Source organism: Nicrophorus vespilloides, unplaced genomic scaffold (assembly GCF_001412225.1).
Source record: "Nicrophorus vespilloides isolate i.1.1-1 unplaced genomic scaffold, Nicve_v1.0, whole genome shotgun sequence".
NCBI lineage: Eukaryota > Metazoa > Arthropoda > Insecta > Coleoptera > Silphidae > Nicrophorus > Nicrophorus vespilloides.
Genome location: NW_017097224.1, coordinates 14,863 through 86,951, shown reverse-complemented (window position 1 = coordinate 86,951; position 72,089 = coordinate 14,863). Strand labels below are relative to the sequence as shown.

Genomic DNA, 72,089 nt, shown 5'->3' with positions numbered 1-72,089 from the left:
AAACAACGAATTTAATTAGAATTATCACATGAAAATGGTAACATGTTCGGATGAGAGTCGTAATTTTCTCAATTTTAAGTGTTTTCGTCAATAAATAATAAAAAAAAATAAACGAAGACTATAAATTAGTGATTTAGAGACTAAAATGTGTATAAATGCAAACATTCTTACTTTATAATGTTTTTAAATCACTTTAAAGGATGTAGGAAATTAAACAATAAAAATAAGTATTTTAGGTTTTTATACGTTCTTGAGAAAATAATTGACTGCTTCAAATTTTACACAAAATAAGTAGATAATAATGGTGATAGAATAAATATATGTGGAAGTTAAATGTATATATAAAAATACAAGTAGTTTTCGTATCTACACTAAAATTTGAGAACGTTTGGAGTTTCCTTTAGTAAACATCAGAATAGATTAACATGCTGACTATACTGCAATATCAGCGTTGGATGTTAATTCAATAATTACCTCATAGCATATCCCGGAAAAGCTTTATATAAACTATAGATAAATACATTTTATATTGAAGAATTATTCGTGAAATTTTTGTTTCAATCATAAATACTTTTTTGTTCATTGATAAATTAAATATAATAGTAATTAGAATTTTGTCAAAGTAAAACTATGACAGTCATATGGTAAATCTTATTCGATTATCATAATTCTCTTGAATTTCTTATTTCAATTGATTTGTTTAGCTAAATTAATGCAAATAATCAACTTACATTGAATGGTGAATACAATTTGAAACATGAATACTTTTAAAAAATGTATATGTGAACATTTCAAGTGATTCAGATGATTGATTTTGATAGTAAGCTTTTATCAGGATAACAACTAGTTAAAACACGATAATATTGGGTGGTCCATTCTACAAATAAAACTAAACTAAAGATAAGTTTAACGGAAGAAACAGACAAGAAAATAAAATAGTAACGCTTTTTTATGACAGTTTTAACACAGGGACTATAAAAATTAGTAGTAGATAAACTGATATGAAATTTTTGAATAAGATAATAGAAAGAAAAAATTTATAGTTAAAGTATAAATATTTTATATGTATTGAAGTGGACCAATTGGAATATAGGTTTTTACTGTTGGATTCTTTCCGCACTAAAACCTCTCCTCTTCTTCGTCAACATTCAGGACCTGTATCACTGTACTACACTGCGATGCTGATTGTCTTTGTCTGTTTGGCACTTCCTTGGTTCATGTTAGTGCTGGCTTCCACTGTCTGCATCGTGTTTTCTTCTAAGCCCTCTGCAGCACCTAAAAAGCGTGTGCTCAGAGCTATCGTCCTCCTCACAGTACCAGCACCTTTCATCTTCCTTCTTTGCAATAAAGTGCAGGTACTTGCCAAAGAATCCATGATGAGACAGCGCCTAGCTCAGGTGAAATGTTGTCTCGTCGTGGTTTCTTCTTATCCAAGGCGTCCAGTCTCCTGAAATATAGGCTAAAGTTATAATTTTGTCTAATTTGTATAATTTCATACATAATATAAAAAATTATTGAATTATGATGAAAGTTTCTGAAAGTTCAGAATTAGTAAAAATTTAAACTAAGTATTTAATATAACGTAGAATCCAGTTAACCAAGAATAGAAAAAAATGTTTGAAGTGACACAACCACATTACATATGATTACCAAAATTATGGTGAAAACAAAACATGTTTATAGATTATAGAAAACATAGGTATAACAAAATTTATGAACATATCTGTTTAAGTGTCCTCTATTTGAAATGATGTCATTTGGTTGTCATCTATCCAACAAGTATTTTGGTAATTAAATAATATGAAGATATTTTGGATTAAATCATAATTATTTGGAATAAATTTTATAAAAGTCAAATATCAACAATTTGTAAAGGTGCCGTAACACTATATCAAATTATTAAAGTATTGCCAAACTATGCATGCAAAACGTCAATGATATAAATTGCTTAGATAATTGCTGTCTACATTGCTTTTTATTTTTATCTAAAACGTTAAACAGTCCGAAAATTATATTCGCCGCTCAGTAGATGCAAAATGGTTTAAAAATGTTGACTTACATAACATTAAAAAATACTATAAGATTGTTGTGTACTAATTAGTAATACATAAACTATTATATGATTACGAAACAGCATAGCAATAAAATAGGATACATGTACGAACAATTGATGTTTCTCTGAATGGAGATTATATGTAACGAAAATTGTATGAAAAGAATTGGTTTGAGGATATGAACACTAACATATATGTGAGAATATAGTTTAACAATTGAGTTTGGTTGGAGGTCGGAGCCGCAGGGTGGAATAATAGTAATTTTGTTGGATGTAGAGCAAGACGACGCGGACGGCGACGGCGGAACAAAACCAGAGATGGGGGAGGCCAAGACCGAAATTAAGATGAAGATTGCGAGAGTTGGTGTTGAAGTTTTAGTTTGGAAGTCTTCTCTGGTTTGGGCCTCAGCCAACTGGGTTTATTGTAACGTGTACAATGTTCCGTTCCGTGGCCAACAAGAAGGGGGCCCCTGGGCCTGTGACTGACGTTTACCCTGCATTACATACTATATAGTATATATAACTAGTATATTTATACAAGCATATGCATGAACATAAAAGGTTTTCATTAAGCGGCGATAAAGAGGAACGGCCGTTCGGGTTTGGGGTTCGGACCCTCCTCTGATTAATTAATGGGGGTCCAAAGATAATTTGTCACATCAATTAAGGGCGCGCATCGTCGCAGTATCGAAAATTCGCAGCAAATTGGCCACAACTCACAGAGATTGCGACGATCCCTTCTACCACTCCTTTTTTCTTTTTCAATTCATCTTGTTTCGCTTCGTTTTCTATTTTGTTTTACCTACCCCCCAACCCTCCATAACGGATGTCACTCGGGGATTTATACGTTTCGGTTATAATTGGCGTCTCGCATAAATTTCAATTAATTAGCGATAGCATTTTTTTGTTTGATTTAATGCAGACGCGAAGCAAAGTGTTCGATGATAAATCGCATTAATTACATTGTGGAAATGTTGAATTTTGTTGGGAACTTATTGCGTGCGTTTGCTACGATCCACGTGTGGAAACGATGATGATGGTGATAATGATGAAGGTGCATAATTAGAAACTTCCTTCGTCGATCGTCGACGCCACACGAAGCAATTAATTTGATTAAAATGTTAATTTTTTTATACATAAACTGGAGTATTTGCATTTCTTGTTACCTCCAATAACACCTGTTTTTTTTTTCATCGAGTAATCGGAGCTACGTTGCGTAACACCTAATAGCCATTAACGATACTTTTACACCTTTTGGGTGTAATTTGTATTCGTTTCAATGATGAAATCACTGATAGATTTATAATGATACTGTTTATTTTTGTGAATCAAATATAATAAACCTACATGTTTATCTCTATGAACAGTTTTAAACCATTATATCAAAAGTAATGAATAGTAACTAATTTAAAATTAACTTTTTGGGATACTTTTACATATTTTGGGTGCAATTAATATTCGTTTCAATGATGAAATCACTGATATGTTTATAATGATACTGTTTATTTTAGTGAATCAAACATAATAATACTCCTAGTNNAACTAAATTGAAATTAGTTTTGTAAATCCAAAAACCTTTATGAAATTTCTTGTTTATTAGCAATTAACAATTTCAAATCGTTAATGAAAAACAATGAATAGTAATCAAAATTAACTTTTTTTTGAATAGTTTTACACCTTTTGGGTGTAATTTGTATTTGATTCAATGATGAAATTACATATAGATTTATAATGATACTGTTTATTTTTGTGAATTGAATATAGTAAAACTACTTGTTTATCTCTATAAACAGTTTCAAACCATTTCATGAAAAATAATGAATAGTAAATAAATTGAAATAGGTTTTGTAAATCAAAAAACTTTCTCAAATTTCTTGTTTGTCTCAATGAACAATACAAATATACATATACAAATCAGTGCTTTTGTATCTATAAAACAATATTTTTGTTGCATAAAATAGTCATAAATATGTCATAATTTATATTAAATAAAATTCCTTAACTAGATTTTGTAATAGTTTAATATTTGCTTTCATTAGATAGAGCCAAAAAGAAAAATAACTAGTGTGTATTGTATAAATGAAGTGCTAAGTCTTGTTACTTTAACAAATCGTTTTCGTCTAACTAAAGTGCTATTCTATGTGTACCAAATTGGCAAAGTGTATCGGTCACTCATCCAAGTTGTGTTTGCAACACAAAGCTTAACTTCCTTCCGTAAGCTGTGAAATGTAAACTATACGATTGATGTTTCCTATCCTTCCTGATCTACAAATCTTCTATTATTCCACTTCTTCAATATATACTCATGATCAAAGATATAAAAATATTATATATATAAGCATATGTAATATTTTGATTTTTTTTATGAAATTCATAATTATTTAATTTACAATAGTTATTATGAATAAATGTGTAATTATTTCCAAAAAAAAACGAGAAGTAATTATATAATCATAACAATAAACAACAATAAGTAACTATTACAAAACGTCATAAGTCTTTTCATCCACATTTTTACATAACATTCATTTTGTTTAAGTGATCTGGACATAAATTTATTAAATTATTCAAATTTTTGCATTAAAAATTACAAAATATTTGCACATTAAAATTTTTACTTTTCATTATTTGATGATGAATGATCTTATATACATTAATTATGGTTTAAGCTTACTACTTTTTAAAAATTGTGTCTTTTTTCTTATGTAATATAATATCGTAAAAAAAATCTTTCTTTTATTTATTGATTACATCTCAATTCAAGTTAATTTTAAATTAATAAGAAAAAATATGAAAAATTTATTTTTTTTTTGTAAATTTTAATTTAGATAAAATCATCAATTCTTTCTGAAAAATAAAGAATTTAATTATATTTAACTCATAATTATTACTAATTTGATTATAAATAAAGTTTATAGTAAATTTTGAAATCAATAGTTTTATTTGGTGACAAAAATGTTTGAAATGTATTTAGATGAACTTTTGAAAACTGAAATGTGTGTTCTAAATATAGTTAACCCCAACATTCTGTTGAATTCCCAAACTAATGGTAGGTAAATGCTGTTCAAATTAACTGTTTTCACTCTTGGTGTACATTCCCGAAAAAATGTGTTTCGGTAGATTGTGTCGCCCCCGATTTTAATGTGTCTCGATGACGTCTCTAATTGTCATCGGCCGTTGAAAGTTTGGCGGGCAGGAAACGGAAAAGATGCAGAGGCGTTGAAAAGCTTCGCAAGTGTGTACACATTTTTCGTTGGCTTCTTTCTTTGTCTTCTGGTTGGAAAGGAAATTGAATTATACGCGTTAGGTGTATATACAAGCAATCGGGAAAAAAAGGGAAAGGACGGGTATCGGAGGAGATAAGGGTTACGCGCGGGGAACAAGAGAAAGCTTTTAGAGTGTGTGGGTCCTCTACCTTTCCCTTCTCCTCCCTTTTCCCGTTACCATCCTCTTTTATTTCTTCTCTTTGTTTCTTTTTTTATATTTATTATGTTTTAAATGTGAAATTTATTAAAAGCCCCCCCGATTGCTTTATCAGCTCAACCGCGCGCAGGTAATTCCAGATTAAGAACGCAGCTGTCCGACGACCGTGGGGCCCACTTATCTAATCCCGAAAGCTCACTCTATTAATTAAGGAAATAAGAAATTTTGTGGACTGGTTGGATGGTATTTTCTTGGAGGTCGTCGGATCGTCTCGGGTTGGAAAAAAATAAGTAAAGAAAGGAAGGAAGGAAGTTTCTAAATTCCCATCGCTGCCATTACTCGTCCGTTTCACTGCCAAGTTTGTCTTTCCTCCGCAGACCGACACTAAATTATTCAATGTCCGACACGCATTCTCGTGTTACAAATATATTTTATTACTCGAAACTGTATTTCTAGTTAAAAATCGGCTGCACCAGTAAGATTTATTTTCAATTTCAGTTTTTATTTAATCCCAAGTTCTGCGATTTTTTGAAGTTTCATCAAAAATTTTCTAAAAAGTTTAAAGAAATAGTTCGAATAACGGCTCTAACTTAACTAACTGATAATTTAACTTTACTTAACTTCTCATGTAACTAACCTAACCTAATAAAAAAAGACATTTCAAGCATCATCTCTAACATAACATAATCTTAGCTTTAATATAACTAATTCAGTTCTAATCAATCTATTAACTAAATCAAATCAGCAAACTAAACTAATTTAAACAGAGAACAGAAAATTTTACATGGTGGTGACGGATGTTTATGGGTTATATGAGATTCTTGTATACAAAAGTTTCTCTATTTTTTAACAACATCCTGCGTCTACGCTTTAGTACAGTATTAGATAAATAAAACCTAACTTAACCTAATCTAAATTAAGTTTATATTATCGAATTCAACATAATCTAACATTATTCTAACATTCTTAAAAAAAACAAACTTTGTTTTCTTTGATGCTACAAGAATCTTTGTTTTCTAATATTTTTTTTTTGAAATTAATTTATAAATTATTGATATTTAAATATTAAATTTAATCTTCATCTAAACTTAAAAAATTGCAACATTAAACATTATAAAATCGGTCATGATCCAAATAACTTGATACCATTTTCTTCAGATTATAAAGAGCTTATCTATAGATGTACATTTGTAGATTTGACATTTTTGTTGAAAAAGAAGTAAAAATAACAATTCAAAAATTTAAACATTTTTTCTTTGTCGTAATTTACTACAAAGACTGAGTAGTTTTTGCCCAATTTCACCAGTTTTTGACGATTTTGGATATCAAGTACTAGAAATATAAATAAAAACAGATATGTCAGGTAAGTTTTATATAAGTTTATGTCTTAAATCATACATAGTGTATGTATTTTCATATTTTATTTAATAATTTAAATAATTTATTTAATATTTAAAAAAAAAAATATTTCTTCTATTGATCAAAATAGAAACACACAAAATTTTCATTTTTTTGTTTCAATATATACAAAAATAGTACAATTTTTTCTATGGATCAAAGGATTTTACCAGAATTCCTATTGTACATGATTATAGACAGATTTGTTTCAGGTGTACCAACTACTATGGAAACAAATAGCTCTGTTATACCTCGGTTAACGTTACCTCTTATAAGGAACAAAGTCTGCAATTCAAAGCAAAATTAGACATAAAATTGTACTAGAAAATAAAAAATAGCATACACAAAATTAGAAATGAAAACACTGTTAGATATTTATTGAATGCAAAAGATTTTGAAAGAAAAGGTTTTGAGCGCAACATTTATAGAACATTGTTAGCAATGAAAAATGTGATTTCACTTTGTATGTCATCTTTGTTTATGTAATAAAACTTTTCCTTTTTTTCATTTTTTTCATTTTCTTGAAGTATAAGGAACGTTTCCTCATTATGGCTATAGTATGTTTAACTCTGAAAACGAAGTTTCGCTTAACAATTTAATTATGTGAAACACAGCATATTCGTTATTCAAGGTATGACTTATTTAGTTTAACTATTAGAGGGGCCAGAAATTCCTAAATTTTTAGACCCAACGAATTTCTAGTCAACTGAATTAGACAAATACTGAAAACTGAATCAACATCATGTGATTTCACTTTGTATGTCAACTTTGTTTATTTAATAAAACTTTTCCTTTGTTTCATTTTTTTTCTTCGTTTTCTTGAAGTATTTCTTGAACGTATTATGGCTGTAGTATGTTTACCACTGAAAACGAAGTTTCGCTTAACGATATGACTTAATTAGTTTAACTCTTTGAGGGACTAGAAATTCCTAAATTTCTAGATTCAACAAAGTTCTAGACAATTGAATCAGAAAGCTACGTCAACGCAATCTACATCTGAAGGTATAGCCTATCAAGATGCATCCTTTGACCAATTTAAAGGATAATTCCTCTTTCTTGGTCATTTCCTAGAAAATTATTATAATGCCCCACTAGGCATGTTCCTCAAAGAGTTAAAGCTGCAACCATACTATGCATAAAATGAGATAATACTCTCATGTGTTTCCATGGTAACCAAGAGTAGTTTGAAATATTTAAGTTTCATGTTACGCATAGTGCGGATGCAGCATTACAGATACAAAACTTGAAGATAAAATGTTTCTTGTTGAGAATAGAAATATGGTGGAAGAGTGACGAGTAGAGAGCAATTAAATAGCATGGTACAGGCGGGGTTTGCGCTACCATAAATATTTAAGACCACTCCACTTAAGTATGTAACATTATGATTACAATAATCGCGTATGGATGCGACCTAAGAAGCCTCGTTCGTGCCTCAGGGTGTTTATATGCATTTGCTCAAGACACCCTCTGGTGCGGATTAATCGACGCTGCATGCATATTAACCACTCCCGAAGAAGTGAATGTTTCTCCTCTCCGTCCGAGAGGATGCTTATTAAATAATTAATAGCGGCTCGGCGAGAAAGAAAGTTAATTATACGAGCCTCGTTCGGCAGTTCATGAAAAATTATCCGCTCTCCAAACTTCTAATTATTGAAATTTATGCGCACAGATTAGTCCACGTTCCGTACATTTTTTTCTCCTTCTTTAATTTTTTTTTTAATATATTTTTAACTTCCACCAACAAATTTAATTTGCTAATTAATTGACTTCACATTTATATATTTTTTTTACTTCTGCTCTCTTAATCACTCTTCCAAATTGAAAGACAAGGAGAAATACAGACGAAGAGAAAAATTAGTATGGTAAATATACAATCCGAAGACGTCCATAACTTAAGTTAATGGTATTATTTTACGACTCAATATCCTTGCAGACAAATACATTAAACTGAAGCATTATTTCCTCCATAACCCGTTCAATCTACGTGCACTTCGAATAATTTATAATTCGCCATAAAGTAAATCCTATAAAACTATTCCAATGCCTAGATAATTTAAGAAAAATTGCGCGGAAATAAATTGTTTGATTATCTTTTCTATACGTTTACTTTTATTATTATTTTTTTTGTTAAATGACATTTCATTGGTCAATTGTAAGAAAATGCGGTTTACAAATGCGGCGAAGCGACGTGGAATTAATTTTGCAAACTGTGACTAATGGCGCAATTATAATCAGTTTCTGGGGAAGCCCATAATTTCAGTTAATGGTATTATTTTACGTACCAATAATCTTGCAGACACACGCATTAAGTGGGAATATTATTTCCTCTATAACTCCTAGAAACTGTTCAAAGCAAACGTAAAATACTTCCATATAATTACATCCCTATGTTATATATTTTTTTCTACATAAAACTATTCGTTTTAAATTTTAATAATAATAAAAATAAATAAACAAAACTTCCAATAAATCTGCTTAAAATTCAAGAAAAATACTGCATTTTAATTCATCAAAATAAATCCTTGATTATTCCGATTTCAAACAGTCCGAGATATTGGAGGAACCGATTACCCGGACTATGCGAGGTATTTCTGCAATAATAAATAATTTTTTTGGTATCCAAAAGTGTTAAAATGTATTATATATTTTACAGAAATACCTCAAATAGTCCTATTTATATCAGTCACTTTTGAAAATTTCGAAAACTACTAAATTTTAATTCATAAAAATAAATCCTTGATTATTCCGATTTCAAACAGTCCGAGATATTGGCGGAACCGATTACCCGGACTATGCGAGGTATTTCTGCAATAATAAATGATTTTTTTTGTACTCAAAAGTATTAAAATTATATATATACAGGTAGTTTAGAGCAATAACTCGCATAGTCTGGTTTCTATAAGTCAGGCTGAAAATTTCGATTTTTTTTTGTACCTAAAAGTGTTAAAATATAAATAAAATTATAATGATCCAAATAATTTGAAAAATCATTATTTGTTATATAATTCAAAAAATAATGTTGTTGGTATATAAAAAACAACAAATAATAGACTTTTTGCATGAAATGCTTTATTTTCATGAAAAAAGTCTGCTTAAAACTCTATTAAAAATATATGTTTAAACATTTATATATAAGTATGGTACAAAATTTCTAAAATGAATGAATAAAATTAGATGAACGTTAAACGATAGAAAATTATAATTGTAAAAAAAAACGGTAGTTGGAAAACTTTAAGGAAATGTAAAGCACGTGTCAGATGTTGCAGAAATCCAAAGAAGATGAACTCAAAGATGATCCTGTGCACGCACACATCTGGAGTCGCTTTTAAATTATCACAGCGTTAAAAAAAATATTTGAGAAAAGATGTGTTGATATTAAAGCTTTACATAAACTTACCTAAATAAAAACTTATATTTTAACTTTAAAAACTTTTCAAGACACAAATTAAGTTGACAAATTAAATTATTAAATAAAGTAACAATTCGTAATAGAATAATTTGAAATAAAATGATACTTTCTTAGTAAAATTTAGAGTAATAAAATTAAAGTTTTTAATTATTTTCAAAACGTCTTAAAATGTATGCAAATTAATAAAATGATAGTTTACATAATATTTATTTTATTGAAAGGTTTTTTTCTGTGACAACATTTTTATGAATTATAAAAAAAAAATAATTTAGTACAAACTCCATATTTTTCTATTATTTCTCATTCAATATATATAATTTTGCTCTCAAATTGTCCAAAATATGAGCATGCTTGCAATGAGGAACCAACTGTTTGATTATCATGAGGTTAGATTACTGTTAAATTTAACTGACAGATGTAATTATATATTGTGACATATGGAGATAATAGTTGCTACACCTGTTTTAAGACCTATAAAATGAATATACAGTATTTTTCTAAGTAAATATTGAAGTAAAAATTAAATAAATATGATCTATTTTTGCATATTTTGTAACAAAAAAATAATTATTCTAATAAAGAAAAACTAATTATTAAAGAAAAGTATTATATAATTCAATACATTCAAAATTTAAAGAAAAAATCAATTGTTTCTAATTTTTCTAAATATTTAATGTTTAAAGTGAAAATTGAAGAAAACTGTTGATAAATTACACAAATACGATACGTATCAATTCTATAACTATTTTTGCATATGTTGTAACAAAATATAATTTTTCTAATAAGGAAAACCTAATCATTAGATACATTTAAATTGAGAAAAAAAACATTAAAATATTTATATATAAAAACAAATATGAAAAGATATTTTAATTGTTTGAACTGAACGCAGGAAATGCAACGAACAAACACGCGGGTATCGAAATAATAATTAAACGATGATTGAAAAATACATTATTGAATAATAATTTTAATGGAAATTAAAATAAACGCGTGTTTGCATGCACTTGAAGCGTTTAAATTAAAAAAATTAAATGAATATATATATTGAATTGAAACAAAAAAGGTAGAAGTTTAATAAAAATAATAATAACGAAGCGAATATGTTTCGAGTTAAATGAATGAAAAAAATAATAATAATTGTAATTAAATAAATATAAGCATGGTTAAATAATAATTGTATATTAATTAATTAATGTAATTGCGTACGTAACTGCTGTATAAATAAACTTGCGATCAATTAGTTTCTGTTAATTTATTTGATTCGATTGTCGACGTGACGCTCGACACTTGAGGTGGAACTTAAGCGACGCGTATTAAGTTTTTAATTAAAGGTAATCTTTCGTTTGGTTATATTTTTAATGAGGTGCTCGGTTTATCTGTGAAGAGTGTGCGTTTGGATGTGGGAAGGATGGCAGCCTTTTAAATGTATTAACGCCTCGGAGTAATTACGACAGTTAAATGTTACGGCTCTTGTTTCTTTTTTACGCTTTTATTCTCTCTCACTTTCTTTCTTTTTCAAATTGATGGCGTGAGGATGGAGATGGAATGATGCATCTCTCATCTTTGCGCTGGGTATTTTCCATCTGTGCGCGCGATTTTACGAGCGATTTCCTCCGGCAATTGTTGTTGAGTATAAGAATGCTTTGTTAACGCGAGAGGAGGCGGCCATCTGGCCCTTCGGTTCGACTCCTTCCTACCACCGGTAGGTAGGTACGTAGCAACTAGCTGGTCACCACATGCGGTGAACGAATTCTTAAGGGCAATCATGAGGCAGGACGGAAGTCTCGTCCATTGCAGCTCCCTGATTGACGAAGGTCCTCTTTTCAGGTGTGGGGCTAAACAAATATATGCCTTATTTTTTCGCTCCTCTGTTCCTTTTCTTTGACAAAAGAGAGGACACAGAAGCACGCGGCGAATGCAGAAGGGACCCCCAGTCAAAATATGTTTGCAATGTAATTGGATGTTATACAAATCCATTTAAAACTCTATTATTTGCACGACAAACTCGAAACTGTCCCAACAATTTGTACATTTCTGTTTGCTTATTTTACCGGAAAAAAAGCATAACATACAGGACTGTCCACCGTTGTTGTATCGATGTCACCGAAAGAAGATTGGTTTACATAGAGTTTTTAAGTAAATAATAAATGAAAGGGAATGACATGGCTGAAATATTTTCTTACTTGGTTTTCCACAAACAGCAAACATAGATCAATGCAAGAATAGTGGAGAAAGTAGAAAAAATATAAATATTTTGAAATTCATTTTACAATAGAAATATCGGAAAAAAAGCAATTTGAGTATAAATTAAGAATTTACTGAAAATTATTATAACAATTGGAAAAAAATCGATGGCAATTCAGATTTATTTAAATTATTTATAAAATTTACAGACATTGTACTAATTAAATTAAAAGAAAAGTAAGAAATAATTTTAACAATTGATTGATAAAAATGTTATTTCATTTTCTTATAATTATAATTTATTCGATGGCCATGTCAATGCTCATATTAATGATCATGTCAATATTTATGCCAATGTTGATGTCAATGCTGATTTCAATTATCATGTTAATATGTTAATACTAATACTCATGTTAATACTAATTAATGCTCATATCAATAGTAAAGTCAAAATTCAAGTTAAAGATCATGACAATGTTCATCTCAATATTTATGTAAATGTTTACATCAATGTTCATGTCAATGTGAAATTCAAAGTTTATGTTCAAGATGATGACAATGTTCATGTCATTTTTCATGTTAATACTTATCTAAATGTTCATATTAATGTTCATATAATGACAATTCATGTCCATTTTCATGTCTTTTCTCATGTTTATGATCACACCAATGTTAATGTCAATGTCATTATCAAAGTTCATGTCAAAGATTATGACAATGTTTATGTCAATGCTTATGTTAATACTCATCTCAATTGTCATGGCTATGTTAATATCAATGTTCATATCAATATGCTTATAACAATTGTTGTTCATGTCATTTATCATGTTAATACTTATCTAAATGTTCATATTAATGTTCATATCAATCTTTATATCAATATTATTGAGACAATTAATGTCTACGTTCATGTCATTTCTTATATTAATGCTCATACCAATGGTAATTTCATTATCAAATTTCATGACAATGTTTATGTCAATGTTCATTTCAATGTTTATATTAATACTCATCTCAATGTTCATGGCTATGTTTATATCAATGTTAATATCAATAATCTTGTGATAATTCATGTCCGTGCTGATTTTTCATGTTAATGCTCATACCAATATTTATATCAATGTCATTATCAAAGTTCATGTCAAATATTATGACAATGTTTATGTCAATATTGATGTCATTGCTGATGTCAACATTCATGTCAATTTTGATATGTAACAATGATAGAAACTACAAAAAGTTCCAAATAACTTCAAGAAATTTATAGAAATATACCAATTGTATGACAAATACATGTTAAAAAAAGTCAAGCATATATAATATAAAATAAGTAATCCTTTTAAAATGTAATTTATTCGTTGTTCGTGTCAATTCTCATATTAATGATCATGTTAATATTTATGCCAATGTTCATGCCAATACTCATTTCAATTATCATGTCAATGCTTATGTTGTAACAATTTATGTCATTTCTTATGATAATACTTATCTCAATGTTCATATTAATGTTCATATCAATATTCATATCAATGTTCATATCAATATTCATATCATGACAATTCTTGTCCATGTTCATGTCAAGTCTCATGTTAATGCTCATACCTATGTTAATGTCAAAGTTCATGTCAAAGATTATGACAATGTTCATGTCAATGATTATGTTAATACTCATCTCAATTTGTATGGCTATGTTCATATCAATATTCTTGTAACAATTCATATTCATGTCATTTCTCATGAAAATACTTATCTAAGTGTTCCTATCAAAATTCTTATGACAATTTATGTCCACGTTCATGTCATTTCTTATATTAATACTCATACCAATGGTAATGTCATTATCAAAGTTCATGACAATGTTTATGTCAATATTCATTTCAATGCTTATGTTAATACTCATCTCAATTTTCTTGGCTATGTTTTTATCAATGTTGATATTAATAATCTTGTGATAATTCATGTCCATGTTGATTTTTCATGTTAATGCTCATACCAATGTTTATATCAATGTCATTATCAAAGATCATGTCAGATATTATGACAATCTTTATGTCAATGTTGATGTCAATGTTGATATCATTGCTGATGTCATTGCTGATGTCAATATTCATCTCAATTTGAATATGTAACAATGATAGAAACTACAAAATGTTACAAATAACTACAAGAAATTTATAAAAACACCAATTTTCTGACAGTTACAAGTTAAAAAAAAGTCTGATAAATTATAGTATAGTATATAAGCATATATAATTTAAAATAAGTAATCCTTATAAAATGTATTTACGTAATAAATACAGAAAAATCGGAAATTTGCACAACTATTTTATTTATAACGAATATTTGCAAGTGTCATCGTGCATTCTGCATGCAATATTTATTACATTCCCTCAACAATAATTCGCATAGTTGAAACATTATTCTGTATACAAAATCATTTTCCATTGTGTTACGTTAAAATTCAATTACATTCATCATTTCCGATTTTATTTTTTCATTTTTATTTACAATTATTTTTCGTTCGTTTGGAACAACAACAATGAAAAAAAAAACTTATTTATTCATCGCTCAAATCTGCTGCGAATCATCAATAATAAATTAATTAATTTCCGTTTGGAGGCCGTCCGTTTGTGTTTGCATTAAACTTTAAAAGAGGCCGCAGCACACTTAATTTGTTTATAAATACTTGAAAACGAGCGTCAGGGGTTGGCTGACGCATCCCTCCACCGAATAATGCGTAAGCGAATTTCACTGTGTCTGTGCGTATACGTATATATTAATATAAATGTTTGAGTGTGCGTGTGTATATATATACATGCGTTTGGGTATATTTGTTTGCGTTTGTGCGGTTTTCCGCTGCCGGTGATATTAATTAACTCGATATTCGCTTGATTTTGCAGGTCGCAAAGTGGTAATTGAATGATCACCGTTTCAAACAGACGACCCACCGGCCGCCAATGCCGCCGCCGCCTCTCCCCATCGATACATTTCGCAATTAACAGAACTTTCACGAATATTTCAACCGGCCTAAAAATATTGTGCGCAAACAAACACGAAACTGCTAAACAGCGCGTGCATTTTTTTGTTTGTTGTTTTTGCTTTGTTTTCGGTTTTGGTACGTTGTTGCTTTTTTTTTCGGTAATTCAATTAACAGGAATTGGGGGTGGCCCTTTTTTTAATTCAATAATCAATGGAAAAGATTCAATTACAAATCGTAATTGCCTTTTTTCTTAACAAATTTTTGTGCATTTTGTAAGGAGTGTAAGTAATTTTCAACATTTGTTATTTACCAAGTACTTGTACAAGTACATTATAATAGTATTACACGAGTTACCAGTTTTTACATTCTTTTTACCAAATAATTGTATACATTGTAAGAAAAGTGAGTCAATTTTCTTAACTTCATACTTTCCAAATATTTGGACAAGTATTAATACAATTTATGTAGAGTTATACAAAAATCTATTATGAATCTTAATATAATATATTTTATAATATTAGAATTAAAAAAAAAATGGTAAAAATTACATCAATATAAAATCTGACTATAAAATTACATAAGCATTAAACGTATAGTTTTACGGTATCAATAAATACGCAGAGTGCATTAAAATTTGAACAGATAAAGTAATATTCGGGTGAAACCCATTAGCGTTATTGATACGAAAAATAAAACGCACGAACCGCAATTATTAGTAATTAAACGTGTAAATAAATATTATAATATAATTCGCGCTGTGCTCGCAGTAAACGAGTAAATATATTTGTTACAATTAATTTATTATCCTTATTCTGCGGTCTGCCGTGTGCACCACAATTTAATAGAATATTCATGTTAAATACATATTAATTATGTTATTTAAAGTTACATATTTTTTATATCTTTATATATCAATATTTCTTTCAATTATTTTCAAATTTGTGTGATATTACTAAACAAATAAAGTATATATAGATTTTATTTTTTTTCGGATTTATGTTTGTTCCGGGGAAACAAGAAATTAAAAAAAAAACATTTAAAATTGTTGTAATTTCGTTATTTATTTCTTTAATTTAATCTACAATATTACAAAATAATAAATTAAACTAAAACTATATAAATCTTAAGCATATTTAAGTACTTTTATCCATATAAATGTTACTTAGTTAATGAATCAAACAAAATAAATTATTTTATTTATATAATCATGGAATTTCTTAACGTTTGTAAATTTTATTTCGTTTACGTAAATCATGGTAAGTATATCAATAAAGTTGTGTAATTTATGAAAGATTGTAATTTTAGCTTTTATTAGAATTTATCGTGACGTTTTATCATACATTTAAATTAATTTCTTGTTTGATTTTATGAAGTAGAGAAAATGTACTGAATACAGTAGAAGGAATAAATAATAAAGAGATCCGAATCTTGATTCGAGGCCCCCTATAAAAGGCAAATGGCTCGACTAATATCCTTGTGTCAGGCTATGCTCGATACTCTTGAAGTTGTTTCGATGTAATCTATTTTTACACACAAAATAATAGAAAACAATTTTTAGATTAATATTTGTATATAAATATATGTATTTCTACGTTTTTGCTCATTTCAAATTAATTATGAAAATAATTATATTTGAAATTTTGTGATATGATTTTTAACTAAAATTAATATTATGAAGAAAATTGAAACTATATCAAACTTTAAGACAAAAATGTACAGAAGTCACGATAATTAGATTTAACGTTTTGATGTAAATAATTACAAGAAATGTTTGTTATAAAACGGTAGTTACTTGATACTTGCAAAGTCATGTATACGAATATAAGGCAAGAATTTGATGCGTCTCGATTTTTTTTATCAAATAAGTATTTTTGTTAGAAAAAAATACGATAATTCAACATCTACAGTCTTTTTAACGTTTTAATGTAAACAAAAGAAATATTTGTGGTAAAATGGTACTTACTTGATATTTGCAAAGTTATGCACACAAGTATAAGGCAAGTATTTGGAGCATCTCGAATAGATTAATTTATACTTGACATGATTTATATTTCTTTAATAAAATTTCATTTCATTTCCTACAAGATTAACATTTTTTAGCTATACTATTTACAGAACAAAACAAAACTGAAAAAAAATGGTCAAAATTTATTATATTAAAGAAATTTATTGTATAAAATTGGTGAAAAATTATATCTGTATTTTCGATTATTTAATACTATATTCTTAGTTAATTATAAAACTTTAGCACCAACTATTTCAGTTAACTTAAATTTTGTTTACATTAAGATTTGTAGTAGTAAAGTTATTACCAAGTTGTTAAAATTTACTATGAAAGCAAAAATAATAGCTGAAATTTAATCCTTATCAAATTCATTTTTTCATTACTTGTACCTGCATAAAACTTTAGTACTAAATGTTTCAGTTCGATTTTGATCAAATTTAGATTAGTTTCAGGAAATTTATCGCCAAAGCGATGCTTATCTACTCAGAAACGTAAAGAAATGGCTCTTAATAACTGAAATTCAACCCGTATCAAATTAATTACATTACTTATAGGCGTATAAAAGTGCGGTAGTAAAAGTTTCGGTGATTCGGATCAAATTTTGACTCGTTACAGGAAATTTATTGCTAAGGTAAGGACGATGATTATCTTCTGTAAACAAGAAAAACAAACTAGATCTTACTTACAGAAATCCGACCCGTATCAAATTAATTACTTAGGCAAATTGCCTTTGAGTAATTAAACGACTTTACCTGTTTGTTCGGAAAGTGAATTGTTTGGGGTTTCGAGAGAGTGTAAAAAAGATTTATTAGAACGGCGAGTTAACGACATTAGTTGTCAGGTGTGTGTGTGTGTTGGCGGGTCAAATCAGTGCCCGCTCTGCTCTTCACCACCACCCCCACACACAAATACATATACGTGTGTATATATAGATAGATACACACAGATACAGACATGCTGTAGTAGGTAGTGAGTCGAGAAGTAATGCAGTGAGCTGACCGCGGGAGCGGCCACCTGCCGCCTCCGCCACGCCGCTGCCCACCCTCCAAACTCACCCTCCTTGTCCAGCCTCTGTGAAGTCCGTTGCTGCCACCACCCCCGTGCAGCATAACCCACACAACCCCGAAAACTCCAGGCGCTAATCGTGACAAACGACCAGGATATTTCGGCGAGGCGTCTCCTTCGAACCTCACTCGATTACACCAGTCACCTATCTTCTTTTGCCTCTATTATTCTTCTGCGGCGGAGGAAAACCAAATGCGAGAAAGAGATGAACACCGAAAGAAAAACGTATATACAATACTGATCCAAACTACAAAAATATTTTTAGTGTGAAGATACTACAGTTGCAAATATCAAAATAATTTGCATCAATATGGTTTTTGAGATATCATCATCAATAAAAGCACATCTAAAATAGTGTAATGTAAGGTGTGATAGATTGAAACTAAAAGTTTTAAATTTGTATACACAATTTTTAGTGAGAAAATAAACTTTATTATTATAAACTGCAGATAAAAATGGTATTATGTAATGACATAATAATGAATTAAGAGATTATCATATATAAGGCAGATTTTTTATAGTAACATTTTACATCAGGTTGTTATGATTTAAATCTATTTTTTTTTAATTATAAAGTATACAAATTTGTATTAAGAAAGATGAACGAAAATTAACTTTATCATTTGAAACTTTAGATAAAAATTGAATTCTTTATTGATATAATAATGAACTAAAAGATTTTCATATATACGGATTATTTATCTAAAAAAAAAATAAAGTTTAACTTATATTTTTTCATAAATACCCAATTATACAAAATTTCATTTTGAGAGAAAAAAATATTCACATTTTTAATTTTCTAAGAAATTATACAATTATCTTAGACAAGTTTATAAAAAAAATACATAACAGATTTTAGAACAAGATTTTATTGCATAAAATATTTTTACAAAAAATTCAACAAATAAAATAAAATTTAGTGAAAAAGTAGAAACTTTCATTTAGAATATAAAAATTTAAAAAAAATGTCATTTACCTTAAATTAGCAGTTAGGTGAAAAAATGAACTAAATACATTTGTAATAGATATAAAATATTTGCTGTTGTCGGTATTCGTATTGTAAGTGTTAAAAATAATTAGTAGACTTGTCAAAAATCTATTCACTTTCATGAAAAATTGAGCAAATTTTTGCACGTCAACACTTGTACTGGTCAGAAAATATAAATGGAAAAAAAGGTCACTTTTTGAAGGAAAGTAAATTTATCTCATGCGTTTCGTATATGAAACACAAAAGACTCCAATTCTCAGTAGGCCATTGTGTATAGGTGTAAAGTCGTTATGGTTTTAGGGTTCATTTTTCAACTCAGAAATAAGAGAACTGTTACAAATCAATATAATTTTGTAAAGGTTTCAATAATGAGAGCAATAGGGAAATACTGATTTTTTTTAAAAGAAAACTGTTTTTGTTGTAGTAAATTAATTAAAAGTAATAATATTATCAGGGCAGAAAGACTTATGGTCAATAGCCCTTTATATCAGTTGACTTTTTTGAAATTATATATATTTATTTTGTTCTTTTTATTTCTGTATGGTTTTTTGTACGACTGATGCAATAAACATTATTATTATTAGTTTAAGTTTTAATTATTGGTAATTATCTATAAATAATGGGGGAAATAGTCGTAAATGTTGAAAAACTATTAAAATTTATCGAAAATGAAGCAATCATATTTGTTGGTGTTGAAACTGTTGAATTAAGTAATTTATTAGATTCATTTCTGCCCTAATTAAACTATTACTAAATTATACATTTTTTAATATACATAAAAATTTTAATATATTGCATTTCATCATTCCATTTAAGAACAATTATATTAATTAGATATTTGTATTAATCTAAGAAAATATTTCTAAAATTTTTTTGATCAGTTTTGTATACTTTTGTTTGTTTCTACATTTGTTTGTATGGTTTAGTGCACATTAATTAATATCTGTTTACATTTCAACATTAATACCTGGACTTAAGCCCGTGAATTCAGTAAATCAACATCGTTGAGTGGGTGAGTTTACATTTCTCCCAAACTCGACTGATCATTGATACTCACCCACTCTCCTCATCTCCTTAGATAGACCAACAAAAGACAGAATGATAAAGATTCCACCGATGACTGCGAAGATGACGAAGAAGAAAGAAAAAGAGAAAAAAAAAAACAAATTATAGCCTAACAATGGGGATTCGACACAGTCGAAACAATGCTGTGGATTCGGTCGGAATCCGATCCGGTCTCGTTACGAATCGAAACGCTGAAGATTTGTTGTAGCTGTTATATATGTATTTTTTTCTTCCCTTTTTCTTGTATTTTCTGCGGGTCCGGGCACCAAATTAAAACTCTGCACGCCCACTGTGCGACTACCGAAAACCATCAATAACTCCACTGGAATAATTAACACCGCTGAAAGAAAACCACGAGAAGACATTTCGCATCCTCAAAACAACAATGAGAAGAACGAAGAATTAATGTGTTAACAGTTTGTTTTTTTTTTTCAAGGTTTCCAATTAAAGTGGGGTTTTTGGTGCCGCCTTAGAAGTGATTTAAAAATATTGGCGTATCTAAAGCTTCATTTCTATAAAATCCAATCATAAAGAATACAATATTAATTTTGACTTGTTATTATAGAAAAGAGCGAATTTTTAGTGTACTAACAAATTTTTGTTCTAATTGGATCAAAGGTATCAACTGAAGTTCTCAAGGTTGTCTTAAGGATTTATGGGTTGTAATAAGTTAGGTAGGCCCTTAAAATCCGCTTTGACATCCTCAGACTTAATCAAATTTGAAAGGGTCTGCGTGTATTATATTACAAGTAACGAGTAAAGTATTAGAAACTTATATAAGGAAGTACTTACAACTTGGTAACTACTTATACTTTAAATCAAGCACTGCAATTAGTATTAATATTATTATGTGCTCAAGTTCAAACTTAATTTTTATTTCTGATAAATAATTAACTTCATAGACTAATTTAATTAATATTGCATAAAAAAAACATTAAAAATCAAACTTAGATTTGAAAAGTTCTATGGAACTTCTACAGTTGACTCTGAAAATATTATAATATCCATTAATTAGTTGTTGACATTTCTTCTTCTTCTTTCCCACTTGGCCACTTTCTCCAATTTGGCCACTGTCTGTTCATTCAAAGCACAAAAAACCAAAATAACACTTATTCTTCGAATTTCTTCCGCCCAAATAATTAAAGTAACCAGCTTCTTCCAATAAAACCAAAACTTCCTTCTTCAGCCCAAATAATCAAAATAAAAAACTTCTTCTAACGAAACTAAAAATATAACTATTAAACCCAATAGTTGTTTACATTTGACAGCTGTCAATTTTTGGGACGCCATCTAGTGTTTAATTTTTAAATTATTAATGATTTTTTCTACTTTCTCTAAGAAAATAACTAAATCTAATTATTGCATTAATTAATTCTTAACTTTGATCACAAGTTTAAAAAAAAGAATATGATCTTAATAAATCCGAGATTAATAAAGATCACCCAGGTGTCATACATTTCAAAAACAGGTTAATAAATCTCACCCATTCAACTATTATACATGTCATTTGTTGCTTAACTATCAAATGATTAATATATAAATTTCACTATTTTTTTATCAATAAATTAATATGGACTAGTACAAACTAACTATTATAGCTTCGCTCACAGTTGAGACGACTATTTTGTAGATGTAACAAACTGTACTGTACTAAATTAAATTCACAACTTCGGAATCATAAAATTTCTTGCATCCAGATTCGAGATTGGTTCTAGCTGCATTTCCAGCAGTTTCTGTATCCATTTTTAATTAAAGCCCGAGCTCGAAGCCTCTCCTAACGAGGACATCGGAAATCGATCACGGATGAAAGTCAAAGATGTATCTGCAGCAGCGAAACGGAAACGAAAAAAAAAATACAAACAAAACCTAAGATACAATACGTTTGATGATGATGATTGATTCTCAAGCTTCGCATCATTTGGAAGTCATCAATTAAGCAAATTGATAGAAAAAACTCCTCCGACTGAAAATAAAGAGAAAGAAGGAAACAAATAAGAATAATCAAGGAGAAGAAGATGAAAAGGACGAAAAAAATACTGAGAGAAAAGAGGAAACGCTGAAACGAAGGTGTAATTTAATAATTGCGGATCAATGATTTCGCTTTATTTTTTCTTTCTTTCGTTTTCTTGTGTCGCGTCGCCGCCCCTGCAATTTCTGTATCTCGCAAATATTATTTGTCCTTCGGGCCGAAAAGGGAATGCAAGGAATTTGTTCAATTTAAATAGCTCGCCGCAGCGTAAACTTCCTCTGCGCCCGACATTTTTCATTATTATTGTGTACTGTCACCATAAACGCTTCGGAACAAACAGGGATAAAAAATGAAGCAAAAAAACAAACAACAACAACCAAAAATGTATAAATAAATAAAAAATAGGACGTGTAAAAATTTTTGCAGGCAAAATTGCATTCTGCACGCCATCCAAATTCGTATGTAAACTTTGACGGCTCAATCCCGGTGAAAAAAAATGTTGTGTGTATATGTACAGTGTAATACGTTAATATTCCTTTTATGTTTACTACAAATGGTCTAAAATTGATACAACTGTTATGTGTTTATAATACTTTAAGATAAGTTCTAATGAAAACTTCTGATTGTTCAATAAAATGAGTTATAGTATATTTATAATAGAAATCCAATTCAAATTTGAACTCTTATAACAATTGAAAAATATGATGATTCTTGAGTATTTTCATTATCAATACAATTATTAATATTTTTGTACTAAATACTTAAATTCAATTCCATTTTTTCTTTTTTTTTAATATATAGGTATACCTCGATAAACGTTACCTTTGATAACGAAACTTTGGTAAAACTAAGTCTTCAATTTCAAAGAAAATATTTCCACAAGTTTTACTAGAAGAAAACAACTTTAAATAAATTCTAAATGAAGATAGTTTTTGAAAATGTTGATGAAAAGTATGTTAATAATTTATTAAATGTGAAAGATGATGTTTTCTTGTCAGTGGAAGATTTAGAAAATTTTGTTAGCAATGAAAATAAATACGAAATTAAAGAAGTTCATACCGAAAAAATTAAATGAGCTTGAAAACATTTTAAGTTTTGTTAATGAAAATGATCATGATTTAGCAACAAGTTAATTTGTTAGGCCATCAGTGTTAAATACAATAAATCCGTTTAGAAAATTATTTAATGAAAGAAAAAAGAAACAAGCAAATAATCAGTGATTTTACTTTGTACGTAAGTTGACTGTTTATTTAATAAAACTTTTCTTTGTTCGAAAAACAGTTTGTCAATTTCTGAACTTAAGATCGAGTATAGTATTTTTAACTTCTGGATACGAATCTTTGCTTAAGGACGTAATTTTGTGAAAAAAATGCATAAATCGAGGTATAATTGTATTTGATAAACATATTTCCCTTAGATTTATATGACAAAATCATTGTAGTTCTAGTTCTAATTTGTTAAGCCATCGGTGTCAAATACAATAACTTCATATAGAAAATCAATTAATGAAAGAGAAAAACAACCAAATAATCAGTAATTTCAATTTGTACTTAACTTGACTCTTTATTTAATAAAATGTTTCTTTGTCCGAAAAAAAGAAGCTTTTCAATTTCTTTACTAAAGATCAATCATAGCATTTTTTACCTCTGAAAACAAAGTTTTGCTTAACGAGGTAATTTTGTGAAAAAAGACGTTAATCGAGGTACGTTTTTCACTTATGATTTATATTACAAAATAATTGCAGTTCTAGTTCTAATTTTTTAAGAAAATTGTTTAATAAAAGAGAAAAACAGGCAAATAATCAGCTTTTTAAATGTGATTTCTGTCTTTGTAGGTAAGTTTATTTAATAAAACTTGTTTGTGTTCAAAAAAGACAGCTTTACAATGTCTTTACTAAAGATCAATCATAGTATTTTTTTACTTCAAAAAACGAAGCTTTGTGGAAAAAAAACGTTAATCAAGGTACGATTGTATATTTGATTTATTTATTACAAAATCATTGTATTTCTAGTAAAAGTTGTAACCGCTAATTAATGAACATTGTAGGATGGAAATAATCAACGTTATATGTTATTTAATTCGTTGTTCTTTTTTTTGTTGTTGTTATTTTATTTCGTTCTATAATTATTTCCATTTCCCATTATCTTTGACAAATATTGATGTTTCGCGCAGTGTGCACCGACTGGCCTGGTATTTGCATAGTTTAATTACAAAGTACTAAATATTGTTACAACAAAAACGTGTACATAAATACAAAACTGACTGTTTTAATTTATATTCCGCATTGTAAAATATACTGCGGCAGTTTTAACATTTGATATAAATAAAATACTAAAATAAAGCACATAGAGAGAGAGAGAGAGAGTAAAAAATAAATAAATTAATTGGGGACTTTAGTGAATTAATAGATAAATCAAAATTTACAAAAGAATTAATATTAATAAAATTACAAAAACGACACATACAAAACATACTTTTATATAGACTTATATTATTATATAATATTATATACAACATGTAAATTGTAGAAATGACTTTGATATTACAATATTTAATGATGAAAAGTATAGTTTATAGAAATTATTAATTCTATAGAAAAAATACGTAATAAATTTAAATAAATCTTATTAATCTTTGGAAACTACATTAAACATTGTATTAAAATCATACACATTTTTTGGTAATAAATGATAAAATTTGTTTTTATATAAATATATTGTATAATCATTGTAATAAGAACAATTTAAAGTAAAACAAAATGGGACAAAATATTGCAAAAATAATAGAACACAAAATTGAAATTATGTTATATAATGACTTTTAATTACAAGTAAAGTTTAGGCTTGGAAAGTGAGAATAATGGTGAATTTGTAAGAATTGTAAAACATCTTCATAGTTGATTATATTTATTTAATTAATTTATAAAAGATTAATTTTAATGAAATATTTTCTGTCTTTTGTGAAAGGGTCGCTACTTCATTTACTTTGAAGTCCTCTTAGGGCGAGATTGTAAATAAACATAAAATAAAGAGAGAGATAATAAAAAAAAGGGTTTTGACCCTTTGGTTTGGATCGAGCGGGGACGAAGTTAATGCCCTTTTGAGGAGAGGACATGCTGACATTGCAGGAAATTGAAATGTGATTAAAGTAAATACAATCCGATGCGATCGTTCCGCTCCTTTCCCACTTTCCAAACGTATTAAGAAAACGAAGAAGAAAAAACGCAAATGCACTAGTCGTTTCAAATTCTTTGCTTCTGAATTCTTTGTGGACAATATTTCTGCATCTCCGAGTGCGAAATCATTTCGAAATCTCTCCGATTAGCATCATCGTGGGATGCATTGTCCAAAAAAAAGAAGCATTTTCGCAGCAGGTAGAAAGAACTTTTGAGTGACACTCGCTCTCTCTGTACTTCTATCACCCGAAAAGGGCGAGCTTTCAATCGCAAAAACCCTTCACTTCTATGCATTTTATTTTATTCTATATTTTTTTTAAACGCAAATCCCCCCATTCTATGCAGACTAACGAACACAAAACAAAATTTGTGCACGTTGAGAAGAGGAGATTTTTATCGAGAGCTGCGATTTCCTATGCACAAACAACAAACTGGGGGATGGAAATTATCCTGAAATACCTGCGCTCCACTGAAACTAAATCCAGGTGAGAATTACCGGGGATCCGTTCGCAGCGTTGGAAAAATATGCTAAACATTGAATGGAAAGATTGTGTACAGAACAGAGATTGTAATCCACTTTCGTATAGGCGTTAAGACCTACGGATTCAATTAGTAATTTGATCTCTGATGGTATTGTTTGTCTCGGATATTTACAAAAATTTAAATCCGGATAATCCGATTGAATTCATCGATGATCGTAATCTCGTTTTAGGTGTGTCTTTTTAAGCAATGTGAAATTTACTATTATTACAATATTTATTAGTATTTCATTCAAGTTTAGATATTTAGAGGTAAGCAAAAACTTCTCTCTAATAAGACACATTTAAACAATTACATAAATACCTCGAATAGTGCGATTTCTATCACTCCACTCTAGTCAGGTTTCAAAATTTCAAAACAAAGTATATTATAATAAATTTATAACGTCAGGTCTCTATTTTGTGGTTTATTTTTGTGCAAATTTAATTCCTCGATTTGTTCCGTTTCAAACAAATTCGGGATATTGGCCAAACCGCACAATGTTAACAAATTTCTATTAGTATCTATCAGAAACTTCTTTCTAATGGGACACACAATACACTATACCTCCTATAGTGCGGTTTTGATCAATCCACTATAATCCGGTTTCACAATTTCAAAACATAGTATATTTTAATTGAGCAAAGTTAATCCAATAAATTTGTACACAATTTTTTTGTTAACATATTAATTGTACTTTTTTTCTTCTTTGTAACGTCAGGTCTCTATATTGTGGTTTATTTTTATGTAAAGTTAATTCCTTGATTTGTCTCGTTTCAAACAATTTGGGATATTGGCCAAACCGCACTATGTGAGGTATTGCTGTAATATTTAGTTAACAAATTTCTATTGGTGTCTATCAAAAACTTTTCTCTAATAGGACATACATAAACAATACCTCGCATAGTGTGGTTTTGATCAATCCACTATAGTCCGGTTTTAAAATTTCAAAACAAAGTATATTTTGTACACATTTTTTTTTTGTTAACATAATTAATTGTTATTTTTTTCTTCCTTATAATGTCAGGTCTTTATTTTGTGGTTATTTTTTTTGTAAATTTAATTCCTCGATTTGTCCGGTTTCAAACAATTCGAGATATTGGCGAAACCGCACTATGTGAGGTATTTCTTTAATATTTAGTTTACAAATTTTTATTAGTATTTATCAAAAACTTCTCTCTAATAGGACACATATAAACAATACCTCACATAGTGCGGTTTTGATCAATCCACTATAGTCCGGTTTCAGACAATTCCGTATACTGGCAATAGACAAAATATAATTGGCCAATGTAATTTATAATATTACTAATTAAAAAGAACCAGTTTCATACTAATTGGAGAAATATGTAAAGAGTAAACTTTTATTTCAAATAATTTTATTCTAATTCCACATGAGCTTAAATATTTTTCTGTAAATGTTAATAAGTATTACTAAATAAAAAATGTTATTTATTTATTAATTATTTAACTGAAAGTTATTTTTTCTAAGTATTTAATCTAAATAATTAGATATAAATTAGTGTAAATAAAATTTGTAAATTAATGAAAAAATAAACATATATTTTCATTTTGCTGTAGAAATGTTTATGTAATATTCATATCTTATATTAAACGCACTTATATGCTAATATTCTTTATTTGTCTGTGGGTTATGAAATATTTAGGTCAAAAATACTTATATTACTCATATAACCAAGCATTTTTGTGATAAATATTTATTAACAAATTATACAAATAAATTATTTAAGAAACAACATTGTCATAAAAGAAACGTTTCTAATTTCGTTTGAAATAACTTAGAAATGAAAGAAAATAATTACGTATTTCTTTTTGTAAATTATATAATAAATATTTGCAATTATATATGAACTAAAATATTATAAAAATTATTACATGAAATTGCTAAAAATGTGCGTTTTTCATCAAAGAAAACTAGATATTTTAATTATAATATAATAAAATCCAAATTTCTCCATTAACTTTTTACAATTTTAGACAATAATATATTATTTTCAAAATTTGTATCTTGCAAATTTGTTTTGAACATTTCGTTAGTCTATAAGAAATGTAAATATATGATATAATTAATGAAGTAATTAGATAATGGGAAAGCAATTGCTCAATTTCATTTCGTTTAACTAAATGAGATAACTATGTAAGAAGTTGTAAGCAAACATTGAACTAATCTTAATGCTTTGTATAACTGTTTTCAATAAACGAACAATTCCAGAGAAGTAGAGGAGTTGCCGAAGGAGAATTGCTTCTCTCATCCGAACTCGGAAGGAATGGTATTTTGATAAGAAATATAATAAAAGCATTGAAAATTCCGCATCGAGAGCAGGAAATGCAGTTCCTTGTTTGAACGAAATCAATCGAACAAACAGCGCTTCCGATTGAAACAATTACTTGGGGGATTATTTGCAATTCTTATATAACATAAAAATAATAGATAATTTCAAATTTAAATTTTGAAAAAATAAGGGATATTATTCCAATTGATTCTTTCATGTTATATTCATATTAATTCAAGTATTAAGAAAAATATTTTAAAACAAGTATAGTAAATTGTCAAGTATATCACTTGTTATTATGAATGAAATACGTTTAAAATTTTACTTGCGAATGTTAAATTTACAAGTATTTATTATTTATATCATTATCTGAAAATATAAACAACAATAGTAAATTCGCACTATACGAGGTATATAGTGCGAATTTACTATAGTCCGGTTTAAATATAAAAGTAAAATATATTCTAAAAAAAAATACTACTTACAATTATTATTATTTTGTACATAAATGATCAGTTTTGTTTAAATTTGGCTGGTTTATTTAGTTCCTCGATTAGTCCGGTTTCAAACAATCCGGAGTATCCGCAGTATGCGATGTAATGCTGTATTTGTACTTTACACTACATCAATATTAGAGGAGAAATAAAAATACTTGTATTTGCAAAATAGAATTGGACAAGTAAAAGTATTTGTACAAAATTTAGTGAATATCTTCTTTTATAACATAAATAAAATTCCTCCACTTTTTAACTATTAAGGAAAATATTTTAATACTAGGAAAGTGAATTCATTACTTTGTACTTGCCAAGTATGTCACTCGTTAATATGAAATACGTTTACAATTTTACTTGCGATTGTTAAACTTACAAGTATTTATTATTTACATCAATATCCAAAAATATAAACAAATACCTTGCATTGTACGGATTCACTACAGTCCGGATTGAAAATTTAATACAAAATTAAGTGATTAAAACGAAAATATATTCTAAAAAACACTGCATAGAATTAATATTTTTTGTATATAAATGATCAGTTTTGTTTCAATTTGTGCGGTTTATTTAGTTCCTCGATTAATCCGGTTTCAAACAGTCCGGAGTATTGGTGGAAGGGAGTATCCGGACTATAGGAGGTAATGCTGTATTTGTACTTTACACTACTTCAATATTATAGGATGATCCGTTTTGTGTACATTTGTGCGGTTTATTTAGTACCTCGATTAGCCCGGTTTCAAACAGTCCGGGGTATTGGTGGAAGGGAGTATCTGCACTATACGAAGCAATGCTGTATTTGTACTTTACAAATACTTGTACTTGCTAAAAATAATTGGACAAGTAAAAGTATTTATATTTTTATGCTACATGCACAATTTAGTACCTTTATACGTTACCTTTGTATGTTTATACCTAAATATAAATAAAAAAAACTCGCATATGTTAATGAAATACAGAAATGATTTACACAGAAATTAATCTTCTTCCAGACAAGATTTATACTTTTTATAAATTACCAAATACATTTACAAGTTACTGGTAAAGTATTACGTAGTAAGTAAAAAAATGAAAACGTATATAAATACAAGATTTAGTTACTTTTATGGTGTGCAAATAAAACCGGCGGCGATTTGGAAATTTTAGCTCCTTATTTCGGTAGACAAGTTCAGACCTCCTGGCTAGACAGGACCGTCTTTATGTGGGATATTATTCTGTTATGGGTCTTTAATTGCTACACAGCTTTAAAACCTTTTAGCACTGCAGTTTATGAAGCATCCGACAAATTACCGCTATGTCTGAAGACTTGACAATTCTAGAAGAAATAATGGTTATATTGCATCCATTTGTTAAGATTTCATTACTTTACGATCTTAAATACCATTAAAAGACGCTTGTATCAATATTATATTAATTAGAATAAATTAATTCAACATCATTAGTACATAATATAAAGTGTCATAAAAGAAGCGTTACTAATTTAATTTTACTTAAAAATTAAACAATATATAAATATTTGTCTACATCAATTATTTCACCAATATTCCTAGTTGTCTATGTCGAAATCCCGACAGTATTAAAGTCCGGAACATTTTAGCGGTTTTGGCTTGACTTTTTCAATGCACCATATTTAGTTGTAAAATTTGTTTGCTTTCTAACAATAAACATTCGAGCGTAGAATTGTTGAATTGATCTATAATTTACATACATAAGGTACTCAGTTATGAATTGAGAGCAACTCCTCCCGGTTTCTCTATTTTACCATTAAATGTTTACTCGCACAAAATTTATTACTTTGTGATGGAATTATTTCACAAATATTAATTTTTGCAAATCTAGATGAATATAAGGGATAATTAACTACAGGATTTTTTCGTATTATTTATGAACTAATATTTACATAATAATAATTACAATTTATAATTGAAAACCTAGGAAAAACTCAAGCAAATAACTGGAGAAACTTGTTTAATATTTTAAATTTTATATATATTTTTGCAATTGAAACATACATTCTCAAGAACCAGTTATATTTCTTTATAGACTTAATAAAGTATAGAGACGAAACAAAAAAAATATTCACATCTTCGTATATAATTTTAAATTAAGATATTCATGTAAATAAAACACAATGCATTTATTATTCCATCTCTGACTGTTCTCCGTTCCAAGGTAGCAATTAATTTTATTTAAATACATTATTAATTGCTTGGAGCGAACAACATCTGCGCGTGGAAATATTATTTTTTAATTCGCCATATTCATTATAATCATATTTTTTTTTTCTTAGACTTCGAAGTAAATTGTTTCTTAATTACTTTATATCTGATTAACGTGTCTGTTAATACAGTGGACCGATTCATTTGCGTGCCTACGCACTTGATTTGTTTTTAAGTTCTTTGCGAACGCGGTTTGGATTAATTTCAAATTTAATAACGCTCAAGGGCAGAGAAAGAGAAAAAAACCTCGTCGGTAATCAGCGAAAAGTTTAAAAGGAAAGCAAAAAAAATACGGTTATAATATTTCATATCCAACTTCATTAATATGAGTGAAAAAATAAAAATTTACGTAATTAAATACATTTTTATTTTTTACAATATTTTTTCAAATTTAATTTTTTGCTATTTCTTTTTCAATAAATTTATTTGAATATCAATTATAATCTACTTTAATTACTGGTATTTATTATATAATTACATTAATACCTCGCATAGTACGGCTTCGATCAGTCCGATTTCAAAATTTCAAATCAACAAAATTTTTTTGCTTCCTCGATTAGTCCGGTTTTAAAGAGTTCGAGATATTGGCAGAACAAATTTACTGCATTATGCAAACTATTGATGTATTTACATAGAATCTATTATAATTATTAATATTTATTATATATTTACATTAATACCTCGCATTTTTTCTGAATTCTCGATTAGTCCGGTTTTAAAGAGTTCGAGATTCTGCCAGAATAAATTAACGCCATTATGCAAACTATTGACGTATTTACATAGAATGAAGACAGTTTTTATTTTGTTTCGTTCCTCGATTAGTCCGGTTTCAAATAGTTCATGATATTGGCAGAACAAAGTTTTATAGAATCAATAACAAAAATTATTAATAATTGTCCTTATATATATTTTTTTTTTGTATTCTATATAGATGTTGCAATAAATATTATTATTGTCATACAAATTGTCATAAAAGAAGCGTTACCATTTTGATTAGTCATATTTTGTCTTTATTTTGAGTTTATATCAATGTGTGTTAATTAATCAAAAACAATAGATTGTATATATTTATTTTTTCAATAATTTATGTTTAGTATCAAAGATCTTAATAAATCGGCAAGAAATTATTAAATTTAAATATTGTTACTTTTCAGAATAATAATTTCCTGAAAAAGATCCGTTTTTCAGATTTAATACACATTAGTTAAAATTTAATTGAAGCATAGATAGATTTATATGTAAACTACAGTTAAAATGTTATGCGAAGTTATCTACTTAAAGGTCAAGCAATGAACTTGTAATAATGTTTTCCCTCTAGTATCAAAATAATATTAAATATGAAATATTTATTTGCAACAAAAAATAATTTGTTTTTAGTGAAATTCAATGCAAGATATTAGTCTAATCAAATGCATCTTATGTGATGTTAATTTTGTTTGAAAATATTGACTTAAAACATAAGTGTTTTATATAAGTTTGTCACTTATAAATAAAATGTATACGATAAAGTGATTTCCGTCAATTTGATGAATGATGTCACGATATAAATATATAATATTATGATTGATGTAATAAAAGAGTAATTTAACAAATGATGTATTGTTACTAAGGGAACTAAATAGAACATTAATGACAGTTCAAGTTTATAAAATATATTCAAAATGAATATAGTAAAACATGAAGAAGTTTTGCTGAAGACTTGAGATAATTAACAATATTGTAAGGTCAGATTAATATAAATTTTTAAAAACTATTAAATTTGAAACATAATAATGATGTACTAATTAAGAACAAGTGACAAACAGTTTGAAGTTCCAGATGTTTGTATTTGATTGGTGTAGGATTTCCGAAATAGGAGATTCTGTATAAACGGGATGCGTTTAAAATGCAGTGGGATTAAAATATGTATGAGGCGCCGATGGATCAATTGATGGCATGGGATAATATGCAATCCGCCGATGTGGATGTTGAAGGAATTTGTAGTTGTGAGACGGAAGAAGACGTGTTTTATAATTGAGGAAGTCGGGAATGAAGAAGAAGAAGAAAAAAATTGGTAGTTCTCGTCTACCAATTTGGAATCACGCAACAGATTGGTCTCGTAGCGAGGCGTGTAATCGTAATCCTCGATACACAAAGGACGACTACGAAGAGCGAGCCGCGACTACTCTCCTGATCCCGCTGTTCCCCGACGAATGGTAATTGGATTAGAAATTTTTCCGTGCTCGGGTGGTGTGTATGAGTGTGTGTGTGTGTGCATCAATTCATTGCTTCGGTAGATTGAGCATCTTTAAGGGCGGCGGTAGGGCCAAAAAGGGAGATCGGTTTAGGGCCGTTCGTGTAACCGAATTCGGGAGGTTTCGGCCTTTCCGACGACGGCGACGCTCGGCACGTCGCGCTGCCGCTCTCCATGGCAGAACCATCGCCGTCGCATCCTCAGTTTGCTGCCGCCATCCGTTGGTGGTGGTTGTTGGTCTATCGTGTGAAGAAGAAGCAAGAGACACGCGCGATTCGTTAGATACAACTTGCGTTTGCCAAAAATAAAATAATTCTAAAGTCTGCAGTGGATGTTCGTGTTTTATTTTTTCTATTGACCCTAAGAAGCAGATCATGGTATCAGCTACATAGGGTTCGATTGCAGATTTTAGAGAAGTGGCAATCCCATAGTTCAATTTGAAGATCGCGCGCGCGGATGAAATCTCTTGATCGCGATGTTTTTGGAAGTGTTCCTGGTTTGTTGCGGTTTGTCGCAGTTCGCGAGTGGTGGAGTGGTTAATGTCAGAGAAGTGACGGAAGGGCCTCCGGTGCTGAGGTACGAAGCTCCGGATGATTGCCAGTGGTGGGTCAGGGAGCCGGCAGCCGTCGGAGGACAAGACGAGGTTGCCCTCACGTGCAAATTGAGGACGATCAACAGCGAATTCGATACGACCAATTTCAGCGTTATCCCTTCGGAGCACACGACGTCCCTTCGCATCGAATGTAGCGATGTTATAATGTCCCGCAGTAGTCTGGACGATCGCAGCTTCGTCCATCTGAACAAGCTTAGAGAATTGGAGTTGGAGCACTGCAAATTGGGAAGGTGGCCCGCTCACACCCTTCTGGGTCTTCGCGATTTGAGGAATCTCACGATCAAAACTCACAACACCGAATGGCCTGAGATGAGCTTAGATTTTGCTCCGGAAAGCTTCGTTCCTGTTAGACAGCTCGAACGCCTCGACGTGAGTTGCAACAACATTTGGTCGTTCCCGGAGAACATCTTTTGCCCTCTCATGAATCTAGTCGTACTGAACGTTAGCGAAAATAGGCTTCAGGACGTAAACGATTTAGGTTTCCGCGAGAAGTCGCCGAGTCAACCTCAACCTTTAATAAGCACCGTGGATGAGGACCATCTCCGACACGAATCCCGAACTCTGGCTCATCCGTGCAGTTTGGATGTCCAGGTTCTGGATGCGTCTCACAACCATTTCGTTTTGATCCCAGCGAACGGTTTTGGAGTTCTGAGACGTCTTCGAGAACTTTATTTGCACAACAACGAAATTTCACTCGTCACCGATCGCGCTTTAGACGGTCTCAAAGCTTTGCAGATCTTCGACCTGTCTAACAACAAAGTCGTCGCTCTCCCTTCAGAACTCTTCAAAGACGCCGCTGCCTCTATAAAGGAGATCTATCTGCAGAACAATTCGATCAGCATGCTCGCCCCGGGCCTCTTCTCTAAACTGGATCAACTCTTGGCCCTCGACCTTTCACGAAACTACCTCAAAGGTACGTAGAGTTTAAAACACACTCCATCAAAAGCTAAAAACATCAAATACGTAAAATCATTGTAGTATAACAAAAATTTACCAATTTTATTATTACTTTACAAAACCTTACATCACTTGCAAATAACCAAATTAAAAGTCACAAGAAACATCACTTCTAAAATAAAACACATCAATCAACCACAAAAAATAAATATGTATCTTGTATCACAAACTACAACACATACGATCTTTATTCATGTTTTCTTTTACGACTCCATTTCTGCTTCCTTTTGGAGCTTATCGACCACAATATTTACGATCGAACCATACAATGTTTATAAGTTTGTTATGTGACTCAATAAACATCGGACTGCAACTACAATCAGACCTACAAATTGTACGAAACTAAGACTTTGTTCGACTTGATTTCATGTTCTCACCTCGATATAAATTGCAAAATTTTCTAGCAATTATATAACTTTATTCTTAGCTCATTTGTCCGAACAATTAAATTTATTTGTGTGAACATCATTGTTTGTGTTATGAAATTTAAGATTTATGAGGATAATAAGTTAATGGAAAACGAGGTGATCTTTAAATAACTTGTAGGTCATATTTTTTTCGCCGTGAACTGGGCCGCGGGATTTTATAATAAAACCTTGCACGTCTATAGCATCCATAGAAAACACCAGAAGTGTCAAGCACACGTGCATGTAGGAATCCCATAAAAACCGAAGAAATAGCGGAAAAATATGCATCCAATTTGCGGAGTCCTAGTTTCCAAACATACGAAATAAATGAAATGTGCAAGAGTTTTGAAAAATTATTTTTCAAGTTGAAAATTTATGAAATACTTACAATAATATTAATAATTGAATTTTCATGAATTTTCGTATTTGATGTTAGAATTTGTTATTTTCGTACAAAAATATTATTTTTTTTCAATAAAAATGTTATTGTGTTAAACTCATCCAAGTTATATCTTTTAGGCAGATTGCTTAACTTTCATGAGCTGTCAAATGTTCGAAATATTATAAGAAACATAAAGTTATCGCATTAGTAGCAAAACTTCTTCGAGTATCAAACAAAGATCATTTATAAGAAGCACGTCGTTCCGAAAAGAAAACATAAATCAAAGTCAAAATATATATATTATTATTTCCCTTTGTTTGATATCCTTTGCATTGCATTTAAGTCAAATATAAACGTTTTATAATAATTCAATCAATATTTCATTTACTTTGTATTTTTTCTACTTAAACTAATTTGAACCACTTGATGTAATTTGCTTGTGTGGTCCAATTTTATTTGGAGTAGTTTCGGTTGTATTTAAAAAATTATAATATCATTTCAAACACGTATATTTCTGTCAGCAGATACATAATTTCGTTTCATGCACTACGTGATTTCGTAGAATGAAATTATTTTTTACAGTTTGTAACAAAAGGAAGTGATATGAGTCACGAAAATGCCGAATGAAATAAATTGTTTTAACAAAAAGAACTTAATTGCATTTTGTTAAACGTCTTTGTTTGGCGAAATTAGAAATTACTCTTTGGCAATTAAAAATCGCTTAGAACAATTTGTTACTTTTATTATCAAAGATTTTTGTGTTTGATGAATAACTTTAAAGTGAGTTTAAGAGGAGAAAACTAAGAATTTTCTAACTAGTTTAAATTTAACTCATCTATAAAATGAAAGTAATATTACGATGAGAAATAGAAGTGTTTTGGAAATAGTAAATGTAAACAAGTTTTTTTTATGTAAGCTAGTGCAGATATAAAATTGGATACTTTTAGTCGATATAATTTTATGAGAAATTCTAAAAATAAGTATTTTCAAAGCAGTTTAATTTATAAAATTAAAGATTTTATACTAAAAAATATTAATATTGGTGATTAATTAGTAGTTATTTTTGTAACTTTTTATCTTGTAATTAAATAATGAAAGTTAATTATTATAAGTAGGTTGATCATATTGATGTGGTTGTTGCAGGTAATTTCATCACGGGAAGTACTTTCTCCGGTTTGATAAGACTCGTGCTGCTGAACCTGTCGTACAATCGCATCGAAAAGCTGGATCCGACTTTCTTCCAAGACTTGTACACCCTGCAAATTCTGAACTTGGAGCATAACGCCTTAGAGACTATACCAGCGGACACGTTCGCCCCGATGAACAATCTGCACACGCTCATCATATCCTTCAACAAAATCACGTATTTGGACGCTTACTCCCTGAACGGCTTGTACGTTCTCTCGCTGCTGGCGCTCGATAATAATCTTCTCGAGGGCGTCCATCCTGAGGCGTTCAGGAACTGTTCTTCGCTGCAGGACCTGAATTTAAACGGAAACGTGTTGAGCGCCGTGCCGTTAGCTTTGAAAGACATGCGTCTCTTACGCACTGTGGATTTGGGAGAGAACGTGATCACGTCGCTCGAGGAACCGGGGTTCCGCGGTATGAGCAATCTCTACGGATTAAGGTTGATTGGTAATCGCATTCAGAACATTAGCAAACGCGTTTTTACCGATCTCCCGGCGCTGCAGATATTGAATTTGGCGAGGAACAAAGTGCAGAGGATCGAGCACGGAGCGTTCGCTTACAGTCCGAATTTGCAGGCGGTCAGATTGGACGCGAATCAGATGACCGATATGAACGGTCTGTTCGCCGATATTCCGAGCCTTTTGTGGTTGAACGTGTCCGATAACAACTTGGAATGGTTCGATTATTCGATGATACCGAGAGGATTGCAATGGTTGGATATGCATAAGAACAACGTGAAGGAATTGAGCAATCATTATAATTTAGATTTGGAGCTGCATCTGCAGACGTTGGATGCTAGTTTTAATAAATTGACTAAGATTAATTCGCCCGCGGTTCCGAGCAGTTTGGAATTGGTGTTCCTCAACGATAATTTGATTTCTTTGGTGGAGCCGCATACTTTCCTCAAGAAGACTAATTTGACTCGAGTGGATTTATACGCGAATCAAATTGTGAGCATGGATTTGAACGCGCTGCGTTTGACTCCCGTGGATCCGGAGAAGCCTCTACCCGAGTTTTATATTGGTGGGAATCCGTTTCAGTGCGATTGCAAGATGGAGTGGCTGCAGAGGATTAACAAATTGGACCATCTGCGGCAGCATCCGCGCGTCATGGATTTGGAGAGCATCTACTGCAAGTTGTTGTATAATAGAGATACCAATTACTTGCCTCTAGTGGAAGCCGAATCCAATCAGTTTCTGTGTACCTATAAAACGCATTGTTTCGCCGTGTGCCACTGCTGCGATTTCGATGCTTGTGATTGCGAGATGACTTGTCCGACGAATTGCACTTGCTACCATGATCAATCTTGGTCCGCAAATGTAGTTGAATGCTCCGGCGTTGGATACACCGAGATGCCGAGTAGAATCCCGATGGATGCGACTGAAGTGTATTTGGATGGAAATAACTTTGGAGAGTTATCTAGTCATTCCTTTATAGGCCGCAAGAATTTGAAGGTGTTGTATGCTAATAGCTCGAATATAGCTGCAATTTACAACCACACATTCAGCGGTTTGCGGAGACTTATTATGCTGCATTTGGAGAATAATCGGATCAAGGAGTTGCTCGGATTTGAACTAGCTACGCTAGAGAACTTGAGAGAGTTGTACTTGCAAGGTAACCTCATACATTACATCGACAACAGGACGTTTATCGAGCTGAAGCATTTGGAAGTGCTCAGGTTGGATGGGAATCGGTTGAGTTACTTTGCGGTTTGGCAGTTTACTCTGAATCCGTATTTGGTGGAGATAGGGCTAGGAGAGAACCAGTGGTCCTGTGAGTGCGAGTACGTGCAGAAGTACAGGTCGTGGTTGCAGGTCAATTATGGGAAAGTCGTGGACGCTGGGAAGATCGTGTGCATGTATAGCAACATCACCAAAGCCCTTGGGCCGCATTTAGCTGATTTCAATGCGACTTCCTGCGCCGCCTACACGAGTAATACGCGTGCGGTAGTCGAGAGTCAAGTGATGAATGATTATCTGCCCTTGCTGCTCGTCACCATGTGCCTTTTCCTGGTGAGCGTCGTCATCGTCTGCGGCGGATTCTATTACCGTCGCGAGTTAAGAGTTTGGATTTATTCGCGCTGCGGATTGAGGATGTGCTACAAGACCACCGCCTTCGAGGAACAGCAAGACAAGGATCGTCTCTTCGACGCCTATATCAGTTACAGCGTGAAAGACGAGGCGTTCGTGAGTCAGGTGCTCACACCCGGCCTAGAGGGCTCCGAACAAGGCTACCGCCTTTGCCTGCACTATCGAGATTTCAATGTATCCGCCTACGTCGCGGATACCATCATCGAGGCCGTCGAGTCTTCGCGTCGCACCATCATCGTGCTTTCCAAGAACTTCCTGCACAACGAGTGGTGCCGTTTCGAGTTTAAATCGGCGCTGCACGAGGTGCTCAAAGATCGCAGGCGGAGGTTGATCTTCGTCGTCACCGGAGAGCTACCGCAACGCGATTTGGATCCTGATCTAAGGCTTTACCTCAAAACCAATACCGTAATCGAGTGGGGTGATCGTCAGTTCTGGCAGAAGTTACAATTCGCTATGCCCGATGTGAAGAGGCCTTGTCTTCATCAGAGATCCTCGGTTAACATCTACGCTTCAACCACCCACCATCTCGGAATGGACAGGGCGCGGAGTCCAGTTCTACCGCCGCCTCCTCCACCAGGAAAACTGCCGCCCTTTCTTCAGCACCCGCCCAGCCTTCCCAGGGACACCAGAAACATGCCCCATCCATTATGGGCGTAGCGGATATTTTACCACAGGTAATTACATTTTTCAATTATTAAAACATACTTTCTTATAAGATTATTGAAAAATTAATGAAAAATCTCAATACAAATGTCCTATACATCAAAAATTACTATTAAATAATACGTCATGATCAAATTAAGAAGATGAAACTGATATTATAATCGTATGTGACAAAGCTTGTTACTTTGCGTATTTTTTTGATTGACATTAAACATTTACATTTAGTACAAAGGGCGGTATACAATTATGTTCCCTTTTTCACAAAAAAAAGTGCAGTAGGATTACAATTCCTTTGTGAAAGAAGACGATTTGAAATTGAAATTTTAAACGTATGTGACAGAGCTTGTTAGACAACTAGAGATAGCTCGTACATCCAACTATTTTGGTTCAGGTTTTTTTTTTCTGTCTCTCTGTTCTTTCTTTCCACTCGCATTGTATTTGGTATTGTATCTGTCCCCTCCGGTCCCATTGATCCCTCGGGTTGTCCCCAATTGTTGTCCGAGGCCGGAGCCGGCGGTCACCTGGCCGTGAAATTGCAAAACAGTACGGGCGATCCTCTAGCATCGTGCACGAAATAAGAAGAAACAGGATGCGGATAATTCCCCCATTGTAACCGATCCCTGGGACCTCTCGAAAGGCGAATTCGGCGTCAGCTGTCGCATTCCAATTTCGCGGGATCCGCAATTAAACAAGCAGCCGGCGCAATTAATAACAATTAAAAGGAGCTCGGAAGCGTGGAAGGAATAGGTTCGAAAGGGCGAAGCCAGAAAGTAAAGTAAATATATGGGAGACAAACATGACATGTTTGCTGAGCACTGGAGATGTGTAAAGAGAGAGAGAGAGAGAGGATGCGTGCATGATGGTGCGTCTGTTTGCGCGCAAACGGAGTGTTTGCCGAGAAGAAGTGCTTGGCTTCTCCCCGTCGACGATGATGAGGATGACAGGCTTCCTTCCTCCGAGCCCGATGTCAACCGATATTTTCTCATGCAGGGGACCTTTCCGTCCATCTTCATCTCTCTTTCTCTCCGTCACTCTCCTACACACGTGAGATATCCCTTTGCCTCCGGCCCTCTGCCAGCCTCACTTAAATCGAAACCTTTGTCCCTTTCGTTCGCGACGTCCCTTTTCACCATCCATCCCGCTCCTGCCCACGGCCGCAGACAATGACAGCGCGTACCACCGCTTCTCCTCCTATCCTTTTAGAGCACAATGGTCCCTAGTTAGTAGGACCCCATTCATGCACCTTCCCGACCTCTAAAAGGACAATACGACATTACCGACACTTTACAAACGCTTTGATTTAATACCAGTCGGTGAAAGAACTAGCGAAATTTATTCTAAAACCATCATCCCCCGAAGAATAAGACCTCTCCATTCAATAAGACGCACGGACATTTCCATTAAGTTTAATGTTACGCACTTAAAGTGAATGAACAAAAAAAAAACTAGTTCAAGAACATCCCAGGAAATTCTATTGATACAATCACCCATCAATCAAAATGTTGCATATCCAACAATATACTTTTTTTTTTCCAACTACACATTTCAATACGACCAATACAAATTATAAAGCATTCCTGAAAACATTTTTTTAAAGAAATTTGACTCCTACTGACATGCTCATGTCTACTCTAAATGGAGGTTGTCAATTATAACTAACATCTGTTCTTAATTTTATTATTAAACTAATTTAGTTAGTTTTTCATAATAGAATCAAAACCTTTTGAGTAATTTTTCATATTTTTCAATATTCTACTATTTCTAATATGAATTTTTCAAATGAAACTTGAACAAACCTTTCATAAATAACATTGATATCAGCGGAAAAGTTGAAACGAAAACGGCCACGTGTATATACTTTTTTTTTTAATAAATTCTGTATAGTCGTGCTCAGGAAACAAAATGAACTTTGTCGCATTCGACCCTTGTATTTGGTTGCGAACATGATTCCAATTAAAACGTATGCAAACTGCACACACGGTGAGGATCAAATATTTACATTGGACAAATCCCTTTCGGATCCGGCTATGAAAAAATAATAAAATAAAAATATGTTCCTGCATGTGTATATATGTATAGGGTAGAAAAAGAGAGAGAGAAAACAATATAAAAAAAGGTATGATCGAAAAGTATTTGGGGGAGGCATTTTGAATGGACGAAATTCATAGGGTTTAAATCAAACGGTGCTAGCTTTATACACTCTTTTTTTGCACACCCGTCGTGAAGGGTTAGAAAACTTTGATTTTTTTTTCTGTGACAAAATATTAGTGATTTGAACAAAATATTTTTATTGTCACAAACAGTATTTTTATGTAAAATGTATCAAAAAATGTCACCTGCAAATTATTTAAATCTTGCTAGATTTTTTTAATTTTAAGACTTTGGAAAGAAATGTTCAATTTGTGGACAGAAACTGCATTGACAACTTAAATAATATCATTATTTACTGTTATGTGTCAAAAAATTTCACCTAAAAACATTTAAACCTTTTGTCAGCATTAAACATTTTTACGAATTTAGAGGAAACAATTTAAGGATTAAGACAAATTAATACACGGATGAAATTACTATATAGGAATGTTTCCAATTCTGGACAAAATGAAATAATTTCAGGACAAAGACTTTGGTACTGTCTTCTGCAATTGCATTCCTTGCTGTAATGTTTCCAGAATAGTTGGTACACTTAATAATCATTTAAGTCTCATGTCACGAATGGTCTGAATGCAGTGGAAAAGGTTGAACATTTTTGCAAAATACAGGTGGAAATGAAACAATTTGAGGACTAGAACAAATAAATTCACGAATGTGATACTGGACAAAATGAAATATTTTGAAGCCAAAGACTTTGTTTTACTATCTTCTACAATTACAAAATAGTTGGTACACCTGATAATCATTTCAGTGACATGTCAGGAACGTTCTGGATGCAACTGAAAGGGTTGAACATTTTTACGAATTCCGGGTGGAAATGAAACAATTTGAGGACTAGAACAAATAAATACACGGGTTTACCGACTTCGTGCAATTTTCCTCTTCATTGTTGCAGACGAAATTAGTTATTTAGCCGTTGTTTGGAGGCAGCCAACGGGTTAGAATGGGCGGAAAGATTGTGAGCGCTCCGAGGCGAGGCTTTTAATAACTTGCGAACAATTCCGAAGGCGCATAATTCTCAATTTTAATTACGCGACCGAATGAAGTGCCTTTCTAAATAATAAACTTCAGTTTGTTTTAATTAAAAGTCCCCTCGGAATCGAAGCGCCACGAACAAACGCAATCAGTAAAAGCTGAAACAATATTCCCGGATTCCTTACGACAATAATAACAACAACAACGACGACGACGAACGACGATTGCGGTCCTTCCTCCAGGGATAAATCCTTTTTTAATTGGAGCTTTTAACAGGTAGAAGGTCCATGATAAAAAGTGAAAAAAGAAGCGAATAAACAATGAGTCTAGCCTAGTTATTTCGTTTCGGTAATTGCCTTACACCTACGTTTTTAAAAAGCGATTAGTGGACCTAATGCGGGGCATCCGCTTCTTGTTAACACACTTGTCGTCCCTTCAACTGTGAGCGTGTGAAACGCACCGAAATATATAAAGGGACATTAAACGAAAGCGCAGCTGACGATTAACAAACAAACAAACTTGCTACTATTACTACACATTAAAAACAATCTTCGCGTACCGTGAAATTGGCTGCAATTTGGATTTCATAAACGGATTGTAATTGCATAATTCCATCGATCGTAATTTATGGTGCAGGGCGCAGAACGACACTGGTTATATTAAAAAAATAACTATAATATGTGCGTCGGGCTTTTGCAGCGAGGGCGCAAATAATAATAATCGCCGCAATTGGAATGTGAATAATGATCAAAGTGATTCAATCAAATCCGGTTGCGTGTGCATATAACGCACGCCAGGCCGCATTTCCATGCTCGTTTTTATTTTATTTTTATTTTTACCATGGAGAAGGATTGATTTGTGTAAAAAAATTGTGTATAAAAGGTTGAAGGAATAAGAGTTGCGCGCGTTCGCATCCCTTTGCTTACGCACTACGCGAGAGAGGAGAGCATTGATTTATGCCTTCCTCTGCAGAGGAGATAGAATCTCGTTCTGTAGAGGCGGCCGCTGTTTAAGGATAATTACTTTCTGGTTTTAAGAATAATTAGACAACAGCTACAGCCGGTCGGTCGCTCGGCGTTTCCTAATTACATACAAATTTATACAAATCGGTGTAATATGTACAGGCTACGATAAAACTTTGCAGACGCTGGAGTTGTTTGTTTTCTTTTTTTACTGAGTTAATGATAAACATAATGCAGATTGATATACAGAAATAATGAATTTTTATGTTTACCAAGTCTTATAAAAGTTTGGAAAATTTATTACGTAGAAAATTGGAATAACATGGAAATTTATGGTTTACTTTTACTATATATATTTCTTTATGAGAAAATGTTAAATTCACTGATTTTCTTTGATAAAATACTAAATATTCTGATAATTCTATTTGATACTTAAGAATGTTTAAAACTTGTATAAATAAAATTGAAGTAAAAAGTATTTCCTTACATAAGAAAAACTCAAATTATTCACATTTTCACTTTCAATTGAAAATTATGATTTTCAGTATCAAAATCCCGACTATATCAGAATGTCGACTGTATCAAAATCCCGACTATCAAATTCTCGACTATATCAAAATCCCGACAGTATCAAATTCCTGACTGTAACAAAATCCCGACTATTTCAAAATCCGGACTAGATCAAAATCCAGACAGTATTTTGATTGCCATAGTTTATTTATTGATATTATTTGTTTTCTTAGGATACTTCGCATTTCTTTTTATATTATTTCAAAAACATTTCTTATTCTTTAATGGCTTTACTAATCTCATAAAAATATGAATCAGATTAAGATTATTATAAATTACTTACTGAATCTTCAACGGTTTTGTTAATCTTACAAGGATAAGATTAAAATTAAAGATAATATAAAAAAAAAACAAGTATTGCGAGTATAAAAGTCGTTTAAGAATATTATTACAGCACTCAATTCTGTTGCACTTAAATCACGCTTCAATTTGAGTCTCGGAATTAATTATAATGCCCGATTTAAATTTCAATATGTGAGAATTTAAATTTCAAAGCGTTGCCCCACTGCGCTTGACATCCATGCGAGGCTCCATTATATTAACGTAAGTCTGCGCTCGAATAATGAGAAAAGAGCCAACGTCTAATAAAGCCCTAAAGATTTTAATAGAATTCCTTTCGGGTGGGATTTCAATGAGAAGTAAAAAAATATATATAACGAAGGAGGAGAGAACGCGGAGCCTCCTAGTTTCAATAAACTTCCAAGAAAACTGCTCAAAGTTATATATGAGTGTGTGTGAACGCTCGTGAAAGGATTTTATTGGATTCATTGTAGTCATCCTGAGAATGGAGCAAAAAAAACATAGTTGATGAAATTCTTTATTTTTGTCCACACAACAAGAACATTTTTATAGTTTGATGAATTGTTTCGTGATTTTGTGGAATTGTTGCGTAATTTTAATGAATTAATGTTGTTTGATTAATGGTTAATTCGTGATGAGAAGAGGTTGCATGTTGGGTTGTGGTATTAAAGATGTGGAATATACAAAAAAAAAGAAATGGGGAGAGTCTCAATTAATAACGAATCTTTAAGACGAATCGGGTTGCGTGTTTGCAGGTAATAAGTTTGTCGGTTCGCCAAAGAAATCTCAATTAATTTTCAAATTTACGAAGCCACGAATGTTTACTTAAGTTTCCTGTAATCGTTTCCTCAATTTTAATCAATTTTCACTTAGGTCAGTTATTTTTATAATCGATTTATCTCAACTGTATTCATTCATCATTTTATCTATTTAAAAACGTTGAAAATATTTCAATTAATTTTAATTTAAAAAATTTGTATTGGTTTCAATAATTTTTCTTATTCCAATTGATCAGAAACTACTTTAGTCACATAATTTGTATGTGTATTCATGGTTTTTAATAATAATATTAATATTGATCAAAAATAGTAATAGAAATTTACTAATTTTTTTAATATAATTGAGAAAAAATAAGAAACTACTAACTTGTATATTTATATCTATAAAGTTTTTATCATTATCATTTATGGTACAAAGAGTTAATAATTCAGAGAACTTTCACTTTTATTTAAAAAAAATAAAAATTTGTAGGTTTAAAACGGATTTTTGAAACTAATTTTACATGTACATTTTGTTTTATATAATTTTGTTGAGTTGGGTCGTTTCGAGGAAATGAGAGTAACAAATAAAAGGGGGATTATTTTGGTATAACAGTTGTGCGTGTTGTGTTGTATGTGAATACCGGAAGTTACTTTTATTTGAATAAAAAAAATGAAGGGATGGTAGCAATTGAAACGTTTTGTTGTTGTTGTTGTGGCATTTCGTTGCAATTGCAGTTATTTGTTGGGAAATGAGAAAGGGGTGTGTTTCTCGCTCGGGATGGTTTATGCCTCCTCATCCCAACAGTGGTAGCAGCAGTAGCACCAGCGTGTATGCAGAATTAGTGTTGCGGGTAACGAGCGGGTGTTGTTGGCTATGTGTCTTTGTCAGAGGGGGTGGCAGGAAGGGAACGTCCGGTCATACGCGTCATATACAGGCATGAGCCATTGCCCGAAATTACACACATCCACCATCCCGAAAACCATCCACCCTCGCACAACTACAACCAGGACCCAGCCCAGACCCGATATGCATCATTTTGACGCTCGACACTTTCGCGACAACTTTTGGCGCGTGTGCATGTCCGATGCATAAATTATCCGCATCCAGCGACCGGAACTTTACAAAATCAAATTTGTTCTGCTGCCATGTTTCACACAAACTACACGGACACGAAGATTACGTGTCAGGACGTGTTCTCCATCATCGCTGGACCAATTAAATTCTCCATTTCTCATATTACATACAATATTTCATCAGTAATATTTTGTATTTATACTTATTAAAGATTTTCTACTGAACTATTATATTTTTTGGTATATTAACAAATTGTTTCATTTTATTTCATTATAAGGACAAACATGTAATAGTAATATTTACTAGTTTCAATAAACTTCCAAGAAACTTTTCAGAACATGTTCTTCATACTCTTGTTACATTGGCACACATTGAAGCCAACATAATTCCAACAATGAATATTTTCTATCTTTGGCCCAAATTTTAGTCCATAAAAATTAGTAAATAAATAATCAAATGAAAATTATGGACATACTTATAATGAAAAAAAAGGAGATGTGAAATGACGATTTTAATATCAAAAAATTATGTAAAAAGTTTTAAAATGCACAAATTATATAAATAATAAATGTTACGAAATTGTTTAAAATCAATTAATAATTTCTGATTTTAATAAAAATTGTTAATTGAATTGAAATATTTGTTAAATTAAAAAAAAGGTACATATTTGTAAACTGATTGAAATATTATTTAATTACATGAATTAATTATAAACTATATGATTGTATTATTCATATTATGTTGCTAACAAATATGTATGACTTATTAGAAGCTTTTTTTATAAATTATGTAATTATATGGTTAATATTTTCTTGAATTATCTTTAATTAACACTATAAGTTGGTATACATCAAAGAAGGGCACGCATGAGCTCAATGAGAGCCGCATTCCGAATTTTTCATATATTAAAGAGCCACACCATAGTTAAACAGTATTGAATACACAGAATTAAATTGTCATTGGGAGTCGCATTTTCCTAACCTTAGTAACCTTAGCGTTCAATAACATTTGTTAGTTCAAATTTAATATCATGTGAGGTATCAAAACCTAGGAAAATAACAAATATAGTATGATTTGTAACTATTAAAAAATCAATGACTTTATAACAATTACATCCAATGTTTTAAGAGTCACACCATAGTTAAATATTATTTTAATTGTCAATAGGAGCCGCATTTGCCCAACATGGTATACATGTTATCAAAGGTATCAAAACCTAAGAAACTCTGTCCAGTATGAAGACTACTAAAAAAATAATGACCTGATAACAATAACATGCAATGAGTTAAATTAATAGTATTATAGGTGTGTGGTGAATTATATATTTTGTCGATAATTTGATAAAGTATTGATTATACTAGATAACTGTATAAAAGAGAAAGTTAATCTTAGAAAAGGTTTTTTTAATATCATTAAATGGGCAATTAATCGTCGAGTCTCTAATAGAAATGGTACGATAATTGATTTATAGATAATTAAGGGTAGAAGGTATGGAATCTCTGCCGTTGTTGCGGTCTGATTTATCGGTGAGTTCCGTTTGGAACAGAAGGGCCTCTGCATGTATTAACCAAGTATTTTTTTTGTATATATATATATAGTAGATTTTTTGGTTTCATCCACGCTCTCATTAATTGCGATCCATTTAAATGAGTTCGATAATTTATGGTTCTGGGACCGTTAGTGGTAAATGGTAAAAGAGTGCGTGTGCATGCAGAGAAAGATCGATTTATTGATTTTTCCTTATGAAATATCCCTGTTCGAATAAGGAGAGCCCCGAGTGTGAAAGATTAATGAGCGCAATATGGTAATTAGGCCGCAACAATGACGGCATTAAAAATTAATTGCTGGAAGAGGAAACCAACCTCCGTGATCATCGTTGTTGTTCTTGTTATTATTTCTCGGGAGGTGGGAAAAAAAAGGGTGGGGTGGAGAAGAAGTTAAGGCATGCTAATATATATTCATTCCATTTTTCTTCGGGGCATTTCTTCTTTTACTTCTCTCTCTCTGCTTCACATACACTTCGGGTCGTCTCATAAATATTCATTGGAATTAATACTTCGCACGGATCCAATTTGAAACGTCGCGACGTCGCTTGAGAAATGCCCGTCCGTTTTGTACGGATGAGGTGGAAACGCTAAGTGGCCGATTATTCGGCATCCCTTTTTTTTTCATCATCTACCACCACACCTGGTGAAGGTGATGGGATGATGATCGATGGTCCGGTTTCTTTTCTATACTTCAACCAGGGAAATATATATTACCGAGAAGACACACTCGTCGGGTCGAGTGGATGCGGTGGCTTACTGCCGTAGGGTAAAAAAGAAACGGAGGAAGGAGCAGGTCCGATGACCCAGGCCATCCATCCTACAATGGAAAAGAGAGTTTAGCGCCGAACAATAGCGACCGACCGACCCTTTCACATGCAAATATTTGACAGACGTTTGCGCTCATCCATTCCTCTCTCACTCACTCGCTCGCTCTCCCTTAACCCTCTGTTTCCTTCTAAACTCTCATAAATTACCAAAGAATATGCAATAATTAACCGCCGCTGGTATTACAAAACCTTACTCCGACAGACAATTAACTTCTTTTTCTTTGAATTTTGTTAATCATTAATACAGTTTTTTTTCTGACAAGTTGGGCAGTTTTTGACAGTTTACTTAGAACTTAATCTATTTTTGACAACTTCAAACCATTTCCTGAAATATGTTCACTATGTGATTTAGTATAGAAACATTGTACAAAACATTTCCTGAAATATATTTCAAAGATCTAATTCTATAGTATATTTGACATTTTATTTACATTACTGATTTAAACAATAAAAAATAAATTCTGATTTAGTAACATGATTTAGCATATTATACTGAAGTAATTTATTTTCCTTATATAAAAAAAAACTCTGAAATTGATACAATTTGTTTGTGCAAATCGAAAATATTTTATTTCTATAAGTTTTACTTTGTTCTTTTCTAATTAATATATGTACATTAACTAGTAATTGTATACATTAACTAACGTAACACATTTATCGTTAGAAAAGAAAAATCGTCTTGTTATTTATATTTTTCTATTAAAACGACTGATTGAAAATCCATCGGAAATAAATTAGTTAGATGGGAATCTGGAGGGCGAAGGCGGAACGTTTCATTAAATCAAACAAATAACTAGATGGGTTTTCTTCTAATTTAGAAGAATTGATTGCGTTCATTAACTTCCCAGAAGAAACAAAATAAATACGAGACCCTCAACACTCTATAGGCATTTTCTTCTACCTGAAACCCTCCAACCTTATTAGCAATTAAAAAAGCCCCAATATATTAACTATTAACAAGAAAAAAATCTTGGTATTTAGATCTGGAACATCTCTCCAGCTGAGATTCCTTAATTAACACGATACATATATTGTATCTCGTTGGAAACCTCATAAACGAATCGATAAATTACTGTGTTTTCAGATGTATCGTCTTGTATTTCTTGAAGCCAAATTGTATACCCAAGTCATGTTAAAAGATTTATATTGCAAATTATTTTGTATATTCAAGATGATGATTAATATTATCAAAGGAATTTATATAATTTCTATAAGTTTTATGATTTGATGTTTGCGTTTATATAATATTAATTATTATTGGGCGTTTGTCGTGCAAATAGAATTTTGCTGATGTAATCGATGAAAGTCTTTAGGGCAATAAATTTTGAAATGTTGAACTAAACGCGATCGTATTTGATGTAGTAAAGGGCGCAATATGGCTTTGATCTTTGAAACGCGTAATACTTTATCATTGAGATTAAGTTAATTGGAAATAACGCACACAGTACATAAGGCAATTGCTTTATGGGGAAATTCGGTACTTTTTTGTATGCTGTGTGTGTGTGTATATATTTTCGTTTCTAGAGGGGTTATACAAATTGGATTTGAAAGTTGGTGCAGGGACATCAATAACAATTACAGTCAAAGAGGGTGGTTCAGTTTTTTTTTGTTACTTCTTCCACCCTTGCTCGCTTTTTTTCTCTGTAAATATATATATACGGAGAAGTAGAGTAGAGTAGTCATGGTTTGGTGGAAGGTGTAGTAACATAAAACAGAAGGCGGTAATCCCTGGAACGCAATTATCACGCGAGTCCAGAAGTTTAAGGGCGTGCGCGCTTTCCTATTCTCTTTCGCCAGAGTCCACGGGATAATCTAGTCGAAAGTGTAATTAGTTTTGGTACTTTAATTACATACAGTTTATTAAATTCTCAAAACTACAGGGCTCTATTATTAAAGGGTTACGAATAAAGACGATGAAAGGATTCTCTTGTCCCTTGCTTTTGTAATAGAGTTCACATCAATACTTCCTTTTCTTGGACCTGAGATTCATTATTCATAATTTATAAAAATCGACCAAATTCGTTCTGAATGTAGAATTTGTTATTGATATATTGTTGTAAAATTATAAAATTTAGTTAAAGTACACATTTACTAGTTAAAATGCTTAAATTTTAGAAACGTTATAAAGTAAATAATAAAAAAAAAGTTATATGCTATTAATTACAGTATTTTACGTGAAAATTATTAATGATTTAAAAAAGTAATAAATACTTTTATTTTTATAGATTTTTTGGTTGATGTGAATATTTACTAGAGAATGTGAATTTATGCATTGCTATAAGTTCGCTTTTATTATATTTAATTTGAATGTATGCTTCTATTAATAACAGTTCGGAATTTAATAATATTACTTAGTAAATGTATACATTTACTATGATATTAAAATACCAATTTTAGTTGATGTGAAAAATTACTAGTAAATATGTATTTTTCAATTGATGCATATTTTTTATATGATTTATTTTAATATTAGTTTTAGATCTAATAATATTAGTTGGCGGTAAATGTATGCATTTACTTGACATATACGAACAAAGTAGGGACTTTTCAGTAAAATAACAATTTTAGTTGATGTGCAAATTTACTAAATTATTATTATTTATCTTAGTAACAGTTTTATTCAATAATATTAAGAAGTAAATGTGTACATTTACTGCATACAAAAAAATGCTTTTTCATCAAAATGATGGATTGATCAGGCATGTAAAATTGAAAACGATGAATGATAATGGGGACCAACTGCATTTGCATGCAAACATTGTTAGGTGGTGGCCCTCCGTTCCGTTCCCTTTTTGGAACTCCCTTCGCAGAGTCCTACAGTTCATCTCGGCGTGAAATTAAATATATTGTATGATGTGTGCGAGGAATCGGAACGGCGCCTTTTGATCTATCGGTTTTTGCATTTTCCGAACAATACTCCACGACCGCATCCATTGTGTGGGGCCCTCGTAGGCCCTCCTTTTTCTTCTACTTCTCCGTCATCCATACGCGTCGCTAAATACGCACGGGCCCTCCTCGTCATGTCCCATTAAACCGGTGATTTCCAATCCCGATAACCAACCACCCCAGCGACGATCGCTTATCGCCCCGTACTTTTCATATAAACTTTTATTTATTTCACCCGATTGCCATCTCTCTTTCACGTAATGACTTTCTGCGTTCAACAACAAAAGTACCAAAAACGTTGAACCGTTTGGTTCAGCAAGAAGTCAGCTGCCCCCGGCGTTGCCTTCACATCAAAAATCGATTATACATCTGGGATAGTTATCTTTAATTATCGAAGCTCGCAATCAATTCTAAAGGAAAAACACGGGAAAGCAATTTTCCTACCTTCGGTTTACTTTTTTCTCTCTCTATGTAACATATGTTACTTTGAAAGTATTTTTATGTTAAACGCTGCTTGCATCACTTATTCAAACCAAGTATCGATCCAATAGTCGTGTAATTATTACTGTTTTTCCATTAGGCATCGATTTTCCGTATTCCCAGAAGTTTTCCACTGCTCGTAATTAAATTGATCACAAATTAAATATTAATGGAAGAAACTACGTTGTTTTCTTACTATTTCATTTTCCACACTCATAGATTTTTTCATAAGAAAGTTAGAATAATTTTTTGTCTATTTACACTATATTTTAATTATCGAAATTATTATGTAATTATAAGAAATTATAAATTTAATAATTTTTATTAGCACATTTTGGACAAAAGTGTGTTTAAATTATTTGAAATTAATAATCGAATTGTTTTCTGATCCAATGCTCATGAAAAATGTAACAGCTTCAGCTTTGTTTCACGTCGATTTTCTGCAAAAAAAAAAGTAACTTGAATTGTATTTTTCTTTTGTATTTTACTTATTTAAGTCACGACTCGATTCGAAATGAAATTATTCCTCGTCCTGTTGTTTTCTGATGCGTTTTTCATGAACATCGATTTTGTAATTCTGGGACGATTCCGACGCTCGCAATCATTCAATCTGAATAAATGATAACTTGACGATCCCGAACGCTCACAAACAACTTAACCACTTAAACTTCATCGTTCTCCCTCCCTAGTCGGCTTTATGATCTTTTGAGCCATCCAACAACACTCTCACTCTTTCTCTTCCTCTCATCCGAATTGAACTAATTGAAATCGCTTTAATATCCATAAGAGCACATCCAATTCGGTCAGATGTAAAAAAAGAAAAGAAAGAATTGAAACTCTTTGTTACATTATTTTAAACTAATTATCTTTGATAATAATCCAAGAGGTCCTAGAAATTTGTCTCTTTGCACTATTATTTAAAAAAAGTACTATATGTAAATGATAATAATATTAGTTGGTAAAAATTTACTAGCAGCCGAAAGATCCTTAATTTGCGTTTTTACTGCTCTATGCCAAATCGTTGACAAATGGCTCATCCAATCAAATGGTTAATTATGAAATGTCAAGTTTGTTAAAATATATATTTCCCATTGATGTACAAGAGCCCAAAAGTTCTTTAAGATTTCCTGCTGCATAAACTAAAATGAAATTCCATTAACTATGAATTTGCAAAGGGGTCACCCATCCAAGTGCTTAACTATACGTGAATTCAATCATATATTCTCGTGAATTGCTATAAAATTGCAATATATTCTTGAGATTGCCAGAGATCAAAAGGTTTTTAAGATTTGCTACTCCAAAAATCTATCAAACTGCTTAACTATGAAATATGCTTGCAATACATTTAAGACCTTATTCAATTTTCTATTCGTGAAATTACAAGAGGCTAAAAGTTCTTTAAGATTCGCTGCTGCAGAAATTTTATTGTAATTTTATTAGTTATTAATTATATATTAATGGGTGACCCCTATATTCAACTGATTAACTATGTAACTTTTTGATAGATTTCAATCATATATTCTCAATTGTTGTAAAATTGCAATAAATGTTAATTTATATATATTTTTTATTCTTAAAACTACCAGAGGTCAAAAGGTTTTTAAGATTTGCTACTCTTAAAATAAATAAAATTGTAATTCAACTGCTTAACTACGAAACATAAAATAATATATTCTAGCGCAATAAATTTTAATTCTTGTATAAATTTCTATTCGTGAAATTAGCTTCAATTAAAGTTTATTTTTTTGATCCAAACACATGGTTCAATAAATATTACTCAAATGACTCTATTTTTACGACTTGCATCATACGTCGTACTCGTTTTTAATTCTAATTGAGAGCGCAAAACATAATAAACACTTAACATACTGATTTTAATTGACCTTGAACTTTGATCCGAAGGAAATGGGACAAAGAATTGCGTTAAACTACGACTATTTGTATCCCATTAAATAATGCAAAAATATATGGGAGGAGAGTTTTTCTTCAAGGCTACAGAATTAGTATGTTCAATATCACTAAGGTTTCCTGGAAAAACGGTTTCCTATTGTTGCGTTTTCTGTGCTCAGAGCATAGGAAGAGTGTATAATGGTATTACGTGAATTGCCTGTTATTACCCTAGGGGAGAGGAAGAAGAAAAAAGGGTAGGAAAGTCAACGACGTCGAAGAAGAAAAAACGAGAGAGGAATTATTGAAATGCAGGTTAAAAGGCGCATTTTCGAGGCCGGGCACGTTTCTACTTTTTTTTTCTTCTCTCATTCAAACATCAACTGCTTTATATAATAATAAACGTTTTCTTTTTGTGTGTTACAGTGTCCCACTCAACATGGACGTGGACTTCTAGGCATGGAGCGGGAGACGTTCGCAGAATCGATGGTGAAAATGTTATGTGATATTAAATGAAAAGTGAACTGAATAATTCTAAAGTAAAGAGAGACGAACGGTTTTTTTTTTGTTATATAAGTGAAAACTGAACGGACTGATATCGAGAATTCCAGAAATATTATTAAATATATATATAAAAATATAATATAAAGCGAAAATAATTAACGAATTTATCTAATTCCGATATTTAAATAACTATATATTATTATAATTAAACTTTTTGGTTTCCACTCGACTTGTAACATATTGTAAATATTTTTTTTTGATTATTATTTATTTGTTTCGACTAGTGTACTATTATTATTACCATAACGACTAATTAACTAAGACGGGTTTCGTTTTTTTTTTGTACTCGTAAACTTTCATCCTACAATAGTATTATTGTTTTTTTTTTGTTATTTTAAGTTTGCGTAGAGTCACAAATTGAACAACGATTGTATCTAGTTTCTAAGGTTTGGTTTCTTTTCCCCTCCTGTGAGATGAATTATATAATTATGGGAAGACCGAGTGAGAAAAGACGCGAGACATCACATGATTCCTAAAACTACTTACTTAAATTAAATATATATATATTTAAATAAATGAATAATAAAAAAAAATCTATATGAGATATATTGTAAATACTGTGTATAATAAATATTTAAATTATATTTTTCCGAAGACTAAAGATGATTAACAATTATAATTGTAACGATTTAATGATATTGAAACATTGTAATGATTTATATATGTATATGAGCGATTCCAAAGCACCCCTTGTGTAAATAACTATATATTGGGATTACTACCGATTATTGATACTCTCTATTATCTGTGTATATACATGAATGAAAATATAAGAAGATATATATAGTATTTGCTTAATACGTATATATATATTGAATGAAACGTAAATTCTGTACGTAATTTGAATAAATTTTATTTAATTTAAAAAAAAATAACTGAAAAAAAAAGTTCTTTCATTCTTTGTGTTTGTGTATATGTCTGCTTCCTTTCTTTCCACTTCTTGCGTTTATCTGGCGGAGCTTATGCATGGGAGATGGATGGCCGCATTGAGCCGGGTGGACGGGTTTTCCTTCTCTCTTTTCCTCCTCTCCTCGTAGTCCTCCACCTCCTCTTCTTCATCCTCCTCGGGCTTATGTGTCCATATATTTTTTGCTCGTTCCCGTGTGCGAGCAGAAGAAGATAGATCAACGATCTCTTCCTCGCACAATGGGAAACGTGCCGTTGGCCTCCTCGCAATTTCTTTTTCCATCCGCGGAGCGCGAGAAAAATAGAGAGCAGCAAGTAAGTTAATAAATAAAGAAACGCAAACAGCTTGAATTGCCACCACATTTCCTCGTGCGAATAGGATAAGAGTGGTAGTAGAACTAAAGCGTAATCACCTTGAGCTCACGCAAATCAAATTAAACTAATTTATGTAAAGGTGTTTACTTCCGCGAAGCAGTTTCCCGTTCCTCGCAAAAGAGATGGATAATTTCTAATTAAACATGAATCGAGACTAGGATTGCTGCGATATTCTTTTCCCCCTTCGGCGTTCGTTAAAGCAATTTGCACTCGTTTATATTCCAATTACTGTTACTCTTTATGCGCTTCGATGCACTGAGATACTTTCCAAAATGAACACGACGTTTGCAATTTAGTTATGGCTACTTTCCTGTTCGATTTCCGATTCGATTATCTAGTGCATTTACATAAAATCTCGAATAAAATACGCATTTTTTAGTTAAATTTGTAATTTGGGTAAAAACTCGAAGTTTGTAATTTACTTAAATTTATTTTTCAGCTCATTTTTGACACAATCCATAATATTTAAAAAAAATCACGATCACTAATTTTTTCTAAAAGTTCTATTCAGGTACTTACCTAAATTATTTTTACGTAAGTACTAATTTAAATGTAGATTATTTTCCTGCTTGATTTTTGAATCTACTTTTCATAATGTAACATCATGTAACAATCGGTCCAATCAAAGCAACTAGTTTCCCGAAATGGACCACAGCTTTAATTTCAGTCTTAGTAAGTTACTATAGAATACTATTTATTTAATACTTACAATATCATTTCTTTATTACTAGTTTTGATAATTATTCTTTCATTTGTTCATTGATTTGTTTATTTTAGGTTTTTGTAACAATAGACAATAAATTATTAAATAGTTGATTGTTTTACTTTCTTGATTTTTCACTTCAGTTTAGTTTATTCATATATGGATATATTTTTTTAATCTCTAGTATAATACGTATAAAATTTACTCAATGTTGTTATAAAGGGTGTCCCAAAATTAACGCAAGATTTGAATTTGCAGTAAAGTGTTGACAACCCCAAAAAATCACATTCTGAAGACTAAAAACTTTGTTTTCTATTTAATTGAATGAATACTACGTTTATAATTTAGTTTTGGCTACTTTTATCAACAATTTACATTCGAAAATCTCGTGTATTATACGCACTATTTTATTTGCTAAACTTATTTTCATATACTTTTATAAAGGAATTTAGATACGTTTTGAAAGGAATTCGGTAGATTAATTCGATTCGAAAATATACATCTTTTAAATCTCGTGTATAATACGCACTATTTTTTTACTAATAGTTCTAATTATATACTTATCTAAATGCACTCGACACACTTAATTTAGTTATTAATACTGTACGATCCAAAATCCATAATTTACGAATATCGAGTATAATATCCAATAAAATTTAAAGTTTTCAATGTTTATTGTGACTACTTTTTTCAAATTTACCATTCACAATATTTCCCTAAAAATTCGAGCACATATTTTTACTAAAATTACTTTCGATTTTCAATTGCACGATTCATAATACTTTCCGTAAAATATCTAATAAAATTATCACGAAGAGAAAGTATAAACTGAGTATTATATAAGAATTGAAACAAAATTCAATAAACATTATATTTCATGTGGAATACGATTGATTTAGTAAGGTATCCATTTATTTCGAAGAACTTTATCAGTTATTTGCCCAAATTCCTGATAAATTTTCAATTACATGTTATAATAATATTTACATAATTTTCGAGTACAATACACACTCCATGCGTGTCCAAAGTTTACCTAAATCTCGTGTATAATACGCACAATATGTATTTTATCCCCAATTTTGCGTGTGTAAAAATGTTATTTTCAACATTAAAAGCACGTACAATGGGATTATGTTACGAAACACTTTAAATCCAACCTGTAAACATATTTTTTGAGTTAAATTAACCCATGTTGATATATAAATTATTAAATTTATAATATCTTCATTTTGCAGACATATCTAATTTTAAAAAATTTGTTGAAAACATAAAAACTGAAAAAAAAACACCTAAATTGAAAATTTGTATTTTGGATGTATGATTTTATATAAATCAATTGTAGTGATGAATAATGATGAAAGTATTTGGAAAATAGTTGACAATCGGTTTATAGAAATTGCAGGTAAGTATAATTAATTTGCGGTAAAATCGCAGAGGAATTTATCGCTGACCCAAGCATCAACGAGCATTTATGGCTGCAGTCAGCAAATAGTGTCGAAAACACACACATAAATCGATCCTTCATAAATTCCCTCTGATTGATTAATTACTTCACTCCACTTAATGCAATTAACTTTCCGCTTTTCTACCGTTCCATCTCTTTCCCTAAACTCCCAGCCACTCTCTTTTCCTTTCTCTCTCTCTCTCTCTCTCTTCATTCTTTCCATAATAAATGGTAACCATCGTCGTTGCTCTTTCCCATTCCATTCGTTATCGTACCGACGTCTCCTCCGCAATTTTCCTCCCCCACCGCTGCGGCATCTTCTTCACAGAAAACGGAAAGCCGATTGTGAATTATGAATGATGCCAAAGGGGGATTCGGAACGACTTCTTTCTCTTTTCCTCCAACTCCTCTTGCAGGGAAATTAGTTTTCAATAAAAGTCTCCCACGCCACAGTCGCGTATTAATCGATCCCAGGGGAAATTCCGCGTGGCCCACGGAAAATACACATACACACACATATACATATAAAAAAGAAAATACAAATAATTTCCCTGCTCTCATCTCTGAGCAAAAGCTCTTCAGTCAAAAATCCCCCGAACGCATTTTTATTATCCGTCTCCCCCTACGTTTATTATATACATATATATACTTTTTTTGCTGCTCAGATCTTTATGAATTTCCATAAAAATTCGAACGCAAATACGACGTACTTCCATTAATTAATTAATTAATTAATGTTTGGAACTAATAACAGGCTTTGCAGCTTTGGATTCCACCCACATAAAGGAGATATATCGATTGCCAATTAAATGAAACAAGCTAAAAATAACGTGGTTTTTAATTATGAATACGGGTTTTTTATGTACTTGCTTTTTTATATTTGTTAATTACTTTTACATTTTGAAGATTAATTCAGTTAATTAAAGACCAATCGAAGTTTCAAAACTCTTTTATAATTAAGTATTGGTACAGAGTATTTGTTAAATTTGGTTATAGTTTGAAAACATATTATATCTAGATAGTTTTTGTTTTATAGCAAGTAGATCTATGTCTTGATTTTTCATATTCTGGTTAATCCTTCTTTCATTTTTACATGATTTCCATTTGTAATCTTTCCATGTTTTGTTTTTTAATATTGCAGAAATTTAATTGTTAGTATTATTTCCAGTTGGTTAATTTTTTTGATGTTCATGTATAGTATACAGAAAATTGCACTTTTAGGTTTCATTGATTGTGGAATGGACAAGTATTATTTAGTGACAGAAATATAGAATTAGTTTGGAATTGTGTATCAAAAATTTAAAAAAAATACTAAAAATGATGCAAAATCCTTTTTCTTGTAAATTTTGTCTACAAATGGTATAGTCTACCAATAATCTTTCTTTGACCAGGAGATTGTTAGATCTAATGAATCTGCAAAATTCTAGCAATATTCTTCGATTCTACTATCATTTGAATATACTTGGCTTGTTTATGAATCTACTAACACTATTGGTATTTCTATTTAATAGTAACTTAGCTTCTATCAATAATTTAAATTGTTCTCAGATTTCAGTTCTGCACAACTGTAATTATATTTGATATACTCTAATAACTTATAGATTCGTTAATTTTGGGACACCCTTTATTATCACCAGTAAATGTATACTTCTATTATTACTTTCTAATTAAAATCTAAGACTATTACCCCAAATGTCGGTAAAAAAAAATAGTTGGGGGGTAAAACCAATTAAAATATTTTATATTTTTATATGTTAAAAGCTGCAAAAACTCATAAACAGCCGCAGTCAAAAAGTTGTTATCTTTTGCAACTATCAACCTTTTTCTCTCTTCCTCAGATTTTAGTAGAATAATTTCGCTGATTAATTACAATAATATAATAAAATAAATTCTATATATTTAAATCTTGATTTTATTTTCACTTTTAGAGTCAACTAGATTTTCTTAGTTTAATTTTTAATTTTATATTTTTTTGTAATATTTATTTTGAAAGAGAAGTCAAATACTAAGTATATTATATAATAATATAGCATTAAGAGCATTGTGCTTTTAGAACCCATTTAGTAAATGTACCATATTGAAAATGAGCTACATTATACCTGTATTAAGTAGAAACGTGACTGTACATTCATTAGTCTTCACACAGGTATATGTAAAATAGGTATGAACCTATCGTTTACGTCTCTATTGGTGGTCGTTAGAATTCTATAGAAGCTTATTTTTTTTTATTTATAAATAAGCCAACTATCAATTGCATTAGCTTTCAGCATAATAGTCCACAAACGTGCGCGTTTCGAAACCCTCTTTGTTGGATGGAAACCACGTTAAATGAATTCCAGTTATTATTATGATTAAAACCTCACCCGCTTTTCCTCCTCTCAAACCCTCTCACCATACCCATCACACGACTCTGCTGCCGCTGCGACCAGTTGAAAACATTTACAGCGCGCGTAATTTGATTGCGGATCACTCGCAACATGCCCCCAATAGGTGATTAATTACGAGCAATTAATCTCTTGGCGTAATTAAAGATTGCAATATCGTACATTAGAGGGTGGCCCTTCTGGCTGTCGGATGAGGGCTCTAATTGTGTTGTGCTCGCGGATGAAATTAGCGCATTTTCCAGCCCGAGCTTCAGTGTTTCCACGAAGTGAACACACATGCATGCACACACTATATATAGTTTATATATGTATATAAACATGCACATACTACACATACATTTCAGGTGGATTTGTAAAGTTGATTAATGGGATCCCCCGTTTAATTGACAAAGTGACACCCGTACAAGAGCGATCCCGAAAGAGCCGCCTTCGCGTGGAAACTGCACCAAAGTAATTAAAACTCTAAATTATGCGCTGTGTCTCAACGTCTAAAAGTGGATTTTAAAATAGACAAGTTGAAAGGAAACACTTTTTATACAAGCATCTCTATTATAAGATTTATTTTGTCTACGATAATACAGAATTATGGTTTTTCTAGTTTTTTTTCATTCGAATTGAAACAGTAAATCTGAAAATTAATTCATAATAATATAGAATGATGATTACTGCATTTAATTTCAATTGCAATAATAAATTTGATAGTTCCATTTCAGTAATGAGTAAATCTAAGAGTATTAACGCTTGTAGACTAGCGGCGGATATATCCGCCCAACGGATAAGTAGTATCTAAGAATTGGATAGACTATTTTCTTTTCTAATAGATGAACATTTTAAAAGTATATTAGCAGAATTTAGAATTTAATTATATAAGCTTTAGCATTAGCTTAACTACTAAGTTTACTTAAAATATCCACCTTAGTCTAGATGGAAATATGGTACAATTTCTAAGACCATATAATTCTAAGTCAAAGCTAGCGGCGGATATATCCGCCCAACTTTTTATGCAGAAAACTATATAAGTAGTATCTAAGAATAGGATATATTTGCTCACACTAGTACAATTTGTATTTATTTAATTGTATTATTATATAGATAATATCTAGTAGAATACTTATATTTTTTGCAAATTAATTGGGTATATTTAAAATTTTAATTATTGTTCCAATTGAAAGTTGTTAATTTGAATCCAATTTCGCTTGATGATACTCTCAATTAGAATGTGAAAATTTAAGAAAAAATAATTTGTAGTTAGCGTACATTTTCTTGCGGGTCGAAAAAACAGCGAGGCTACAACTGAACAGGGGTCTTCAATTAATTACATTTAAATTTTTAATTAGTTTAGATAAAAAAGCTGCGCGAAAAGTTTTATTTTTTTAAGTACATCGTATATATATATATATACATTATTTTTTTAAATTGCCGCTTCGCCTTTCAGTCTTGAATATGCATAATTAAGAAGAGTTCCCTTTGCGAACGTTGAATGAGGGAAGAAGGAGCGATAATAATTCAACGGATTTTCCCTGTTGCTTCTTGCTCTTTCGAATAAATATAAAATCTCCTGTTTTCTCTCGCTTTCTGACTTTTGTGGAGAAAATGGGATAGAATTGACCGCGGTTGCTGATTTCTCATTCAAAGACCGCCCTGGGACATGTTGGGAATATGACCAAATGGGGCAGCCAGTAGCGAGGAAGTGGTAAAAAGAGAAACAGTGCCCTTTGTGCGCAACACTATCATCATCTCTATCCCGACGAAATACCAAATCTGGACTGCTCATATCTTCGAGGATGAGTCTTTAACGCGTGATTTTATCTTTTTTAAAAAGAAGGGAAAGTCGCATGATATCACTATCATCCGGAAAGAGTAGAATTAGATGCGACGTAGAGGTCCATAAACTTAATTAAAACGTCTTCGAGTCTGTCCACTTGTTCCTGGATGCAGGGTCGAATGGATGTGAAAAGTTCGTCTCGTCTATTAAAAACAGTTCCGTTTTGATTAAGTGGCACGAATCTATTAATTAACGTCCATTTAGTTTAAGGGTCCTTTATCCATCGAGCAGGCACCTAAAGTACTGTTGATCGTATCAATTTCGTTATGGTAATGGATGCCTTTTATTAACCTTTAAAAAATATGCTTCCTCACATTCCAATCCATTTAGATAATTTCATTTACTGCAATTATATAAGCTTTATCATTAGCTTAATCACTAATAAATCAATTACTTAAAAACTCCACCTTAGCATAGATAAATATATGGGAAAATTCCTAATACCATAGAGTCAAAGCCATTTTTTCACCCCATGCCTTTAAAAAAAATGTTTTCATAAGTTCCAAAACATTTAAAAAAATATAATTGAAACAAATTGAAAATAATCTATTTACAGATTTGATGTCTTTAAAATATTCCATCCAATAATTTCTTCAAGTTTAAAAATTATAAAAAAAAATGCAGATATTAAATTTGAAAATAAAGGTTCTCTATAAAATACTTTTTTAATTATATTAATTGCAAATTTTACTTTGTTAATTATGAAGACTTACCGAAAAGAAAATTTCTTTTATCTATCATGAAGAAGATAGTATAACTATGTCAAATTATTAACATTTTTTTACAATTTATGTTTTATAAATTAATTTTTTTGTATGTTAAAAATTAGGAAAATTTAAACTGATTACTTCAATATTTTTGTTATAATTTGTTTTATAAATTTTCATATGCAATCAAGTACCTTAAGTATATCCTATTATAATTAGTATATTAATCTCCTTTACTTTTGTCGTTAAATTATGTTTTTTTTTAAATTTATCCAGTGTGCTGTAATTATCCCTCATTGTTTCAAGTTTAAAGATCCCCTAATTGCTTTTTGAGATCTTAAGAAAAACGTAATGTATTATTTATTAAACGCCTTAAACCTTTTTCACTCAACTTCAAGAGCTTTACTTTATTTAGATTTCTTTGATTTTTCGCTGTTATAGAATCTAATTAATATTTTTATTAATAAAGTAATTACCAAAATTGATGAGATTTTAAATTTCAAACTTTAAATGAAATAAAAAAAATAAGCTTATGTGATCCATTTTTAGAGCTGTGATCTATGAACATCATATGTCAACTTCATGACTTATTCAATATCAAAGTTTAAATAAAAAAGAAGTAAAGTTCAACAAAAGTGGTAAATTCTTTCATTAATGAAAGTCGAATGATTAATTCACTATCAACATTAAAATGAAGTAAAAACTAAAGCTTTCATAATGTGAAGCTGTGAACAAGGTTTATGGTTGTTGACGAATACTTAACAAATTATTTGGAAATACCATGTAATACGTATGTATGATATATTTCTCTTAGTACTTGTCAATAATCCAGTAAAGTTGTTGCTTTTATGTATAACTTTACATGGAACATCTCGAATAGAGAATGTATTACACTTTTTTAGATAAACCTTTTAACATTGTTTCTATAATTTCAGAATAATCACAGTATTTTTATACCATTTTAAAAGAGAAATGTAGTTACATTTTTTTTTAATTGTTTCAAAAAGTTTGGGTGCATATTATACTTCGAAAAACAAGGTAATATAAAATAATATATGAAAGTTATATAAGCTTAAATTATGGATGTTTGAAGAAAAACGTAATAATGGATTAATTAAAAAGTTTATTCTTTTCAACAAAAGAAAATATCTAAAATTATTTGACGCGACTTTTGTTAATTAAATAATCTGTACAAAATCAAATGATGTCACTTTATTCTATACAATATAATTTCTTTACAACATAAGTTACATTTGAAAAGGCGAATTATATATTAAAACATGTAATCTTGTAATTATAATCAGATTTGAATTACAGAGCATTTCCAATTTTACCTTATAGAATTTTTGATGACGTGGCAATAGTATACCAAATATATAATCTTCTTGTGACTCTTTTCAACATCAAATCCTTGAATCAGCAAATGGAATAACTTCAATCTGTACGATATTTCTTACATCGTAAGTTATATTTGGAAGGGCGTAATTATATAAAAGAAAAAATGTAATCATATAATTTCAAGCAGATTTGAATTACAGAGCATTTCCGAGCAACGATTGATCGCATATGGTTTCGAGATCAAACAGTCAGGTGAGGAATTAATTTGGTTGCACACACGCAGCGAAGGGATTATTCGTAACACAGAGAGAATATATATATATATTGGTTGGGCCCTTAAGACCGATTCAGATCGGGTATCGGTTGTGAAATATCCACGTTTTCAGGGTGTTGGAAAAGCGAAGGAAAGTTTAATAACCGCAACTGTAATATCATCACATAGAAAGATGATGAAAACGGGAGGGCTCTGTTTTTTTTCCTATCCTCGCATCATCCCCTTTCCTACCACCCAAAAACGCTCCATCCACACTTCTCTTTCTCCACTTCTAGCCCTTTTTTTCTCTCTCTTTGACTCCTTTTTATTTCAACGCGCTGCATCTGGCCGTAAGTTAATACCGAACGTGAGGAGACTTTACATCCGCGATAAATTCGACCTAACTGCTTGTAAATCTGTAAAAAATGGTCTCGCACTTTATGGTAGATGGCGCGGCCCGAATTCGTTTCTCAGCCAAACATATACTCTTTTTTTTTCTTCTTCGTACACACTCACATATCTTTCCTTTTTCACCTCTATCTTTCTTTCGTCCTGGCATCCTTTCTCTGAGCTCTATATATATCGTATTGCTCAATTGAGTTAAATGAACGAAAGAGATTCGCAAGGAAAGCCTCCCGAAAAGTTTGAAAACGCCGAAGGATTCAGTCGCGCCTCTCCGAAACTGAATTACTGCACGCACACAAACACATCAGAAGACGAAGATAGAGAAAAACGAAAGGATGAAGAAGAAGAAGTAGAAAGTATATAAGAACGTAATAATGTAGGAAAGTTTCTGGTTGAAATTTATTTAAAAAAAAAATATATAGAAAAAGAAGGAAACTCGAGTTTGGACGGGAGTAGTTAGTTTTCAAGTTTCACTATAAAATCTTTCCAGCAAGTAACTTTCGTTATAGAACGTTTTCATTAATTTTCCTATATTGATGCACTTTAGTTGTTCCATAAGTGCTGAATCAGTTAACTTTGAATCACTAAATGATAAATCATACTTTTCACAGATAAATCATTATTTTTTTTATACAATTTAAATACAGGATTTTCAACAAGAAACATTGCAAATCTCAATTTATTGTATTTGTATAAATTATTAATTATTGCAATTGATTCATTAATTAATATTTAAATTACATGAGAACAAACAATTTATTCAAACTAATTAAAATTATTTGAGTTTGTTTCAAAATTAAATTAATTACTATAAAAAAAGTATAATTTATTAAATAAATTTATTAATTACATTACAAAGATTCAATACAATTTTACAAATATATTTACTTTTATTATCATACATTTTTGTTATTCCAAATATTTCATAATTATCCAATTTTTCAAACAAAATTCGTACTTTGTGCTCTGACTGACGCAAAATAACTTGATGCAAATAACATTAATTAGCAAGGATTACATTAATTAATTTTGATACACTTTAATTAATACACATATTTCAAAATCATAAAATTAATTACCAAAAATTAAACCATGTCCGCCAAAATATTAAAAAAATACGAGAAAAATAACAGTTTTTTTTTCAAATGAAGTTTCTTTAAATTCATTCATAAATAATCTTCAGGTGTTAAAGAACTTCTAGTATATTTTAATAATTTTTTTTTCATTCATAAAATTGAATTATATTCAAACATATAATGAATAACTAAATACAAATTAGGCTTTGTTAATAAATAAATGCATGAAATAAAAAATAGTATGTATTTTTTCAATTCATTCATAAAACAAATCTATACAAAGAATTAACCGCCCAAAATATAAATATTTATGTATAAAATAAATCGAATATTTATATATATATATTATTATACCAACTTCAATTCAATACGTGTATTAATTAAATTAATCCTTTGTTAGTGGATTTCCCATTCAACTATTAACAAGGATTTTGTAAGCCTTGAGTATTATGTGAATTTGTATGGTGTTAGTACAGAAGCAAATCAATGGTAAAATGCCAATCTCTACATAATGTAATGGACGGATAATAAAATAGGTTGAATTTAATTCCAGCAATATTTCAAGTGTTGTTTTAAACTTGATTTTTTATTTGCTTAATATTTCGTTTATTTTTCAGAACGTAAAATAATAAATATTTAATAATTTAATATATTGGGATTTAATGAAAGGAAATTTTACAGAACATAAAAATTGATAAATATATAACGAAGTTGTTGAATAGATAATAAAACTGTTATAGTTTATAAAGATTTAATATGTGCAAAAAAAAGTGTAATTCCTGAGAAATTGCATGTAAAGTATTCGAACCTATATTGGATTTTGTTGAATAGTTTAATATATTGGATTTAATCAAAGCTTTATAGCTGTATGGACGCGCTCTTGCTTTATATTTAAGAACAAAAAAGTAAGTAATATCTCGTTAAAGTTTTGTTCCTTAAGAAACAGCGAGTAAAGTAGTCTGATTAAAAATGAAATTGATTAAATGAAGTTTAGAGGATCAGATCCTACGCTTTATATCGCGAGCCACTCTTGCAGGAAGGAGAATGGATGCAATATCCTGCATTAATTTTATGTTCGCGATGGAAAAAGTATAACGGAAGACAGTGAGTAAACTACGTATATAGGAACGTACACACTGGGACAAAGAGAGGACAAATATTTTAATATTTTTCGTCTATTTTCTTATTGCCAAATCAAGTCGTGTTTTTGTTTGTTCAATATAAGAAAGGAAGGAGTTAAGGATTGTTAAAGGATCATAAAAAAAAATATTATTTTTAATACGTTATCTTATAAATGCTTTATTTTATTGAAGTCATAAAACTGTAAGTTGTGTACAAATTAGTGCACAAATATCTCAATTTTGATTGAAATGTGTTGCTTTTTAGGATTTTTGGAGGATTTGTTAATAAATTGTATTTGTTTTAGTTGATTAATTACCAAATTATAAAAATTGATGGAAAAAGAACTGTAATTATACTAAAAAATATGATGCATTGCGTTCATATGTTGTGTTCTTAAGACAAATATTAAGAAACCAACAGGATAAAGTAAGGTACACACTAGTACTGAGAAAACACATATTCACGTTGAATCAAGTTTAGATATAAGTTTTTGAAAATAATGTATTTCCTTGGTGAGTCGTATCTTTAAGAAGGAATATTCAAAGTTCAATATGTGTATTGTAAGGAGAACTAGAGGTAGTATGAAAACACATGTAAAGGAACGTACACACTCGTAAGTGGAGAACATCAATATCCCAATTGTGATTCAGTGATATTTTTAGTATCTGTAAAGTTTGTTAAAGGATTGAAAATAGTTTATTTTAAATCAATACGAGTTCTATAAAAAGAAAACAAGAGGCAGTAAAAAACTCATATAAAGAAACATACACACTTGCAAGTGGAGAACACCAATATCCCAATTGTGATTTAGTGATATTATCAGTATCTGCAAAGTTTGTTAAAAGATTGAAAACAGTTTATTTTGATCAATACGAGTACTATGCAAAGAAAACTAGATGCAGTAAAAAACCTGATATAAAGGAATGTATACACTAAGAAATGGAAAACACCAATATCCCAATTTTTATTCAGTTATAATTTCAGTATCTGTAAAGTTTGTTAAAATGTTGCAAAGAGTTTATTTGGAATAAATTTGAGTGCTACGAAAAGAATTATATAGGGAATTAAAAAACTCATATACAGGAAAGTACACACTAGCAAGTAGAGAACAGCGATATCCCAATTTTGATTCAGTGATATTTTCATTATCTGTAAATTTTGTTAAAGGATTCCAAAGCGTTTATTTTAAATCAATATGAGTGATATGAATATAATGCAAAAAGCAGTAAAAAACTCATATAAAGGAACGTACACACTAGCAAGTAGAGAATACCAAAATCCCAACTTTGATTCAATAATATTTTCATTATTTGTAAGATTTGTTAAAATGTTGCAAAGACATTATTTGAACTAAATGTGAGTGCTATGAAAAGAATTCTAAAGGGAATTAAAAAAAAACTCATATAAAGGAAAGTACATACTGGCAAGTAGGGAACAGCGATATCCCAATTTTGATTCAATGATATTTTCATTAGAGGTTCATGGAAAGAAAACACGGCGTATTGTAACTAACACAAGTTAGTCTCACAGCGTTGTTTTAAGTTTTATTAGAGAATCTCAAGGTACTAAGTGTGAATATATTGTGACCTTAATAAGGAATATTTTAACTCAATACTACAGGAAAAGTGTATCAACAAAAGAAGACAGATATCTCAATATGCTAATTGAAAAATATGATGTAATTTATTTGTTTGTTGTATCTTTAAATAGCAATAATAATATGTATGTACGGTGAAAAAATGAAAATACAGTGTGTAGCGTCCTTAGGAAAGAACACTCGAGCTCAATATGTGTGTGTGTGCATAAATCTCGTCGCAACAAAGGAAATTTATAACCGGGCTATAAAAATACTATATCTCGTTTGCCGTTTATTTAAGAAAACGATTTTAATGCGGCGGCTGCATGTGGCATCGCGCCGCGAAAAATGGAAGATGCAGGGGAGGCGAGACAAAAAGAGCAGAACACACAAAAAAAAAACGGGAGACAAGAAGTTAAAAAGAACTTTCTTATTTATATTCTGAGCATATTTTAATTACGAGAGATGAGGGCGCGGCTTTTTTTTGCTTTCCGTCCCGCTTCCGATCCGTACTAATTATCTGGAAGTAATTTGTGCTTTTAGGCGAAGAGAAATAGAAGAGTAAAAAAAATATGGGAAAAGAACCAACATAAAAAAAAGAAATGATAAAGCCGAAGAGTGAAATTTTAATAATATTGAGAGGCGAAAGAAAGGGGGTTTCGTTTTCGTTCTTCTTTCATATTATTTTTTTTTTCGTGCTCATCGGAAATTAATATCGAGAGGGCGAACTTTTCCTCAATTAAATTGCACCGCCGCCTCCTTTTTCGAGCGAGAAATTAATTCGCGCCGCGACGGTCCGTTCCATTTAACTCCTTCGGAATTAATTCATTAACGGCGTTCGGAAAACGGTGAATAAAGAGGGGGAGTGGGTGAAGGAATAAGGAATATTTTTGTTGTAGGTGTGAGTGGGTGGTCGGAGCCGCGTTTCTTTTCCATTAGGTTTAATTGCGTTATTTTTTTTTGTGAGGGATGCTGCAACTTTCGCAAGCGAAAGAGTTTCGCTTTCTGAAGTAATGGGATTGTTGGGTCGGCGGAGTGTTTCGGTTATTTGGATGGATATGGATTAGTTAATAGCTGGGATGGAGTTATTTAAGTTTCTGGTGGAGGGATTTGGCGGGGAAAACCTTGGATATTAATGGCGGTCCTCTGTTTTGATGGGACTTTCCTTGGAACTTTCCATGGTTTATCAAGAGATTTTCCATCCAATTTCACTTCACTTCTTGATTTAGATGCTACGTGTTTAAACTTTAAAACTGTTTAATATCATTTATAACGTCACTAATATCACAAATCTTAATTTTATCTTAAATTAACTCTTGTCTTCTGCAGTAACACAATTGTTATGTCGAATATTTCAGTTATTTTAATTATATTATATTTGATACATTCTATAGTATAATAAGATTATGTTATCATGAAAGATATGAATTTCCTTGATTTAGGTCAGGGGTCGGAAATTTTTTAACTTATTACCCCAAAATATAGTTATTTACGTCGGCATTACCCCATTATAAAGAGAGGACTAATTTATAATATTTTTCATGGATACAAACAGTTTTAATTATTAAACATCATCAAGATATACTTTTACTCCCATTTGGGGTAATTTACCCCGGTTCACCGACCACTAACTTAAGTGTATCCACTATTATAGTAAAGTTTAAGATATAATTGTGTATCATTAACAACTAAATATAAATTCATCTCTAATAGGATTGATATATAAAATTTATTACATAATTTAATTATATCAAAAAAATATAAAAACTAAATTATTTGTGTCCATCAAAACATAATTTCCGTATTTTTCTTATATAATTCCTTCACGAATTTAGTCCTGTATTGAAAACCGGTATTTCGGTATTAACTTGTGAAATGAAAGAAATATAGTTAATATTTTATGAACATTTTAAATTTATTTATTAATTGGTTTATTAGTTACACATAAAAATACTTATTTTGTTATATTTATAGACTTAAAAAAAAGTATTAAGAATTTCTTTAAAGAAATGAAGCACCGTGTAAAATGAGGTTTAATCGTGTTATTCGTGTAACTCAAATACAGTGTTATTCGAGGATTGTCTGTATTATCCTAGATGCTTGACAATTGTTGCAAATTGTGAACTATTACAGTCTACAGTAAAGTAATATATATCTGAAGTAAACTGAGATGAAGAACCTAATATATGGTTGGATGCATGTGAAAATGTATTTAAGTAAATATTACGACTGTCGAGCTCTTAAGAAGATATCGAATGTTGCGAATCTGTTTACTCTCCGGCCCCGGTTATTTATCCAACTTATTTCTCGTTCATTAGTGTTTAAGTAATTATTCCTGCAGCAGAAGCAGCAGCAGCTCCAGAGGCTCCCTATTTTGATATAGCGACGACTTCCGGTTCCGGTGCGGTGTAATATTCGCAATTCACTCGACCCGCGCACAACATTAGCAAACCCTCTATCTCTTCATCCATCTCTCTTTATCTCACGGTTTCGCGAACCGAGGGTTAATTTGAAAACGGGGCACATATGTAGATACATGGGAGTCTGCTGCTGCTGCTGCCGCCGCCGCATCTATAGATGTATGTACTGTATGTATGTGCTGTGTTGTGTACATAATATATCCATGGGATTATTATTGCGCATTGCTGCTTATGGGTCGGCACTTGATCACAGACAGGACGGCACTAATTAATCGATTAACGTGTGCGCTCTCACATTACGACTGCTCCATCCTCCTCCAACCTCCATCCCATACACACACAGGGTGGATAGACCTGAAACGCTTAATTAGTGAGACGCAACGCGAAGATGATTTTTATTCTCCCTCGATCACCCAAGGCGCTTCGCATCCAGCCAGCTCCATTCCCGAAACTCAAACAACATCTATGATACGTTGAATTGCGTTCGCAAACAGTAAATATGTTTGTCCTACGCGAAACTTTCCTTCCAAACGAGCAGAGAGATTTTCACGAAGAAGAAAAAAAAAACTGGATACATATACAGTGTGGACCTTTTATTACGAACCGTACAAAATATTTCTACAACATTCAGATCAAAAAGACAATAAAAGGATAATGATAATGATAATTATAATGACATTTTCTCTTTATTTCTTTCGTTGTTGATTAAAATAAACATCCAAAGCGGTTCTGCCAGGATCGAAATAAAGTTGTCATGTGCCCAAGTCTAATTATGTAGATGATGACTAATGGAAAGT

At 31.0% G+C, this 72,089-nt stretch overlaps 1 protein-coding gene across 1 annotated transcript; it reads left to right on the top strand.

Annotated features, from left to right (window-relative positions):
* Positions 1-33,681: 33,681 nt before the first annotated feature.
* Positions 33,682-54,819, top strand: LOC108559447 (toll-like receptor 6). The gene is made up of 3 exons (XM_017916746.1): positions 33,682-34,999; positions 36,976-39,784; positions 54,621-54,819. The coding sequence occupies exons 1-2, from the start codon at positions 33,949-33,951 to the stop codon at positions 39,765-39,767; spliced, it is 3,843 nt and encodes a 1,280-aa protein (XP_017772235.1). The 5' UTR covers positions 33,682-33,948; the 3' UTR covers positions 39,768-39,784; positions 54,621-54,819.
* Positions 54,820-72,089: the final 17,270 nt, after the last annotated feature.

Bases quoted from the DNA above. Each gene is read 5' to 3' on its own strand.
- LOC108559447 (XM_017916746.1), top strand. From the start codon at position 33,949: ATGTTTTTGGAAGTGTTCCTGGTTTGTTGCGGTTTGTCGCAGTTCGCG. The intron at 35,000-36,975 runs GTACGTAGAGTT...TGGTTGTTGCAG, and splicing joins TTCACGAAACTACCTCAAAG to GTAATTTCATCACGGGAAGT.